The sequence below is a fragment of the Cavia porcellus genome, unplaced genomic scaffold (genome assembly GCF_034190915.1).
Source record: "Cavia porcellus strain 051 isolate PalLab524CR breed Dunkin Hartley unplaced genomic scaffold, mCavPor4.1 scaffold_23, whole genome shotgun sequence".
Lineage (NCBI taxonomy): Eukaryota > Metazoa > Chordata > Mammalia > Rodentia > Caviidae > Cavia > Cavia porcellus.
Window position 1 is genome coordinate 52,362,280 of NW_026947506.1, and position 69,833 is coordinate 52,432,112.

At 50.4% G+C, this 69,833-nt stretch overlaps 3 protein-coding genes across 6 annotated transcripts in view; 1 reads left to right on the forward strand and 2 right to left on the reverse strand.

Annotated features, from left to right (window-relative positions):
* Positions 1–9,759: 9,759 nt before the first annotated feature.
* Positions 9,760–26,033, reverse strand: Upp1 (uridine phosphorylase 1). Of its 3 annotated transcripts, none has more exons than XM_003465823.5 (9): positions 26,011–26,033; positions 24,944–25,038; positions 18,612–18,678; positions 17,710–17,827; positions 15,730–15,888; positions 14,165–14,279; positions 11,106–11,315; positions 10,848–10,994; positions 9,760–10,226 (listed from the first exon to the last, which is right to left on the reverse strand). In XM_003465823.5, exons 3-9 carry the CDS (start codon positions 18,656–18,658, stop codon positions 10,087–10,089), a joined length of 936 nt encoding a protein of 311 aa, XP_003465871.3. In that variant the 5' UTR covers positions 18,659–18,678; positions 24,944–25,038; positions 26,011–26,033; the 3' UTR covers positions 9,760–10,086. The 3 variants fall into 3 exon arrangements, with proteins under 3 accessions (XP_003465871.3, XP_013003659.2, XP_013003660.2); XM_013148205.3 differs by lacking the exon at positions 26,011–26,033 and adding an exon at positions 25,668–25,825; XM_013148206.3 differs by lacking the exon at positions 26,011–26,033 and adding an exon at positions 25,662–25,819.
* A 14,991-nt stretch (positions 26,034–41,024) lies between these two features.
* On the reverse strand, positions 41,025–58,437 carry CUNH7orf57 (chromosome unknown C7orf57 homolog). 2 transcript variants are annotated; one of them, XM_063234386.1, is made up of 7 exons: positions 58,156–58,437; positions 53,572–53,757; positions 51,002–51,110; positions 49,653–49,812; positions 47,596–47,693; positions 46,152–46,324; positions 41,025–42,087 (listed from the first exon to the last, which is right to left on the reverse strand). In XM_063234386.1, the coding sequence occupies exons 1-7, from the start codon at positions 58,208–58,210 to the stop codon at positions 42,041–42,043; spliced, it is 828 nt and encodes a 275-aa protein (XP_063090456.1). In that variant the 5' UTR covers positions 58,211–58,437; the 3' UTR covers positions 41,025–42,040. The 2 variants fall into 2 exon arrangements, with proteins under 2 accessions (XP_063090456.1, XP_003465823.3); XM_003465775.5 differs by having other exon boundaries at positions 46,152–46,372; positions 58,156–58,435.
* An 8,975-nt stretch (positions 58,438–67,412) lies between these two features.
* Sun3 (Sad1 and UNC84 domain containing 3) overlaps positions 67,413–69,833 on the forward strand; it is a 22,462-nt gene continuing 20,041 nt past the window's right edge. The window contains exons 1-2 of the mRNA XM_063233687.1: positions 67,413–67,668; positions 68,939–69,003. Of these exons, the coding sequence (XP_063089757.1) occupies positions 67,625–67,668; positions 68,939–69,003 (109 nt within the window). The 5' untranslated portion in view covers positions 67,413–67,624. The remainder of the gene's footprint in view (positions 67,669–68,938; positions 69,004–69,833) is intronic.

A 69,833-nucleotide genomic window follows, 5' to 3' on the forward strand; every position in this document is an offset into this window, starting at 1 on the left:
AAGCGCCTGCCTTGCAAGCAGGCAGTCGTGAGTTCGATCCCTGGTACCGGTAAAAAGGAAAAAGACAAAAAAAAAAAAAAAAAAAAAAAAAGGAAAATCTACTTCTTCAAAATATTTGTTGAACTGAACTCTATCAGAGTTCTTGCAATTATTTAAATTTTAGAGGCACTTTACAATTTAAATCACATTTCATTCTTCAATTTAAGATTTCATTCTTAAATCATTCTTAAATCACTTTCATTCTTAAATTGTTTTAAGGTTTCAGATTTAATTATATCGCAAAAATATGGGGATATGTTTTGATATATGCTATGGTTGATACACTGTGTCACCTTGAGAAGTTTAGAAGTTTAACAGAGACTCAGCAGGGAGCCAGGATCCTCACTTTGCAAATATCCTCAGCCTATGCTAGAGGAGGGCAGGGAGATTTTGTGAGTGCTACACCAGCCCTGGGGGGAGAGGGAGGGCCTGTTACAGTGTAAGCCAGAAGAGGCTTGTTTCCTCCTGCTTTTGCTCTGGCTGCTGCCTTGAAGTGTTGCCCTGTGCCACGCCACCCTGCCTGGGAGCCAGCTGAGTATGGACTAAAACCTCCACAAACAGTGAGCTAAATAAACCTTTCCTTCTTTCATTTTGGGTGTTGGATATTTTGTCCCTTTGAGAAAAAAGTAACCAAGACAATATATGATATCAAAACAGAAAGAAAAGAAGAAAGGAGGGAAGGAAGAAGGGAGGGAGGAAAACGCACAAGGTGAAAGCCCTCCTGCTCCCTGTCATCCTTAGCCGGAGGGTGACTGACTGGTGGACAAGTCCGGTAGCATAGGAGCGCTCTCTGCGGACTCATGACACATTGCACAGAGCTGTTGAACATCTCACCCCAGTAACTCTGAAAACTGTGCTCTTCACGGGCCACCCTGACCCCTGGGGAAGAGTGCTCATGGGGCTTCCAGCAGATGAACATCGGCCTCCTCAGCCAGCAGACATGGCCAGGGGCCCAACCCTCCGGGAGCTCCGAGTACCCAGACCGGTGGCCCCGGGCTGGTGAATCCCGGGAGGCACCCAGGCTGGCTCCCACACACAGCGGTCCCTTAGCACCTCCTCTCGTGGCTGCTCCTCTGTGTCCTCATCACAGCTCAATGATCATCAGCAAAACCTTCTCTGGAGCTGCTCCCGAGGATTTCTGGAATTAAAGGAGCTGTGGGAAGCCCTGGTCTGTGGCCCTGGGCCCTGCCCCGGCTAGCACCGACCCAAGCCACCTTGGCGGTACCAAGTCCTCTCCTCTGCTGGTGGGGTCAGTGCTGAATCAGGCAGACACATCTGAATCAAGCTAGGGTACAGGATGCTCAGGCAGTACTGGAGGTTTGTCAGAATCCGAGTTCACCGCAGGCTGTTAGGACTTTACATCAACAGACCCAGAACCTGTGACCCAAAATTCTAAACTCAGACATCGAGGGGGTGATTTCTTAATAAACGTGTGGCAACCCCCCACACCAGTACAGACCAGCAGCGACAGGAGGCCGTTTGTAACCTGAATCCATCCTCCCTGTGGCTGCTGCGTGGCGGCCTGCCTGCTTGGTGCTGGTTCCCCAGACACCATGACTAGTCTGCGTGGGTTACATCACCTTCTTATGGTTTTGCTGTGATAAAACTTCAATCAGAGAGGTAAAACCTGAGAGAGAAGAGTGGCGTGTGAAGACCGAGGCAGAGACTAGAATTACATAGCCATGAAAGACACAAAAATTGAGGGGCTGGGGATTTAGCTCAGCGGCATAAGTGCCTGCCTTGCAAGCAGGCAGTTGTGAGTTCGATCCCTGGTACCGATAAAAAACGAAAAAAGACCAAAAAAAAAAAAAAAGTCACAAAAATTGGAAGAGGCAGAGGAGGAGAATCCTTTGGACCCCACCAAAAACCCTGCTGACACCCATCCGGGACTTGAGACCCTGGCCTCCAAAAGGGGGACAGAGAAAACAGTGGATGCTCATAGCCATGAGGGTAAAAAGAGGTGCAATGGTGCCCATCTCTAATTCTGGCTCCCCGGGAGGCTGAGGCAGGAAGATCACAAGGTCAAGCCCCCAAGCAACTCAGTGGCTTAGCAAGACTTGGTCTCAAAGAACAAAACAATAAAATAGGCTGTGGGGGTGGGGGGAGTGGAGCTCAGTGTAAGGCCTTGGGTTCCTCTCCCATGCTGGAGAAAACAGAAAGAAAAAGGATGCCAGTCAGCTCTGATTTTCAGATGTCAGAGACATGAAGATTTAACCCGTAATTAAACAGGGTCACAGCTCATTATGAAAGAGTGCTCAGCTGTCCAAAGGGTTAATAAAAGACATTAACAGCAAAGAGGAAGGGTTACAAAGCAGAGAACAAAATCTCCCTAGGTACTGAGAGGACATGGTTTCCACAGGTATCCTGGAGATAAAGACAACACACAGAATCGGAAATTATTTTGATAAAGCCACTTGTTTTTCCTTGGCAAATTGCTTAAAAGTTAAACAAAAACTTGTGAAAGTTTTTATCAAAAATAAGCCAATAACCTCAGTGGAATTTAGCATCATGGAAGTTTGGGAGGTTTTGGTTTCTTGGTTTTTGGTTTTTGGTTTTGGTTTGTTTGTTTGTCTGTTTTGAGACTCACTTTGCAGTTCAGGCTGTCCTTCAATTCACTTTGTAACCCAGGCTGACCGTAAACTCATGGTGATCTTCCTGCCTCTGCCTCCACAGGGCAGGGACTAGAAATGTGCACCACCAAGCCCTGCAAATCTTTTAAGACGGCAGGGCTCGCATCTCGTCTCGGTTTGTCCTCTGCTGCTGAAACAGGTGTGAGGCTGCATAGTTTACAGGGAGAAGGTATTTATTTAAGCACATTCAAAATGGGGCTGGGGCACCTGCAGGGGGAGGGGGCGTGGTGCAGAGCCTAGCACAGGGGAGCTCAGCAGGCAAGTGGTGGTGGTGGCCCAGCTTTGTGACCCCTGCCCTTCCGTCACGAATCCACTCTGGAGACAGTGAGAACTCGAACGATGAGAATCAAACCAGATCCCCAAAGAATCATGCACCCCACTTGGCTGGTTTATAAATCCGTGCATAGCGAGGCTATCTAGCAGATAGAACAGGTTACGGGAGCCACTCAAACTGCTAACGCTTCCTAATATTCGTAGGAAAGACTTCCAAGTTCTCTTATTTTCCAAGTTCTTCCTAAGGTCCCCAGTTATTTTGCCCCCCACAATGAGGGAGGTTTCACCCCGTTGGGGAAGGCAGAGTGGACAATGAAACCCCCCAGCAGAAAAGAGTGCGTCTCCTCTGCAGAGTCTGGGGCACATTGGCCTGGGGGTTCTGGGATGTTACTGAACCTCCCCCCTTTTCCTCATGTGCAGGAGCTACCCCTCAATGTCTGACTTTTCACCTCTGCCTGTGTCTGGAGACGATGCAGGCATGTCTGGGGCTCGGGAAGGGGGGGTGGCTTCAGGGTCCCTTTGAGAGTTACCTGATTTCCTGAGGGCTCACCCTGTGAGACAGGAGCAGATGTCCATTCCTAGTGGCACTGGGTACAGGCCCTTGTTCTCTGGGGCGATCCTGCCTGTCTGATGCCATGACCTTTGATTTGCTCCTCTTTATGTCAGGAAACAGATTTCCAGCAAAGACAGAAGCTGAAATCTGTCATGTTCCGGGTTTAGAAATGGGTCTCTGGAGTCTCCTGATCAATTGTCCCACAGAGCCTGCAGTGTGCTCACTCCTTCTCCCACTCCCTCCCTGGCATCAGCTCCCAGGGCACACCAGGCCAGCCACAGTGACAAGTGCCACTGTCCCAGGGCACAGGAGCCACGCACATGCGTGAGCCTGGCTCCCGGGCGGCCGTGGGCTGCACATCTGTGATATCACAGCAGCGAGAGCTTCTCTCCTTGGTGGAGAGAGGAGCAAGGAGGGGGGCACTTTCTGTAGCAGCATCTTCTTGTTCCACCATGGATCCCGGAAAAACACAAGGGAGAGGGAGGAGGGCTGCACTTCCTGTGTTGTACCCCAAAAACAAGTCCCATGATGTTGTCTGTTGTCAAGAAGGGGGCAAGGCATCTTTTAAAAAGAAGTGCTTTCATTTAAGCTGGTATCCAGTGACACAGTACAGATGGAGTTTGCAAAGCTGTGCAACTGGGTTAGAATTTTGACAGAATTTTTAGTTAATTTATGATTAGCTCATTGATCATTAAGTACATAGTGATGAGAAACAGAAACAAGGTGGGCCTCTGTTCTCCTTTGCTTGAGGTCTGAGGCATTTCACAGTGGGTGGTTAGCCAATTCATAGCCCTTGGTCTGCCAATTCCAGGAACATTTGTCTCTCATAAAGGGAACAATGGATGACACAGCATTATTTTTCTCTTACAAAGGGAACAAAGGTTGACACAGCAAACAGGTTACTCAGGACGAGGCATACAGAACAGCATGAGGACGCAGTCAGTTAATCTGTAACTGTGGGTGGTTGGTTCGAGGTTACTAGGGTAACAAGTACAGCACAGAATGACAATACTGCTAATAACTATCCTTTTAACTATTTGTGCTAATAACTATCTTTTTAACTAACTATTTTAGTTTTTTAGCATTTTGTTACAATACCTGGGGGCTCCTTTCCATCCTCAGAGACAGTTAGGGTGAGTGGACTCTGTGAGCTGCATTTCGTGTTCTGCAGCCTTAGCTCAGATCTGGGCTCTGTCTTCAGGCTCTGAGGCCGTGCCAGGGGCAGTCCTTCCCCTCCAGCGCCCAGGCAGGGTCAGGAAGCCAGATTGCTGATGCCCTTCCAGGTTTTCAGGGTTTCCCAGCCTGAGCCAGAGACATCACCTGACACATTTAAAACTACACAATTAAAAAAATTTTTTAAAGACTGCAAAATAAAACTGGGTGTGGTGGTGCATACCTACAATCCCAGGATTTGGGAGGCTGAGGCAGGAGGATCACCAAGCGTCCAAGGCCAGCCTGGGCTACATAGCAAGACCTCCTCACAAACAAACAGGCACACAAATGAAACCATGTCAAATAGGCAGCCACTGTGGGAAACAGCGAGACAGTTACTGGCAAATTTGCACACAGCCCTATCACGGACTCTAGGAGCCAGGGATACACAGAAATCACTGATGGAAGCCTGGGTGTCAGGTCGGCGCACTCCCTGCATCCCCATAGCCTGTAGGGGCACCCACTCGAGCAAGGCCAGGCTCCCTTGGGGGACACTGTGGGGCTGGGCTCGCTCCGTGACTGGAGGGCACCGCACACTGTACCAAGCCTCAGGTACACAATGGTTAAGGGGCCCAGAGGAGCAGTGCCCCCACTGGGGCTCAAGTCAGCCAGAGGGAGACAGCACCGCCCTTCCCTCCCCTCCTTCAGCCCACAGAGGGCCTGAAGCAGCTGCCTCAGTGGCCCCTGCAGTCCCTTCTCGATGCTCTCCAGCTGTGCTGGCAGGAGGGGCCTCTGCTGTTTCCCACAGCTGTCACCGATCCAAGGGAGTGGTAGGAACACACTCCGTGGTGGAGGTCAGGGAGGGATCCAGGCCCAGGACTGACACCCCGAGCCCGAGCCCCAGCGACCAAGACTGCAGAAGATGACCTGGACAGCTGTCTGCGAATACGGACCTACTGCTTCAGCACAGTTAAATGGAGCCCCGACCACATGCAGAGATGCACAGAGCTGACTGAGCTGTTTTCTTCTCCCTTCTCCCGGCTCTCAGCAGTGCAAGGCCAGCTGCCGTGCTGATATGAGATCCTTAAAGCCTGCCAACAGCTTCCTGACTCCACGTATCCTGCTCCCTGTAAGAAGTTGAGAACAGTGGGATGGCAGAGCCACACAGCTCCAGGAACATCAGCTGGGTTCCAGCCTCAAGATGAGACTTCTATTGTACATCCATTTTAGTTTCTCACACCAGAGAGATAATGTGATATTAACATTTTGAACAGAAACAACAGCTGTCACTCAGCATGTGTCTCCCTGCAGCCCCTGAGGTACCCCTGGGACAGCCGTGACTGCCTCGAACCATGGCAAGCAGAGTGGCAGGAGTGAGGGCCAGACCGCACACAGGGGACAAGTGCCAGGCATGAGGAATCGAGGCAAGACCAGCTGCCTCAGGATGAAAATGAGAAGAAAAAATGGGCCCAAGAGAAAAGAGACCCTGAGGCCAACCGTCCAGGGAGAAGGGGCCCCTTGTCCTGAGCCCTTCGGACCTGAAAGCTCCGCCTGGGCCTCCTGGGGACGTCACCAGGACACTGTGCAGCACAAATGTGTCTGGCAGAAGGCGGGGTGGAGCGAGGGTCCTCCTGGGCCTGTCCTGTCCTCCGCAGGCCCCGCTCTGGTGCAAACTTGTCCCACCCCGGAAACTGTAGCTGACTGCTAGGACAGGCACGCAGCTGTGGCCAGCACTCCTAGCCCCTCAGGGAAGTAGAGAAGTGCCCTTATTCCTCACCAACAAGTGCCTCGAGGGTCTGTCCCCGTCCCTGCTTTCCAAGTGCCACCACCAGTCACTGTGACCCCCTCTCTCGGCACTGATAGGGAAGGGTCTTTTGGTGACAGGACTGGTTCTGTTCTAGAACACTCACACTATGTATTCAGGCTCTGGTCTATCTGCCCCCCAAAGGCTCGAGACTCCAGAGGCTTTGCAAGGTGATTGGATTATGAGGACTGGCTCATCCGTGGATTTCTCCATGGTTAAGTTCAGGGCTGACTGCGCGGCAAGGAGGCTGGGCTGGGTTGGAGGCAGGCACTGGGGTGTGACCTGGAAGGTGGGATCCCCACTCTTCCCTTCTCTTTCTGCCTTCCAGCGGCCCTGAGAACACAGCCCTGCCTCCCCACACCCACCCTCCGGCCGTGATGGTTCTACCTCTGAGCCAGCTGACCATGGACTGGATCCTCTGACCCACAAGTCAAATTGAAGCTTGTGAGTGTTGGTGGGGGATGACAACGCTCAGTGTGTGTGCCATTGTGCCCCCTGATGGACGGGTTTTGAAATTCTGTTGCAATTTTTTTCTTTTTATCTTTGAAATGAAATGAATTTGAAAGAAAAAAAAGCAGCTATAATCGTTGGGTGTTTTGTTTGGATAACAGGGAAGCTGACACACTGAGTGTCTGCGTGGTGGTCACAGTTTTGCCTCTCACAAAAGTGGTAATGAAATATACCCACCGGAGAGGCTGGCAGGTGAGACAGTCACCTGTTGGAGCCATTGAAGCTGAACACACCTGCAGGGCTGTGATGGCCCGGCGCCATCACAGAGAACAAGGAGACACCATAAGGGTCAAGACAGGCCACAGCTGAGGACACCTGGAGACTTTCTCCCAGGGTAGTTCTCCTTAATTAGCATCACCTGTTACTTGGAGGGGTCCGTGAACCCCTCCCAAGACTCTTCTTAGGTTTCCTGTGTTTTTACTCTAACTCCTTCCTTATTTGAATAAATATGGGCCACTCAGACAGTCTCTCTGCAGAGGGTTTTGGTCCTCCTGGAGCCCTGAGGATCAGACCACCTGTCTCATTTGTTTGGGCCTTCACCGTGTATGCATTTGGGAGATTGGGGGTGGAGGCGCAGACCCCAATAGTCACCAGCCCTGCAGCATTGCCTGTGGTAGGAGTGGAAAGGACTGAGATCCGAACCTGAATCCTCTGCCTGTGAAGTAGAGTGCTGAGTGCTGGGCTTCTGTTAGATGAGCGTATACATGCGTGTTTCCATGCTTGCACCTCTACGTGCATGTGTCTATGACCTATGCATGCATGTGTCCATGTTATGGGTGCATGTGTGTCTGCATGCCCGTGCATACATGTGCAGGTCTTTTGTGCATGTTCATGTACCCTTACACATGTGTGTGTGCAAAGAGCACATGAGTGGCTTTCTGTGTCACTCGCACGTACAAAGATTGCTCTGCCTGGCTCAGGCTGCCCTTGTGCATCGTGCAGCAAGCTTTGGTCAAGCCTCAGCTTCAGCGCCTGCCAGAAGCCGAGGAGAGGGTCAGGCCGGCTCATTCGGGGGAGCCCTGAACAGCGCCTACTTGACAAGCACTGCTCAGTAGGCACTGTCTCAGCTGCCAGACACGTCGTGTTGTCCCTTTCTGATCAGGGTGACATCGTTGCCGTGTGACAACGGTGGACAGGTGGAAGGGTCAGCAGGAACCGGGGATCTGGGGAGGAGGGGACACCTCAACAGCTGAGATGCTGCAGGTCTGGTGAGAAAAAGCTGGATTGACCCACGGGAACCTCGTCCTCTGCTAGCTGGTGCTGTGTTCATGAGGCGTTCTGTGCCCTTGGCCGGGGCCTGGCACTGGAGCCAAAGTCGCGAGCACAGCTCCGGGAGCTGGGGGCGATAGGTGCCCGGTTGTGCCCTTGACCTGCCTTAAGCCCCAGGCTGGTGCCTCGTACTGCAGGAAGGGGTCTCCCTGCCCACGCTAAGACGGAGAAAGGCGGGGGTTGGGGAGAATCCTGTCCAGATGTGGACAGGCCTGGACGTGAGCTCAGACCTCAGTCTCGTGTGACCCCTGGAGGGACTTGGATGACGCCTTTGAGGTTTGCGACATCAGCGCCACAATACGACCAAGGGAAACCTTAGCCACATGCCTGAGGACGGGACTTCACGAAGACCGGTGACCTGCACTACCAGACGTGGCCAGCAGAGGGCGAGCGTGAGCCCGGCCTGCGGCGATGGCAACCTGATGTCAAACCCTCTGGCCGAACTCCACCCCAGAGCCAGGGGACCACTCAGTGAACAGGTTCTTCCATGACGCCTCGGCCTTCTGATCACCGCTAATCCCAGCCCTCCTCTCCTATTTTCTGGCTGCCGTCCTGGAAGGAGCAGGGCGGACGCCTATTTACAGCTGCAGGGCTGAGGCAGGAGAGGACCCACCTAGGAGTCCCCGACCCCCTCTGCCCAGCTGGCAACACACATGAGGATGCGCTGCTGTCGTGAGGAAGCAGACGCCCAGCCCGAGCCGGGCACTGGCGGTGTCTAAGCACCCAGGGCCTGGTGATGCCCAGCTGGGCTCTGGAGCAGAGGAATTTGAAGATGGAGCAGGAAAGGGTTCCAGGTGTCCAGCCCACAGCTCCTCCTGAGTGCTGAGGCCAAGGGCACGGAGCTGCAGCTGGACACATGCGGCCAGGGCCCTGCCCCTCAGGTAAAGGTGCAGTGGCCCAATCATTCGTGTCCCCCCAGCTGTCCCTGCTGCAGTTGGTGGGAAGGGAAGCAAAGGTGTGCAGGGCGAGGGCCCCTTGCCACTGGTGCCCTGCAGGTGCTGGATGACCCTGCATTCAGGGTGACTCTCAAATCAAAGGATCAAAGAGGACTCAGCCCACACACACCCAGATCCCTACACCCTGCACTGTGCCCCACAAACTGGAGGACCAAACTGCCAGGCAGACTTGAGCCTGGATATGGGATCCGGTGCCCAACGGGACACAAACCAGAACAGCCGCCCTGAGTCCGGAGACAGGGAGGGCGGGTCACCAGGAACACAGCCAGAGGGGTTCCAAGAGCAAACTTCCCTGAGCTGGGAACCTCACCAAAGACAGACAGTGCCCCTGGATCCCCGTCCACCCGACTGAAGCTGAAGGGAGAAGCTAAGGGTCAGCAGGAGTCGAGAGCCCTGGACAGTCCACCCTGACACCCTGTCCTGAGCCCAGGGACCTTCCCACCCACAGAGGCAAGGTCTCCATCCCCCAAGGATTCCATGCACTTGCAAAGCAGGCACTTATGCCGCTGAGCTAAATGCCCAGACCCAAGGGAGGGGGATTTTCAAGATTTTCGGGAAATGAGTTTGCTGCCATGGTTATCAAATTCCGTTTACTCACATAAATGGCATAGAATTTTAAAATTCTTACATTTAAAAAAAGTCTTACATTTTTCTTAAAAAGAGTTCAAATATTTGGCAGAATGTTCTGGAAGATTAAAAAAAAAAAAAACTCCAATCACCATACAGTAGTTGAAATGGTCTACGAGAGCCCTTGGGGGAATCCAGCGACGATTCCTCTCCTCAGAACGGCAGCCTGATCCCCAAGCCCTGGTGTGAAGTGTGCTCTGGTGACCCGAAGGGGCCCTGGCCAGCGGTATCATCTGTAGGCAGCCCGCCCCATCTGGTCCCATCGAGGGGCCCTCAGGCCCGCCCCAGGCTCTTCTTGATGAAGTGGCCCACGAGCCGCTGCGGTCGCTGCTGGTACTCGACCAGCACCTCGTGTGGGCTGCGGATCTGATCCCCGAGCAGCCGGTCCAGGAGGGTGACGCACACCACTGCCGCTGTAAAGTGCAAAGCCACCGCATCAGGGTGAGCTCTCCTGGGCTGGGTCCCCAAGCCACTCCACCCTCCCCTCCCGCCCCGGGGCCTGCTGACCCAGAGGCGGTGTGTTAGGAGACAGACAGCAGGGACCAGGCGCTCAGGGAGCTCCCACCACCGCCCTGAAATTGGGTTTCTGCCTCTGTCATCAGTTTCTTGTTTGGGGGCGTGAAACGTGAGCACCTCTGGAATGTGACTCTTCAGGAGCTGCCCTGAGTTTTTCCTCCAAGCGAACTTGGGACCTTGAGGCAGACGGAAGGCTGAGGCTGTCACATCTTGTGTGGCAGTCAGAGGGGGAGCAGGGGCCATTTCACTCAGAAATAGACTCTGGGAGCTGGGCGTGGTGATGCATTCCTGTAACCCCTGTACTCAGGAGGCTGAGGCAGGAGGATCGCTGCAAGTTCCAGACCAGCCTGGGCTACAAAGTGAGCTCAAGGCCAGCCTGAACTGCTTAGCTGAGACCTGGTCTCAAAAAAGGACAAAAACGAAATAGACTTTGGGGCCAGGTCAAGGGAGAAGCCAGCACCAGGTTCCCCAGGACCAAGGAGCAGGCGCAAAGGACCCCGGCTCCCGGCGCTGCCCACCTCGGAGGCCGCAGGCGCTGCACATGGCGGCGAAGACTGACGACTCCATCTCGATGTTGCGGACGCCCGCAGCATGGGCCGCGCGCAGGTAGTCCTGCTTGTCCTTCTCCGTGTACGAGCAGAGGGCGCCGTCCAGCCGGCCCTGGCCTGGACACGCAGACCACACGCAGGCTGACTGGGTGCGCCGGACCCGCCCACCGCTACATGCCCCGCCTAGGCTGGGCCCCCTCACCCTCGGCCCCCACCCTGGCCCCTCACCCTCGTAGAAGTCCAGGGTGCACATGGTGTTGCCCACCACTGTGGCAAACTCGCTGAGCTCCCCAGCACAGCGCAGCAGCTCCTGCGCCAGCGCCTCATCCAGGTCCGTGCCGCGCACCACGCGCTTGCCCAGGACGATCTGCTCGAACTCCGGTTTGAAGCAGGCGTCCACGGCCTGCCGTGTGATCACCACGGAGCCGGGCTCTAGACCTGGGGGTAGGGGAGCAGGCGTCAGGGCTCCGCGGGGCAGCGACCTGCAGCTTCCGGACCGCGATCTCCACCACCTTGGGCACTGCCGCTCAGGCGGCCGGCGTCATTCGGTGAGCGCACCTCGTCTGCTGACAGCAGATACAAAGCATAGGAAGCAGCACGAGAACCCCGGCTTCGGGGACTGCCCTCCCGCCGCTTGTCCTCGAGATGGACACAGTGCCAGGGTCCGGCTATTAATCCGACTTATCGGTTTGTTCCACAGCACTTCCGTCTGCGGGTTTTCACGCAGATCCGCTCCTTACCCTCGCTTTATGACACCTTTTTATGGCTGGACCATCACACTGGCCTCAGTGTGCAGGTTCTCAGGATCTGTACACTGAACCCAAGCCTGGTGGGACCACAGCTGTTACTCCAGCCCTCTAGGAGGCTGAGCCGGGAGGGTCAGAGGTGCAAGCAACTGAATCAGACCCTATCTCTAAATAAATAAGTGGCTGGGAAGGCCACTCAGTGTAAGGCACTGGCTTCTTCCCCCGTACTCACAAAGAAGACAGAAAACAAGCTGTTATCAAACCCTGACCCCACGGCAGTGATGGTGGCAGAAGACAGGGCTTTTGCAAGCTGCTCAAGTCATGAGTGCAGGGCCCTCATTAATGGGCTCAGTGTCCCCAAAAGGAGACTCCAGAGAGATGCTCTGTACCCCCCACCACCACAAGACTACACAGTGAGCAGGACCCTGGAGCCGGCCCTGCGGACCCTTGCTTCAACCTCTGACTGTGGGGCTAAGCAGCTCACATCCAAGTGTGAGACCTGCAGACTGTGACTGGTCTTGCTTCCCACAGCCCCAGGGGCCAGGATCCACACCCCTCTGCTGAACCACATTACAACATAACATTGTCAAATTGCAACACTGTAGTATTGCAACCCAAAGGAAGAAGGAAGGAAGAAGGGAAACGCCCAGACCTTCCTGGAGCTCCCAATGTAGCTGCTGCCATGAAAGGCTGAAAAGATAACTGAAGCCAGGTGTGGTGGCTCACACCTGGGACCTCAGCGCTCTGGGAGGCTGAGTCAGACTCCGGCCGTGGCCAGACAACTCAGCAACTGAGCAAGGCCCTGTCTCAAAAAATAAAAATAAAAAGTCAGCCATGGTGGCTCATGCCTGTCTGTAATCCCAGCAGGTGGGGGGCTGAGGCAGAAGGATCACTGCAAGTTGGAGGCCAGCCTGGGCTACAAAGTGAGCTCAGGGCCAGCCTGAATCGAATAGGGAGACCCTGGCTCAAAAATAAACACAAAAAAATAAAGGGCTAGGAGTGTAGCTCAGTGCACACCGGGTTCAGTTCCCAGAACAAAGAAGAAAAAAAGCAAGAGGAGGAGGAGGACGAGGAGATGGAGCAGAAGAGCCAGATAGGCTGGTGCAGACCTATAGCCACAGCTTCTCTGGGGGCTGAAGAAGCAGAATTGCATAAGCCCAAGAAATTGTGAAACCAACCTGGGGAGCACAGCAGGATTTCATTGCAAAAAAAAAAAAAAAAAAAAAAAAACTTTTAAAAATTTTTTAAAAAGTTGAAAATGTGGCCAGCCAGACATGGGGGTGCATGCCTATAATCCCTGCACTCAGGAGGCTGAGGCAGGAGGATCACTGTGAGGCCAGCCTGGGCTACATAGTGAGTTCAAGGCCAACCTGAACTACAGAACAATACCCTGTCTCAGAAAACCAACAAAAACGTGGCCAATAGCCAAACCCCTGCAGCTGTTCTGGTGTCCATGGTCAGTGAACCTCCCCTCCCAGCTGCTCCAGCCTTAAGTAGCCTCATAAAATGGGCATTGTAGTGAGAGCGTCCAGCCCCTCATTGGTGGGTGTCAGTTCCCAGCCTCCTCTGTGGTCCCCCAGGTCTGAAGTTCTAGGACCCCATGGGCGAACCCTGCAATGTGAGCAGCTGCCCTCTGAACTGAACAGGCTTTCTGGGGGACCGCCGGGGTGCTGGGCTGCCTGGCCTCCTATGTGCTCGGGTCTGTGGGCACCTGCAGCACCACTCCCTCCCAAAATGGCACTGAGGCCACCAGCCCTTAGGCTCTGTCCCCAGCCATGGCCTTCAGGGATTGGAAAGGGTGACTCACCACATATTATCCGTGACACCCACCAATGAGGGGCTCGGCCCTCTCGTTACAGTGCCCACTTTATGGGGCTACTTAGCAAGTTTCAAAATCTACCCACTTCCCAGAATTATTTCTGATCATCAGTTTGTTCCACTACTGGTGACTGAAACAAGGTTCTGCATGGAGCTACAGCCCCAGCCTCTTATGCATTGACACATTTGAGACAGGGTCTCCCTGTGCATTCAGGCTGGCTTTGGGCTCACTTTGTAGCCCAGTCTGGCCTCAAACCTGCAAATATCCTCCTGCCTCAGCCTGCCAAGTGGTGGAATTACAGGACAGCACCACACACCTGGCTCCCACTACATTTTTTAAGTTTCCCGGTTGGGCTCAAACTTGGAATCCCTCCTGCCTCAGCCTTTTTTTCTTTCTTTCTTTCTTTCTTTCTTTCTTTCTTTCTTTCTTTCTTTAAGATTTTCTCATACAGTTCCTCAAATCTTTGCAGGAAGGGGTGGAGCACTGAGTGAAGGAGCAGAAGGCAGAAGGGAAGGAGGAATCAGAAGAGAAAATGAAAACCAAAGTAGGAAGAGCCGAAGAGGATGTGCTATAGGGCGCAGCCAGGAGCCCGGTGCAGAACAGAGGAGCGCACGGCCTCTTTCCACACTTCCCGTTAACCTCCACACGCGGCCCTGGAGCAAAACCGCAGCGGGGACACTTGGGGGCAAGCCCACCCCCGCCCTGCCGAGGCCCGGCCTTACCGATCCCACCCGAGGTGCCGATGCGGATGACGGTGACGTCGGTGCACCGGGCGTGGTACAGCAGCTTGATGAGCTCGTGCAGCATGATGGCGATGGAGGGGATCCCCATGCCATGCTGAAGGAGAGAGACGGCCAGGCTGAGCCCCAGGGGTGCGCTGTGTCCCCCGGCAGGCCCCACTCGGCACGGAGACACCACACGTGTGGAACTGCTGGCCTGGCCTGGCCTGTCCTCCGCTCGTGCTAGTCTATTGCTAGCTACTGTCATCAAATTAGGCCTCGTCTTTTCCTTAGGCTGCAGCACAACCACAAACACACAGGGAAAGCCGGGTATACACGGGGCTTCCTTATAGTTGCAGCGTCTGGCATCTACAGGAGCCTTGGGGTGCACCTGCTGTGGGTTGGGGGACCCCTGTGTTCCGGGTGATACTTTGTGTGCTGCCCATCAATCTGTGAAACTCTTCACAGGGCCAGGGATAGAGCTCAGTGAAGCGCAAGGTCCTGAGTTCAATTCCCAGTACCAAAAAATAATAAATAAATAAATAAATAAAAGGCTCTTGGTGGGGATAAGGGAAGGCAAGTTTCAAAACACGAGCCTAAAACCCGTGCGCACTTCAGGAACCGTGATGTGTACACACAGCTGTCCTACTCCTGATGCCCGCTGGTCCACACGCACTGTGGAATGGGTAGCGCCTCTGCAACCCAAGGCTCCGCAGGAAGTTAGCAGCAGCTACTGCCGAGTAACAAACAGCTCCTGTTTGCCACTGGAGCCCTGCACGAATGCGCACCCCACCAGCTGGAGTTTCACCTCTTCATTCTTCTCCCTACACGCTCAGCTTCAGCAGCTGGTCCCCTTGGGACATGGCCAGTCCCTCGGCCCCAACACCAGGTGAATTCCATGCTCCCCTGTGCCAAATCCGGCCGTCACCGTCTCTGCTAACACCCTACGCCTCCCCAAGACCCCGCGGTGCTGAGGCCGAGACAGAGCCTGGGGCAGAGGACTCTTCTCCAGTTCGCCTCGGAGTCCTCCTCCCCAGGAGAGGCTTCTGCACTCTGTAACCCAGGGCCGCCCGCAGCCTCTAGATGGTGCCAGGCACCAGAGCCGGGACGCACATCTCCAGGACCGCATCGCTGGCAAAGGACAGCAAAACTGGGCAACAGAAAACCTTGGTGGTGCCCAGCTGCTCAGGAACTAACGTGTGACCACGAGGTGACTGAGGGGTGGGCAGGCTGGGACACCACTGTGGCTCTCACAGGGCCGCTCAGCCCATCCCTGGCTACCGTATCTCACACACAGGCAGGCACGCACTCCCTGCACCTGCCCTTGCACCTGCCTTGGCCCTGCCCCAGCCCTGGCCCAGCATAGCCCCCTCCCCTTCCTGCTCCCTCCCTGCCCCTGCCCCTCCACCCCTACAGCCCAGACAGCTGTGCCTGTTTGCATTGGGATTTGTGTGCGGAGCAGCAGGAGCCAAGTCCAGGGTCCCCCGCTCTCCAGCGCTCTCCACCTCCCACCTCCCAGCGATGAGGCGGCAGCTGCCTCGTGTGCAGAGGCCCGGGTGGGTACTCACGCTGACTGACAGCACCGGGCCCACTTTGTACATGGCGTAGCGGTCAGTCCCCGAGCATATGTTGGGGTACTCATCCCCAGGGCGGCCGAGGCCCAGCTCTGTGGCCACGTATTTGATGAAGGTGAGCATGCGGGACGGGCTTCCCCCGACGCACACGAACTGCAACACAGCACGGAGAGGGCCTCAGAGCTGCATCCCCGCAGGGTGCAGTGGGTCACCTGGCCATTTGCTAGAAGCGCCAGAGAGCTGCAGGAAGGACCCAGACCATCAGGAGCGCTCCGGGGTCCCGGGAAGCAGAGAAGGGGCCAGGCGGGCTAAACTCTCAGGCAACATGGGGTGGCGGTACAGCCTGGCTCTGGACACACCCGGGGCCCCCTGCTGTCCCGCCCCCTCCTCGCCCCCTCCTCCAGAGCCTCAGAGCCCCAGAGCCCCGCTGTGAATGGGCCCCAGTGGTTCCCTCCTTCCAGTCACCAGGTACCGAGGCGTCACTGCACAGAGAGCCACGGTACTGGGAGTGGTACTGGGGGTTCGGGGAGGTTCAACCCTTCAGGTGGATCTTGCTCAGAGAACCAAAAACCTTAATTTACAGAGCATCAATGTGAGAAACATTTTGTTTTGTAAAAAAATAAAAATAAAAAGTAAATAAGCCAGTTTCGACGATAAGCCAGTTTGAAGGTAACAGAAATAATTTAAACATGAAATTTCTATAGCCTGGAATTAAAAACTCACCATATACTAATCCAGCAATAATAACAGTAATAGTAATAATAATGGTAATGAAGCTTAATAGCTCAATAGAATGAATGGAATTTTAGGGAATTAGAGGGCATAAAAAGCAGGCCCCAACTGGGTGTGGTGGTGCACAGCTGCAATCCCAGCACTCGGGAGGCTGAGGTAGGAGAATCATTGCAAGTTCAAGACCAGCCTGCGCTGCAAAGTGAGCTCAAGGCCAGCCCAAACAGGATAGAGACCTCAAAAAGACAAAAAAAAAAAAAAAAAGCAGCCCCACTATTTGAAGCCAGTATTCCCAAAACAACACTACCAGCAGCAGAAGGGACACAGCTCGGCTGTTAAACTGTGAGCCCTGTGCCAGCACTGGATTCCACCATCTGGGTGACTCTGATTCCTAGCTGCCCATGGACTGTGTGTGAAAACCCTGGGTCAGCAGTCCAGTAACTGTAGGGTAACAAGCAGCTGCGTATCTCAGAACAGTCAGGAGAGGAAACTCCAAGTGACTAGGGTCTGTGTCCTGGGGATCACACACTCTGACCTGATCAGCAGCCCCTGAAGGCATCTATTAAAATACCTCACTGTAGGGGACCAGGGATTTAGCTCAGCAACACAAGCACCTGCCCCGCAAGTTCGAGGTCAGAGTTTGATACCTGGTACATAAAAAAAAATCATAGTATGTCCTACAAACAGACAGCTACTATAGGTCAATGAAAAATACACTAAGCTCTTTTTAAGGTCTCTGTTTAGGATAATTCTCACTGAGGAATTTGAGACTTTATAGGGAAAACAAACTAAAGCCATATCCAGCAAAATTGGTCTTTAAAACAACTAAGCATCAACATGCATCGGAAATTACAAGCAGATACAATATAAATTCTATTTATTATGACTGCATGTCTTTAAAAGGTGCTGTAGTTCCCTCTCCTCTCAGTGAAGCGTTGGTTTGTTTTGTTTTGTTCTACCGATGGAGACAGGGTCTTTCTACATTGCCCAGGCTGGCCCCAAACTCTTGAGTTCAAGCCACCCTCCTGCTTCAGCCTGCCCCACAGCTAGGATTTCAGGCATGCACCATCATTCCTGGTTCGGGAGTTTATTTTAGGTAGTTTCCATGACGCACTGAATTTGCAAGTGCACTTAGCATCAGTTCCTTTCTTGCTGGGAGTGAGAATCCACCAGGACTCAGGAAACATCCCATCAAGGCCCAGCCACCCATCACTGCTCGGCCACCCACAGGCCTGTATCCCTCACCTTCACGTCCCCGAACATGGCTGGGAGGTCGTGTGTGCCGGTGCCCAGGCTGAAGTGGTAGAGCACATCCTCCTTCAGGCTCGCCACATGGGGGTTACACAGCTGCACAGGGCGTTCGCTGGCAGGAAAGGAGAAAGCTGAGGTGTGGGGTGCAGGGCAGTGTGGGACGTGGATCACGAGCCAGGCTTCGTGCAAGGTCCCCGCTTCTCCTTCTCCCTCCGAGCACTCTGCCCTGATGCCCCAGTCCACAGGAGCGCAAAGCAGTGTCAGCCCTGCAGTGCCCCCACCCCATGCAACCTCTGGGCTTTACTTTGAAGACCGTGGACTCCTGGGGACAGGGAGTTCAGACAGGCATGCCAGGGATGGATAACCCTGCAAGCTGTCTCAAAAACCAAAAGAGAAAGAAAAAAAGGTCCAGGCTCAGGGGACAGCTTGAGTTCACCATTGCTCAAGGGCCTAGTTCCATCCCTGGCACTAAATAAACGCCAGGCAGGAAATGAGTGAAATCAAGAAATGCTGGCTTTTCTTAGTGATGTCTAAACCTCAGTGTGGAGTCATGGAACACAACCCAATTAGGGCAGGGCTGGAGGAGCTGCTTCCGTGGGCAAAACGCTTGCCTAACATGTTCAGAGCCCAGAGCTCAGGCAAACTGCAAAGGAAAGAGGAAGCATTTACGACTCTGAGACAAAACAGAAGCTGGGTGTGATGCCCATGGCTGTAATCCGGCATGTGGGAGGCTGAGGCAGGACTGCTCCCAGTCTGAGACCTGACTGGGCTACATGGAGAGAAATGGGAGTACGAGCAGGGGATTTGTTTAACAAAAGTGGGACACCTGGAGACAGATTTGAACCCGCAGCCCCTCAGAGTCCCACCCCTGGGGTCCTCAGGCCTGGCTGCCTCACCTGTGATGGTTCTCCAGCTCCTGCGCTCCAGTGCCTGTCGCCGCCATCGCCAAGGCCAAGGCAAGACCTAGGGAAAAGTCCTCCTGAGAACACTGTGAGGGGTGATGCAGGTGTGCGTCTGCACATGGCATGTGTATGGGGGGAAGAATGTCCCAGAAACCCCCAAGTTCCTTAGAGCACTTGTCTACCTCCTGGCTGCCCAGCGCAGCAGCAGGCCCGATGCCACTGACAGTGGACTCCACACCATCACCCCTAAGGACTCCAACTCCCCTCTTCTGGGGGCTGCGGGAGGGCAGGCAGGGGAAGGGGCAGGCTGAGGGAGAACCAAAGCCCTGAGAGAGAGAGGTCTCTGGGGAGGATTCTTGAGGGGTGACCCCAAGGCCTTCACACTGAGGTATATATAGCCCCAGCCCTCTGTCACTTTTCTGTTTGGAGACTGGGTTTTGTTAAATGGTCCAGACCGTGTTCCTCCTTGCCATCCTCCTGCACTGGGATTACAAATGTGTACCACCACATCCAGCCTAGGGCAAGAGAGGCCCCAAGGTCGGTGGGACTCAGCAGCTACCTCCCCACAAAGCTCTGGAGAGCAAAAACCACTACACACAGCCGAAGTCATTTTAGTGGGGTTCGGGAAGTCAAGTCTCCCCAACTGCCTCTCTGTGGGACAAACCAGTGCAGAGCTCAGCTGCAGCACAGCCAAGGTGAAGTGAACAAACAACTCATAAATTAGCAAAGATCCCCTGCGTGCCTCCCCACCCTGTACCCTGGAGAGTAGGGTGGATCCCAGAAGGCGCCACCAGGGTGAGCAGGGGCACCCGTCCTCAGGGCCCATCTTCACCTCTGAATAGCCGCAATCTCCACCTCCAAGATAAAACCCAAAGGCCCCTCCTGGTCAGGTGCATTCTCTGTGCATGGTGTGCACCAGAGAAATGGTAGCAGCTGGCTGCAAAACAAAACCTTTCCTTGCTCTCTGGAAAATCCGACCCACCGCTGTCCAGCAAAGTCAAGATGTCCAGCAAAGAGAAGATGAATTTCCTCTCGATGCTGAGACTGAACCCAGGGTCTCACACCTGCCAGGCAAAGGCGGCACCACTGAGCCACCTCCCTGGCCCCGTGTGGCCCTCCCTCCTGATGAGAAGGGGCCACAGTCACACCCAGGCTACTCCTGCACAGGGCAGACAGAGTCAGGGCGGCTTCCACATTGTGTGTGGCCACGGCAAGATGTCCTGCAGTGCCCCCCGGGGTGGGGAGAACCCAGGGCATCAAGTTAGGCTTCCTGCAGCACCCAGGAGATGGATCCAGTCCACCCAGCTTCCGCAGAAACCCGGCGTGGGGCTCCGAGATCCGGGCCCCGTCCCACTCCAGTTCTTTCACCATCGCAGGTGTGATCACTTATCCACGGGAGAGGAAGCCGACTCGGGCTCACACAGGGCCCTGCCGCCTCCCTGGGTGGCCCAGCAGAGAAGTGAGTCCCCTGGAACTCCGGGCTCCTTCCTCCCTGGCCTCTCCCAGCCCTGCACATGGAGAGGCCCTGCCTGCCCCACTGCACTGGCAGAGTGAGCCTCAGACCTCTCAGTGACCCTGGGAAAGGCCCCAGCTTGAGCATGGTGACTGGCACCCAGGCACCCAGGCGTCCCGGATGTCAGGCTCCCCAGGGAACTGGGGCCTGATTAATCAGAGGCCCCTTGCACTACAAAAGGATCCAGAAGATCAACAACATCATCACCTGCCACCCACGGACAGGTCAAAAGAGGAGGCGGGAGACGGAGACCCCAACCTTTCCCATCGGCCAGCGCCTCGGCGGACGGGAACCAAGGGCCACACAGCCTTGCGGGCCACTGCTGTGCCGAGCTAAGAGGCGAGGAGAGGAAAGGGGCCACTTGAGGAGCAGGAGCAGGAACGAGCCAGGGTCCATGGAGGGGCCGGGAAGAGACCCCTTCCAGGCCAGGAGGGGCACAGCTTCCACAGACAGACAGAGACTTGGAATCACTACTGCCCCGGTGCAGTCTGACTTTCTATCTTGTTTTAATCTAGAAGAGTTCATCTACTCAGCGTTCTCGGGCATTTCTAATTTCTTTTAAATCATTTTGTCCCAGGCAGCTGAGTTAGGTAGAGATATTCTAGACGGTCAGACAGGGCTGGGCCTTGGAAGGAGCCAGTGCAGAAAGCCAGAAACCTTGGAACCTTGGAGGAGACAGAGGTCTCTCCTGCTGAGGGCCAGACCTCAAGATGGAAGATCAAACAACACAGCCATCTACTTCCTGAGGATAAGCATCAAGAGCTGAGGGACCAACGAGGTGTCAGTCACCTTGAGGAAGCCAGAAGGCTTCCCCATTCTGCACACAGGTCCGCCTGCTATGGGATTCACTTCCCATTGATCCTGGTTTAATCAAAATTACAAGAGCAGTTACCCTCAGAATCTTACTGGTGGACCATGGCTCTGTCCCACCTCATACCCACCTTGCCATTTCCCATTTTCCCCACCCTGAACCCACCTCACCTTGTAGATTTGTTCTTTTAAAAAGTCCCTAAAAAGGTAGGGTACTTTGGCAACCCACAAAGGGCGCCCTCTGTCTCTCTCTCAGACAAGTTTTCTTTCCCCCAATAAATGTATTCTCTTCTTAACCTCTGTGTTCCTAAAATTCATTCTTCAGTTTTAGAGAACATGAACTCATTCCGGACATCTAGCAGGGTGGCAGCTTCTATCCCGGGAATCAGTTTTACTGAGCTACTATTACTGCGGCTCCTGGACGTTTTTCTCCCAACCTATTTGATTTTACTGAATGGACTTCCAAGCCCTCCCTTCTCTGGGGTCTCTGCCACCTGCTGCTTGGCTGGGAAACCTCCCAGACTCAGCCCCCAGGGGCCACTGGAGGAAAGCTGAGGCCAGCCAGAATCACTAGGAGACCCTGCCTCAGAAACAAACGGAAGTGTGTGGTCTCCCCCTGTGTAATCTTTACCGCTCTATTACTGTGGATCAGGAGAAGCTCCTCTTCCCCCAGCAGTAGACACTGATCATGCAGAGAAGCCAGGGAAAGGCCCAGCTCGGGCCCGGACGCTGTGCAGGGCAAGCCCAGTGAGGCCTGAGCTCCCTCACACCCAGGCGACTGGGGTTGGAGCCAGAGCAGGGAGCAAACAGGGCCCGGGGGCTTCTGTCCTTCATGCATGGAGGTGGGGGGCACAGGAAACAGAGAAGTCAAAGGAGAGGACGGAAATTATAAGATGAAAAGTGCCACAGCAGGCTTTCCCTTCTCCCTGGACATGATGGGCCGAGTGATTCCTTTCACCTGCAAATTGGTTTCACCTTTCCCTTTTTATTTGCAAAGTGACTTCTTTGCTCTGTGGCTAGAGCCTCTTTTCACCTGCACATTGGCTTCCCCCTGTGAAAGGCCACGTCCGCCCCACCCACCAAACTTCTGCCTAATAAACTTTCCGAAGTATGCTGGGAATTCCTCAGGACTCAGGAAGAAAGGAATGCGGCAGTCACCCCGGGGGACAGAAGCCTGGGAGCCACCACACCGCACAGACACTGCAGAGACAGAAGAGAAGGTCACTCCCAGGAGGGAATCAGCAAAGGCCTGGACACAGACTCTGCGGCTTTTGCTGGCAATCTATGATCTGCAGCCCAGTTTTCAAGAATAGACGTAAGCAGAAGAAACCAGGTCATCTGGTCAAAGATGTCACAATGCATCATTCCCTGGAGGACCCCCACCCCCACCAAGGCAGACCTAGCTAGATCCCAGCTCCTGGGCCCTCCCTGTGTCTTTAGTAAAGCCTGGTGCCAGATGTTAGGGGCAGCTGAGATAGGTAGAAACATTCTAGGCGATCAGACAGGGCTGGGCCCTCGAAGGAGCCAGTGCAGAAGACCAGATGGCTTGCAACTGTGGGGGAGACAGAGACAGACACTGTGGGCCAGGCCCCAAGACAGAAGATAAATCAAATGTACCCATGAACTTCCTAGGGGTAAGCATCAGGGATGGATATTCTAAGTAGGTCTCTGGCACCCTGAGGAAGGCAGAAAGAGCCCCTCTTATTTCATAGCTGCTGGCTGCCAGATTCACTTCCCCATTTGATCCTGATTTAATCAATTTTAACTAGAGGATTATATTCCTAATCTTATTACCACAGTCCTGCCCCACCTCATGCCCACCTTGTGAGTTCCCCTTTTTTCCCACCTTAGACCCACTTTATATCGTGAATTTGCTCTATAAAAATCCCTAGAGAAGTCAGGGTCCTCAGCAACCCACTCGGGACCCCTCTGTTTCTCCCTGGGGCAGAAGATTTCTTTCCCCCCAGTAAATATATTCTGCTCTTGACCTCCATTGCTCCTAAAATTCATTCTTGGATTTTAGAGCGCAAGACCTTGTAGCAAGACCTTGTAGCAGGGCGGGAGCTTCTTTCCCGTGTCACTTGGACACATGACAGGGCCCAGCTAGGCCCTGCAGTTTCTGAAGCCCCAGACAACTCCTCCATGCACTCTTGACCTTAGCACTTAGAGAAGATACAGAGGGCAGGGGACTTCAGAAACCAAGAGACCCACTCGACAGAGCCTGGGAAGCCTGTGCATTCTTCCAGGCACGTTTTCTCCAGCCTGCTATGCCTAAGGCAGCCATCCGTGCAGAAGGACCTGCCCACTACCCTGTGGGACTGCCCCTGGGTAGTCACCTACCCTGCAGGACTGCCCCTGGGTAGTACAGCCGGCTACATCAGGTAGGAGTATTCTAGGCCGAGGGACAGGGCTGGCCCTGGAGGAGCCAGTGCAGAGGTTTGGATCTGGCTTGAGGCCCATTTGAAGATTAAAGTCACCATAGCAAGGTTCACACACTTCCCTGGGGGAAGCCTGAGATTGGCACCACCTTCCTGAGATTTCCCACAGAAATAAACCTTGACCCCATAGGGATGGGCTATCCCCTCCCACCCACTAAGACTGAAACTGCTGAGACTGAAGACAAGATTATAACTACTAAGACTAGAGATGCTGTGTCTTTGCTACTATTGGATAGCTATTAAGTAAGTGGATACTTTTTTTTTTTTTTTTTTTTTTTTTTTTTTTTTTTTTTTTGTCTTTTTCCTGTTAATCGGTACCAGGGACCGAACTCTCGACTGCCTGCTTGCAAGGCAGGCGCTTATGCTGCTGAGCTAAATCCTCAGCCCCCAGTGGATACTCTTGTAATCTCCTTGGTTGATTATCACTTGACCCCTGGGCTCTATAAAACCTTCTCAGAGAACTGGGCCCCTCAGCAGCCCATGCAGGACCCCTCCCATCTCTCGGGACCCCTCCCATCTCTCAGGAGCTGATCCCATTCCCTCTTCCTACACCCAGCAGGAAATCTTCCTGCGATTCACCTCTGTGGTCCCTTAGAATCCATCCTTTGCCTGCGGGGAGCACAAACCCGAGTGTCTGATATTGCGCAGGTTGGAGGGACACATTTCCCCCCAGAGCTTCTTCCTTGGGGGAGGTCGGGGTGCCCGCTCCCCACTCACTCCATACCACACCCTACTTATTACACCAAGGGTTATATTTCTTTTTCAGTTTTAAAACAATAAACTAAGATCAGATAGGTCGTTTACCTGTGTACACAAGTGTAATAAACGTGTCTTCTCTGAATGACTCAGAGAAGAGGAGGAGGAAATAAAAGGAGGAAGAGAAGGAGAATAAATGTCAGGATTTAGCCTTAAAAAGCAGGAAAATCAGGTCAGTTATACAGCTGGTTTCCATCTGGGGAAAAGTTTTTGTTTGTTTTTCTTTTTTAATGAATTTGCGTCGATTTTACATTCAGTAAACACAACCACATGCGTGTTGACGAAAACAAAAAAAGTGGCCTTTTCAGCTAAAACCTTCCTTTACATCCCACTGACAATGTCATGGCGCCCAGATCCAGGAGTGCAATTCGTGCCCAATAATAACCCTGCACTGACCAGCAGGCTCCGGAGGCCCGCAAAGGGACAGGAGGTCCGTTTGGCCTCTGAAGAAAGGAAGTAAGCAAGGGCAGATTGGCAAGAAGGAAGGGAGGGAAGGGAAGGCCTGGCCACAGCGCAGGCTCCACACAAACTGCACCCACCAACTGAAAGGCAGGACGGACAAAGGCCGGCCGGCTGGGCTGATGGGCAGGGCTCGCAGTTGGACACATTCCTGCTTTCCGAGAAAATGAATGGGACCGATGGCCCCACGAAGCCCGAGTACACCAGCAAGGGGGGAAACTGAGGCACAAGAGGGCAGACGGTGGGCGACCATGGAGGACAGGGCGAGCTCCCCGCCTGTACTGCGCCCCCAGACCCTGCGGGAGGTGCCCCTTCCTTCCTCCTGCTGCCGACTGTTCCCTGCAACTCACCCTCGGAGCAGCCGCCGGCGTGGAGGAGCTGTGAATCAGCCGCAGGAAGCAGTCGGGAAGGCTCCGGCCGCGTGACCCGAGTGACCTCGCCGGCCCTGCGGAGAAAGGGGCACATACGTGACACAAGTCACCTCTCCAGCCCTGCAGGGAAAGACCCCTGTCAGATCGGCGACAGCCAGCTGGGCCGCAGCCCGGACTCCAGGCCTAAGAACAGGTGGCCAAGCAGAAGGATCGCGGAGGGGTCCGCTGGGGACCCGCGTGCCGGCGCGCACGGATCCGTACTCTACACCGGTGAGCGTAAAGTCGTATTTCGTGCGGCAACGTTTTGGTCAGTATCGCCGGGGTGCACCCTTGGAGCTCCCGGAGGGACGGAGGTTTGGGGAATAAGCGGTCTAGGAAAGTGAAACCGTGTGGCCTCTCGCACAGAAAGGCAGGTGGGGCGAAACATCAGTCATCAGCCGACTTCACCAGGGCGCGTGGGGTCTGCGGCGCTGGACCAGCAACTGCGCCCCAAGGGCCCACGCCGGGGACCCCATGCTCAGCGACAGAGCGTGACACTAAGAAGCGCACGGCCCATTCACACCTCCCGCGCGCTTCCCGTCCACATCCACGCGACCCGTATCACCGCAACCTCATCTCCGGGAGCAGGACCTAGCTGGGGCAAGCCAGGGTCCCCCAAAGCCAGCGCCGAGTCGGAGCCCACCCGCGCCCCACTCACCGCTACCTAAGAGGATGGCGAGCGACACACGGGACAGAGACCTGGCTCCAGGGGCCGAGCACTAGGCAGCTCGCGGCCACTGAGCCCCGGCAGCGCGCGGCCACTGAGCCCCGGGGACCAGGCGCGTGCGGTGTCCAATCCCAGCCGGCTCGCCCCTCCCCTCTGCAGTCGCCAGCCCCGCCCGGGGGTCACCGCTCGGCCCCGCCCGTAGCCGGGACCTGGCCCGCCCTGCAGGACGCGTCCGGTGCAGACCGAAAGTTTGTCTCCTCACCTCCCCCCAAGAGTTGCTTCGGCTTCTCACGGGGCTCAGTCCTCCCTGAGCCACTGTTGTCCCAGCAGTGGTCCCTACCTGTCCTGCGACAGGGGATACTTGCTTGGCAGAGGCTCTGGGACATCCAAGGTCATACTGTCTGTCTGGAGGTGTCCCTGCTGGCTGAGAAGTACCAGAACCATGACCCAGTGTGGCAGCGGTTGGTCAGGAAGGTGGGGCTGGTTATGGTCAGCGGTGTCCCTGGGAGCTCTCTGCCAGCTTCCATTTTTTTCTAGGACCTTCCTGATCCTGGGAGTCCCCAGTAGCTTGGGGAAAAGCCAGAGAGCGTTGGCCCGGGGAAGGGAAGTGACTCAGACACAGCTAATCCAGCCAAACTGTAGCTCATTCCCAGTGACAATTGACACTCAAATGCGGAGGCTGAGCCCAGGCCTCTTCTCTCCCCGCAGATGGTCTTTGTCTGCTGACCTTAGTAACAGCCAGGGACAGGAGGGCAGGGCTGGAGGTGGCCCAGATGTCCAACTGGCTGCCCCAGGAGTGAGGTCTGGGGAAGCCAAGAGCTGCCCTGTGCCCCTCCTCCTGGGAAACTAAGGACTTTTCTGAGCAATTTTGTCACATCACCTTTGCAGATGGGACAAACTGGAAATAAAGTTGTGTCCCACATTTCTAAGCCTCACCTGCAAACCCCACGTCACCCATGTCTGCCACCAGCTCACCCAGGGCCACCTCAGCCGCAGCCAAGGAGGCACCAGGCACTGGCGGGCTCTGGGTCAGTGTCCCAGGCCTGGGGACACTCTTCATGAGATGTAACACTGTTCCAGAGGGGTGGGGTTTGCCGAAGACCTGACTACACTATGGAAGGCCCCAGGCCCTGGGGAAGCTAAGCTCCTAGAAATCCTCCCAGCAGTGTGAGTGGCTTCTCCCCCAAGCAGCCTCGCCTGCCCCAGTCCCAGGGCCAGATGCCACCCCTAGGGTCCCAGTGACTATGTTCCTTCCTGAGAGGGGCAGGAGCCCCAGGAAAAAGGTTTCCAGAACACCCTTCATAGCAGGGAAATGAGAACACTGTGTCCCTTAGCCCAGCAGGTCATAGAGCCACCATGCTGAGTCACAGTTGTACCATTATGATAAAAGCCAGGAGAGTGGGCAGCTCCATCCCATTTGGTAGGGCACAGGGTTCCTCTCTATGTCCCATGTGGCGTCACTCAGCCACACTCCCCTGGGACCCTGGCAAGGCTGCTCTATCATACAGGCTCCAGCCATAGAGGCCTATGACCCACCATTGTGGCCTGAAATCCCCTGACCACCTGTCTCCACAAATGGCTCACCTGCAGTACACTCTGGGAAAGTGGAGGGTTCCTGAGATTAAGGCTGTGCATTTGAATGTACAGGAGGAAAGAACAGGGATGATCAGCATCTCATTATTGCAGATAGCTGTCAGGTAGAGATTGCTAGGCAATTAAAAAGGGACCAGGTATGAGGTCATCAGAACAGAGAGAAGGTGACCAAGCCTGTGGTGGAGGAGATGACAGAGAGATGGAGACAGGATAACTAGGCCTGCACCTCCCCAGAAGTAAATATTAATTCAAAGCTGTTTTGTAACTCCCACCATCTGACCCAGTGAGCTTAAACCATGGAACATGCAGAGACAATATAACAAAAAGAGAGAAACATTGTAACAAACCCACAGAAACAATGTTACAAACAGAGAGAACCAATGTAACAAACAGAAACAATATAACAAACTCAGAGAAACAATGTGAGGAACAGAATGTAACAAACACTGAGAAATGATGTGGCAAACTGAAATGATGTAAGAAACACAGAGAAACAACGTGAAAACATGTAAGAATGACCAGCACACTCTGCCCCTCCCTCCCACCCCTTCCAGAAATGCCTCTGTTCCTCCCATGCTACATCCTCTTGCTACCTACCTTGTATTTCCATTAGGTCAGTATTAGTTAAGGGACTGCACTTGGAATCCTACAGGTTGATTATAACTTGACCCAGAGTAACCTGTGATGTTGATACAGGGATGATTTACATCACAGGCGTGATATCAGAAACTTCAAATATGATAAAAAGGAAATACTGAAATACTACACTCCCAATCTGTGAGATGGCTGTTCTCTAAAAATCAGAGAATGAATACTAGGAACAGCAGAGGTTAAGAGCAGGAAATATTTGGAGAAGAAGAGATATAGCTCCTGAGAGACAGTGGGGGGCCCAAATGGGTTGCCTGAGGACCCCACTTTTTAGGGAAGTTTTAAGAGCAGTACCCACATGGGTACAATGTGGGTTAGAGCTGGGACTAACCAAGAAGGATATAAATAAATATAGTCACTCAGATAATAGTGACCCGATGAGGAAATAAGTCTTGTAACAAAGGTTCATGGAAATAACGAAGTTTTTTCCTAGGAAAAGATGGGTCCAGAAGTCTTGGTCATCCCATTAAAATGACTAATGTCTCTCTAGGCTTCATCAAGCCTGGTGTTTGTCCTTCAGGGAGATAAGCAAGGCTGCTCATTTTGTCTTTGGCTTGAGAGCCACCATGCTGAGTCACAGTTGTACCATTATGATAAAAGCCAGGAGAGTGGGCAGCTCCATTCCATTTGGTAGGGCACATCCAGCCACAGTTGAGATGTGTTTCACCTTTGTCCTGGCTCTCTCAAGGGCCAAGGCCTATCTGACTGCCTTAATATTTCTGCCTGGCTTAGCTGTCTATAATATTTCCTCTCTGAAGTGGGATCCTTAACTGTCAAGAGGGGCGCTGACCATTCTGGCTTCTTCAGGCTGAAGTTGGTCATAGTTGTGATGGGCAGTTAGAGACACCTGCTGCTAAATCTGGAGAAGATGAGGGCGAGAAAGCAGTTCATATATATGGGCCAAACAGTAAGATCAATAAGGCTATTATGGATATAAGCAACAATATCCCTACCAAGAAGAGCCAGTAGTAGCTCTCCCATAGAGATGGTAAGAAAGACATCCAGGGAGTTTCAGAATCCAACATGGCATTAACCTGTCATCTAACGCCTTGTATAGCCATCAAGATATGAACAGAAGGATCAGGAATCACACACAGCATGCAGTTTTTATAACAGAACAAGTGTTCCCTTGTGCTGCCGTGCAGACCTAAGGCCATCTGCTTTTGAAGGATGGCTTGCCTCATTAATGTTAACTCGTTGTTTAGGAGAGAGGGATCAGATGAGTTGTCATTTAAGGCCCAGTAAGTATGGTTATTTAAGGCCTCAGTGTGCTATATAATGCTCTCAACAAGGTCCATCTGGTAGATCCAGTGAAGGAGTCCAGCACGTTTGTCACTGGTTTTTTCTGCATGATCACGTGGAGCTTGGCAGCCTTTAGACAAGAACAAGCAATTTTTTCAAGAAATTAAAGCACATGTAGCCAGAGTATAAGCAGCAGAACCAAAAGGCAGATTTAAGAAAGAGCCAAGTCCATAATCTGGTTTGTTTTTGTTTGTTTGTTTGGAGGGAGGGAGCCAGGTGAGTATGGGAATTGAACTCAGGACCTCACGCTTGCCAAGCAGGCTCTGCACCACTAAGCTAAATCCCTGACCCTCAGAAACTCTTTTTCAGGGCTTGGAACAGTAACTGTAACCATCGGCTCCTAGACTGTCTTACTGATGAAGTCTGATATTTTGTGATTAGCTCCTCTGGTTTTAGCTGTAAGAAAATGGAGAGTTTGGTGGTTTTACAAGACAATTTTAACTAAAGAACTTAAAGACTCTTGTCAAGCTTTTGTAGCTTTTATCAGAGTTTTTCTAATGACCCATAGTCAGCTAGCAGTGGAGCTGGAAGCTGCCTGGAGGGGTCAGCGATCGGAGTCTCTTTCTGTAGCTAACTTTGTACTATGGCACTGCAGTGTATATCTTTTGGTTATCCTTTTTAGTTGGGTGTTTAAGACAAGGTTAAAGTGAGACATGGGTTAATTAAAATTAATCTCCTGCTGTCTGTCAAGGTTGGTTAGTCTCCTCCAGTGTCACTTTGGAACCTTGCACAGAGCCTCTCTGCTCCTCAGCCATCACTATGTGTCACACCCTCACTGTGTAAGCATGGGGGACTTTTTCTCTGGGTGACTCTCCTTTTGCACACTACACCTTTGTGGATTTTAGTCTGTTGGGGTCCAGAATTCCTCTTGTTCAGGAAGTTAGATGACTCACCAAAGTTGTAAGATCTCATAGCAAAAGGTTCTCATGTCTCAGGTGCTCGTTGACCATGCAGGGCCAGAGCCAAAACACTGGCTGCTTTTTCTAGCCCAGTTACCTTTGTTTTAAAAACTGGGAATCAAACTCAGACCTTGCACTTGCTAAGCAGCCACTGTGCTCCTGAGCTGTATCCCTGACCCAATTTCCTTTCCAGTTCTGGTCTCTGTACTTCAGTTATTGATCACCCAGAAGTGATCAGTGGGGGCTGAGAATTTAAGTATTATAATTTCATCTGGATATCAAACACTTTGAAGCATATAATATGACAGAGGACTATCAATCATAGTTGTTTTGGTAGTTGAGTCTCTGCAGAAGGTTAACAGACAGTTATAAAACTTTACAGAAAAAACATGGCAATTATGATGACATTATTATTATTATCATTCTTATTATTATTATTTTGAGACAGGGTCTCACTGTGTAGTTCAGGCTGGCCTGGACTCACTATGCAGCCCAGCCTGGCTTCAAACTTACAGTGATCATCCTGCCTCAGCCTCCAGAGTGGTGGGATTACAGTTGTGCACCATGAGCTGGCTCCATGACAATATTTCTGTAACAAACTTAAATGTTCACCTCAGCACAGAATAGCCTGTGTGGTCAACATCTCTATCTTATCACAATATATTAAATGACACAAAGAAATCTCTCACCTAATGTGTTAACTTTTAATAGGCTGCCATTTAAGAAGAGCATAGTGGCCTATAAATGTACCTTAGAATTTTATACTGTCTCCCTTCTAAGGTTAGTGCATGACATTGTCTGGACCGTTTAGTGTCTGAGTATAGTAACATAGATATACCATGCACATCAAGGAAGCCTTTTTAAAAAGCTACTATATGGCAGGTGATCACATGCTGGCTTGACATATTTTTTATTAGAAGTAGTTGCAGTACAAGAAAAAGACAGACATTTGAGTCTAGAAAAAGATTATCAGCTGGGGATTTAGCTCAGTGGCATAAGCGCCTGCCTTGCAAGCAAGCAGTCGTGAGTTTGATCCCCGGTACTGTTAAAAAGACAAAAAAAAAAAAAAAAAAAGGGTTATCACCTTAAACAATCCTGGCTTTGATCACTGGTCATTCAACAGATGCAAATTAAAACAACACTGAGATTCCATCTCCCTCCAGAAAGAATGGCCAGGATCAAGAAATTATTAGGAATGCTGGAGGGGCTGTGGGGTAAAGGAGCCCTTCTTCACTGTTGGTGGGAGTGTAGACTGGTGCAACCACTATGGTAATCAGTGTGATGACTGCTCAAAAAACTAGGATTGGAGGTCCCATTTGTCCCAGCTATTCTCCTTCTGGGTATCTTCCCAGAAGAATTAAAAGCATCATACCATACTAACATATGTGTGCCCATGTTTAAAGTAGCACAGTTTATAATAGCCAGATCTTGGAAACAACCCAAATGCCCATCAACTGAGGAATGGATAAAAAAAGATGTGGTCTTTTTATACAATGGAATAACAGTCACCCATAAAGAAAGGTAAACTGGAGACTTTTATAGGTTAATGAGTACCATTCAGGCTATATTCATAAGTGAAATAAACCAAATGCACACATGTAAACACTGTATTGTCTCCCTATTGTGAGAAGCTGAAAGAATAAATAAGATTCAAAATGTATACTAGATATCATGAAGTGGAAGAACCTTCTAAAGGAAAGAGAAACTAGCATGGGGAAATGGAGAAAAGAAGGAAGAGAAAAACAAACAAAAATTATATATATGTATATGCTATGATTTGTGTTTGGCGTCCCCCCATGCCTCATGCAGGTAGAGGTGGCTGAATCTAGACTTTGTGATTGGTTTATTGTCTAGCACTGGGATTGGTGGTGTGAGTGCTGCACCCACCCAGGGGCGGAGCCTGCATACAATATAAGGCAGGGGGGAGACCTACTTTCCTCTTTTCCCTTTAGTTCTTCTTGTTTGTGGCTACCAAGAATGTCTGCCCCTCAGCCGTGCCACCCTGCCTTAGAGCCAGCTGAGTGTGGATCACCAAAAGAGCTGTAAAACAAATAAACCTTTCCTTGCTTCACTTTGGGAGTCAGGTATTTTGTCTCGATAAATGAGAAAAAAGTAACCAAGACAGAATTTGGTACAAGTGGAATGGGGTCATTGCTGTGACTGTACCTAACCATGTGGTTCAAGAGCCTTTGGGAATGAGGCTCGTGGAAAGAGTTTGGAAAGGCTTGGAGATGTCGCCCGAATGCATAGAGCTGTACAGCTTAGGCTGCTCTGTAGGGGAGACTCTGGTCAGAGCTCAGGAGATCAGAAGGCAGATAGAAATCCTACCGATAAAGACCAGGCTTGGGAGGGTTCTGCAGGGAAGGACTGCTTTGGTTTTGGACCCCACACGATGTGTGTTATGGCTTGGCAGAAAGTTTGTCTGCATTTTCCTCTTAGCTAGAGACTGAGACTGAGATTAAGGGTGGCAGTCTGATTAATCTGACAGAAGAAATTTCAAGGCCAGGGATTTAGCTCAGTGGCATAAGCACCTGCCTGGGAAGTGCCAGATTGTGAGTTCGATTCCTAGTACCAAAACAAAAAGCAAAGAACAAACAAACAAAAAAGAACAGATGCTAACTCTGATTCACAGGACTCCAAGAACAGTTCAATGATTAAAGTCAACTGCTACCACCGTGGAAAGCCAGGCCCCCCACACCGCACCCTGACTACAAAGGTGGCCACAGGAAATGGTCTGCAATCTGAGGTTGAAGGCCCCAGAGTTCAGGCTCATCTCAGATGATTTAGCAAGACTAAAGGCACTAACCCTGGGGCTCTCTGCCTCTTCCCTCCGGCTGGACTGCCTGGACTGCCTGGACTGCCAGAGGGAAGCCCTGTCTCCGCAGAGAAGCCCTGACCAATCATGAATACGGAAAAACAGAACAAAACAGACAATCCTGCCAACAGCCATTGCTGGATATTGGCACATGTCTGTTGGTTCTTTGCAACCCTGGCCTGCATTCCATCTCCATACCTCATGAAAAGGTGATTTATAAATTAGTAAAGGCACACCCACCAGCTTTACATGTGCACAAAAGAAGATAAAGCCTGGCTAAAAATCTTGTTTGCTCTCAGAATATGTAAAACATGAATGTAAAGTGCTTTTCCTGATAGCTGCTTTCATGAGAATGGCAAACAGATGTAAATTACCTCAACTCAGCCTCGAAGAGAGAAGGGAGGTCTCTAATCAAGGAATTTTAAAGTTATCTCCTGGTGAGAGGGAGGAAAACGCAGGTTTCTAATTTATTATTTGTGATGGATTGATGTACCAGCTGACCTGAGTCATCGTGGTGCTGGGTGTGGAGGGCCCACCTAAAGATTGCTGCCAAGATAAAAAGGAGTCCTGGAGAGAAAGAAGAGGGTGTGTTGGTTCCCCTGTTGTCACTGGTTCTTCTGGAGGAGCCTGTCAAGCTTCTTTCCTGATATGAACTTGGCATTAGAGGTGCACAGGACCTTGTGTTGGTGAGAGTGGCTGTGGTTCACTTTGGTGGAGCTCTGGTCCTTACACTGAGCATCCCTTCCTGGCTCTGGATGGGAGGATGTGTGCTGTTTAATCTCCAGGAGAAGCTTGTCACGCTGGATCCTGATGTGTACTCGGCTGTTCTCATCAATGGAGGTGCTTGGTGTTAGAATATTCTGGCGCAATAGAGAAGCAAAAAGTACAAGATGAAAAGAACAGGTTTATTGAGTTGAGGACGTGGAAAGGAGCATACAACCCATGATGACTGGGCCGCCTCCTTCGACCAGATCCAGAGAGGCAGAGACTTATATGACCTCTGATTGGAAGGGGCACGTGGGGCGGATATTGATGTGTGAGGAACCAGTTGGAATTCTTGTGCATGCAAACAGGAAGGGAAGTTGCAGTTAGGGCTGTAGATAAAGCAGGAAATGGTAAGTGGTCCCACTTTGGCCTTCTGCCACGTTAGACCACTGCCATATTCGTACAGTAATTTATACTAGGGCAGGAACCTTTCACTCAGGACCTTGTTGTCACTGAGGATGACTCTGTTACTTTTGTTTTGTTTTGTTTTGGGTACCGAGGATTGAACTCATGACCTCACGCTTGCCAGGCAGGTGCTTACGCTGCTGAGCTAAATCCTCGGCCCTGGCTGTGTTACTTTTCAGTGGAGCCCTGGTCCTTACCTTGAACATTGCTTCCTGGCTCCAGGTCAGATCCTTCAGCCTGCTGGCACAGCTCCTTCACCCCGCTGGCACAGGCTTTCTGGTCTCCACTGCTGACCTTTGGGCCTTCCCAGGGCAGATCCATGAATCTGACTAAACATTCAAAAGACATTATATGGGCTCTAGGTCTGCAGCTGGACCCATGTAGGACATTGCCTTGGGATCTGGGCCCTCAGCCAGATTTTTTTAGGCCTTTAGTGTGTGAACAGAGTTCCTGCACTTTCATGTTTGACTCTGTGGGTGACTTTACTTTTGGTACAGGAGATTGAATTCATAACCTCACACTTGCCAGGCAGACATTTACACCACTGAGCTAAATTCCCAGCCCCCTTTGGGTGACTATGATAAAATAATTCTGTGTCTAGTATTAAATTGTTTTCCTTGTGAATCCTGACTACATTAGTAGAGTGAGAAAAGTCCAGATCTGTAGCTCAGCTCCTAAGGGAGCCTTGAGAAAGGGCTCTAACAGTATCATTTTGGGTCACTCTGAGCATCAGGACACCTGATGATGACAGAAGGGGTTGCCTTTCACCCCATCTGAGGAGTGCAGGGGCATGTGCAGGGAAGCAGAGATTCCCTGCTGATTACCCATTCGAGCTGAAGGAGCTGGCTTCCACCAAAGGACCCTCAGGAATCTGCTGGACAGATGCCCCAGCCATGACCCCTCAGCCATCCATTCAGCTTTCGCTAGGTCCATGCAATCAGAGGTCCATCTCCAGAGAGGAGTCCAGTTGCCCATCTGGTCAGCATTTCACTGGCCATTGGTGTCAGTGGGAGCAGGGATTCACCACAGGGACTGGGGCACCCTGTCCTCTGTCTTGAGAGTAGCAGCTGGCCTGAAGGCAATTACTGTCTGCAGAGTAAACACTGCTGGGTTTTAGCGTTCTGTACAGGATAGATAAAATCCTGAACTGACAGTAGGTGAGCTTGCATGAAACGATCCCTTTTACAGAACGTTCTACCAAAATCCACCAGATGGCTCTCTAACATTGTCTCCTTAGCATCCTCTGAGATAAGATTAAAAACCACAGCAGTTGCTAGTCAGTCAAGGGACCTCAAAGCAGCCTACACAAAATAGGAACGCAGGACCTCCTCCATAAAAGTAAAACCCCTTTAAAGAAACATCAAAAGGGTATAAACTAGAGGAGCAAAAGCAATCCACAAAAGGCACAAGCAGTGCAAACAATTATGGCAATGGCAATTACGAAATAAAAGCTAACTCTTACGGCCTGGCCTAGTGACTACTCCTTATCTCACTGGAGCCTCTGAGTGTGTTAAGGGGTCGGTGGGGCTATCAGGAACCCCAAGCACGGCACAAGGGAAGCGTTACAGCTCACAGCCTGTTAGATGTCTGAGCTCGTGTCCTCCAAATGAATTCTAAGACAACAGAGGCTAATAGGAAGACATTTATGGAGAGACAGAAAGCTCCTGTTGGGGGGCCCTAAGTGGGTTGCCTGAGGACCCCACTTTGTAGGTGTGAGGAACTACCCAGATGACTCTCCTTGAAAAGAACAGCAACTTTCTCCATTTTGGATAAAGCTAGACCTGTCTCCATATACTGTTGTGCACAGAGCTGGCGGGAATGTTTCTTTGTCCCTTTAAACCATGTAAACTGGCTGGCTAAAGAGCTAGCGTGTAATCTCCGAAGCAAGGCAACAGGTCGGGGTTACTCTGCCCAGCGACTCCCCAAATATGTGGTTGAGCCAGGCAGGATAGAGAGCCGTGGTCCACGCCGTCAGCTGGGACCGAGCCTCGAGAAAGAGGCTGTGATTATGACGCCCCCCCCCCCGCCCCGGGCAAACAGGACCCTGCATCAGAGCTGAAGCACAGACCCCAGATTATTAGCTAATACCCCAGCTGTGTTATGCAGGGCTAAATCCCCAGCCCTCAGTAGATTGGAATTAACTCACTAGAGTTCCAATAACTTCTCTTTGGGGTCACAAATAGAAACCTTCATGGGCCACACTGAGGACAGGAAAGGGTTCCCTGTATGAGGGAAGATTTACAAGCAGCACCCACATGCATACACTGCAGTAGTCAGGGTAGGAAAGAGTTCTGTCTCTTTAACATCCATACCCTCCTCCCTCTGACCCCCCTTACCCACACCTGCCGGCCTGGCCTGTTTCCAAACCTGCTCATTTCGAAAAGGTTCTCTGCGTTCAGAGCACACCTCACCTGAAGGAGTTCACTTTTCCCACTCAACGGAGTTCCCTGGAGACTCCTCCAGGCTGTTTCATGGCTAGGTTCTCTCTTTTTAACTGAGCAACATGACATGGTGTGCTGTGCCAGTTTACTTAACCAGTGCCCTGCTGATGAATCTTAAGAACACAGCTGGCAGGAACCAGACATGGGGGCACACACCTGTAACCCCAGCCTTCTGGGAGGCTGAGGCAGGGCAATCCTATGCTCCAGCCCAGCCAGGCCAACTTGGTGACTTAGTGAGATCCTCTATCAAAGACCGAAGAGGGCTGAGGCTAGAGCTCAGTGTGAAGGCCCTGAGCCCCGTCCGTCCCCAGTAAGGAGCTGTCTTGGAACTTTCCCGATGCCCACTGTGTGCCTACCGCACGGTGTGGGAACCATGCGCTCAGCCTTGCCAGGTTTCTCTCCACGTGGGTGATGACATTTCTTGTGTGCTTGTGGGTGAAATGTTCATATCTTCTGCCTGTTTTCTAATTGAATTGCTTTGTTTTGTTTTTCCTCCTGTTTTGTTTTCCTCGGCAGCACTGGTGACTGACCTCAGGACCTTTGCACTGAGCTACATCCCCACACCTGGTTATTTATTTTCTGTTCTGAGGCAGGGTCTTGCTAAGCCCTTCCTTTGTCCAGACTTTGCTCGAACTTGCAGCGCTTCTGACTCAGCCTCTCCAAATGCTGGGTTGTAATAGACTTTTTAGAGCAGCTTGGAATTCACAGCAAAACTGAACAGAAGGCATAGGAAGTTCACACACAGCCCCCGCGTCCCCATATCTACCCACAGCCTCTCCTCTGCCGGGGCCGAGCTCACAGCAGTGACCCTACCTTGACACATCCCTACCGCTCGGATTCCCAGGTTCCTCATGGGTGTTACAGGTTCCACTTCTGAGTCTTGGTAAGAAAGCTGCCTGAACCATTCACATGCAGGGTTTTCGTGTGGATATAAATTTTCAGTTGCTTTGGGTAAACACCGAGAAACACCCTGCTGGGCTAGGGGCAAACTAGGTTTATAAGGCCACGGAAGCATCTCCCGTCTGCCCTTCCACCAGCCGTGAGGGGCGGCTCCGACAGCGGCTGTTGGCTTCTGTACTCAAGCCTTGGCTGGCGTCAGTAGGTGGCATTTGACTCTATCTCACTGTTGCTTCCATTAGTTCTCTGACAACATATAGCATCACCTCTCCGTATCTGTGGGGCCCCTCAAAAGCCTTCACTGGTGAGGGACCTGTGACGGACATTTTTATATGGGGCTCTTTCTTTTGTGGAGTGTTAAGAAATTTCCACGTAGTTTGGGCATCAACCCTTTCTCGGTTGTTTCCCTTGCAAATCTTTCCTCCTACCTAGCAGCCTGTCTTTTTGCTGCCCTGAGAGCATCATTAAGGGGGCAGAAGTGTTTAATGTCTGTGAAGCCGGCTCATCAGTTCCAGCTCCCCTGGACCTCACCACCACCAAACGAAGCTCTCCCGCGTTCTCTCCTGTATGGTTTTGCGGGAGTTGTGTGGTTTTGTATTTTACTGCGATCCTTTGTGAGTAAACTGCTGTGATAGTGCTTGTGTCTAGATTGGTTTTCCTTGTGAATGTTGATTATTTCAGCACAATTGTCAGAAAGGTGGTTTCCTCTTTTCCTCTGGCAAGGATCAGTTGTCTGTATGTACTCGGACGATTTCCAAGTGGTCTATCACACTGCATTGGTCGTTCTGTTTTACTTTACCAGTGACAGGAAGGCACAGCTGCTGTAGTGTCACGGTCGCTCTCAGAACTGGGCAGTGCGTGTCCCTTACAGAGAGCCCTTTGAGGACCCATCGTGGGCCAGAAAAATCCACACTTGAAGTCCCAAGGAAAGATTACTGGAATTCTCACGGGTTAATTCCAGTCTACCACTTCCAGTGAAAGTCACTAAGGCACGTTTGTAGCTGTGGGAGCCAAGCGGCCCGAAGTCCAGCTGGCACAAGGGCTGCCTGGAACCAAGGCCTCGGACCCCGGGAAGACGTGAAGCAGAAGTGGCTCGGGACGGGTGACCGTGGGAGTGGAGTGAAGGAGGTGAGTGCTATGCGCTGGCGGGGTGGGAGGCCAAGACCACCTCTGCAGGATACGGAGGGAGAGAGATGCAGAAATAGTCTGCGTAACACCGCCTGGGGCGGTGCCTCGGGTCTTGCGGTGGGTGCTTCAGTTCAGAGGTGTCATTTTCCACGTCCTGAGGAGCCACAGCCTCTTACCTCGGGGCTCAGTCTCAGCAGATGGCTTGGTCACTGGCCTGGCTCACACATATGTGAGAGTTATAGGCAGGGGCTTTACTGACCTGTCCATTGCTTTAATGACCACACACCAGTACCTCTGCTAGACTCATTTGCATTGTTTAAAGCCAGCTGCGGCAATGGGGAAACGTCAGAGCCAGCCCTGCATGTATCAAAACACGGCAATCTGGCCAGGTTCAGTCAATGGAGAGTCATCCAGGTGGTCCCCTGTCCCCCTGCCTCGGAGGACAGAGCATTTGTCTTTCAGACATCTGTCTACAGAACCATGGTGGCACACGCTTGTCATCCCTCTCCTGGGAGGCTGAGGCAGGAGGATCACTGTTAGAGGCCAGCCTGGGCTAAATAGTGAGTTCAAGGCCAGCCTGAACTGCATAGCAAGACCCTGTCTCAAAAAAAAAAAAAAAAAAAAAAAACCTGAAGGGCTGGGGGTTTAGCTCAGTGGCATAAGTACCTGCTTTGCAAGCAGGAAGTCGTGAGTTCAATTCCCCAGTACCAATAAAAAGGAAAAAGACAAAAAAAAAAAAAAAAAAAAAAAAAAAAAACCCAATCAGCTATCGGGACCTGACCAAGACCCCCAATCTCCCAAACGAGTGTACAGCAGAGGGTTAAATAAATTGAGACAAGTGGTATGATTTTAGGGCTCTGGGAGGATCAAAACCTTTTATCTGAGTTCGAGACTCTGACGGCTAAGACAAAGACTTCTCTGGACTGCCCACTTTTATTAGGTCCAACAACAAAGGGTGGGGGAACTGAGGAAAGTCCAGGCAATGAGCAGGACCTTGGGAGAAACTGCAAGACCTTGGGAGTCTCCAAGTAATGCATCCTGTCTAGTTAGGCGAACCATGTTATCACGAAGACATGGTAGGAGTGAGACTGTAGGAATAATTCCTACAGCTGCGAATCTATCTACTAAATTGATGTTGGAGCCAGAGTGTCTGCAGCTGTGCCCTTACCTTGCCCTTTGAGGTAACTCTGGCCTCACAGTCCACTGCAGGCCTCAGCCAGGACCAGCGATTTACAGAGGTCCCTCACTATGAATCAGCTCCTGTCGGCAAGCAAGGGGTGGAGGCCTAGGACAGACTCACAGATAAACACAGCAAGCCAAGTAGTTACTTTTACATCCTGCTCAGAGCTGCTTCCTAGTGGTCTCCAACAACCAGAGACCATTTGTCTCTGGTTTGTCTCTGGCCAAACAGAGCCATTTGTCTCTCGTTAATTACCTTGTCAGCATCCACAAAACAACTTGCTGGGATCTGCTGAGATTGCCCTGGTTCTGCAGAGCAAGCATATTATCTCTGTATTCCACAGCCTTGTATATTGTTCTATATTTACACAAATACATTATGTATTAGCTTTATATCAGCTTTGTGTGTTTGGAATATTATCTTAGTATTCTGCAACCTTGCTATATATAATTGGTCACTAAGAGTTAGTTCTGTTTGTCGGCTGATTTTCTACATAGATCTCAGGCCACCCGGGGACGGTGTCAGTCTGATTTCTTTTTCAGATCTACCCTAATCCACTCAGGCTGCTTTAACAAAACTCCACTGACTTCACAGCGTGTCAACCCCCACGGTCTATTCCTTCCGTCCTGGAGCAAGGAGAACCCCGGGCTCGGTCCAGGCGCACCTGCGGATCGGGGACGGAGGCTCCCGGCTGGGTTCTCCTGCGCTGGACCATGCGGGAGGCTCTGGGTCTCCTTGTTTATACAAGAGACACAAATCCCATGCAGGGGCTCCAGCCCTGGCCTCTTTCTGGGGGCCCTGGCTCTGACCCAGCCAGGCTGCTACAGACGGATCCCAAGTGACAGACAGATCCCACGTGACAGACAGATGCCCGCACCACTGCACTCCCGGCCGCCTTGCCTTTATTTCATTAATTAGGACATCGATCATCATCTTCCGTTTTTTTTCTCCTCCTCCCCGTCTTGTTCCTCCTTCTCCTTCTTTGTCTTCACCTTGGTCTTTTGGAGACAGGGTCTCGTACAGTTCAGGCTGGTTTTGGGCTCACCTTGCAGCCCAGGCTGGTTTCAAACTTGCAACAATCCTCCTGCCTCAGCCTTCTGAGTGCTGAGATTACAGGTGTCTGTTACTATAATAACCTTTAAAAAAAGAATTGAAGGATTCTTACACTATTGTATACATCCCTCACAAATTTTTCATTAAGACGAGGTTGTTGGCAGATGAGGTAGGAATTGAGCAGAAGAAATGCAGAGGAAGGGAGAAAAGAGAGGAAAAAACTTCCTGTACAGGTATATTGCTTTTATTTAATATAGACAAGTGCTCAAATTAGTTACGTATTGCATTCATCCCCCACAATAGAGTAAGAGTAATAAACAGCATATCTGTAATAAACAGCATGTTTGTAAGTGCTCAATTAAGCATCTCAGTTAAAGGACTAATTTAAAACAACTTTTAGTTGAGTGCGTGCATGATAAGTTAATTCTGTGAAAGAAGCTAAAATATCTGTGGTCGTGTCTGTCTTCCTAGCTTCTTTGTTAAAAAATATTATTTTATTAATGGATTAAACATATAAAATATAAAACTACATGAAAGGCAAATCAGTTATATAAAATCTATAATAAACTTTATAAAATAAGACCAGTCTGATTACTAAAAACTTGTTTTTTTGAAGCCTACTAAATTAAGTGCTAAAATTAAATGTACTTTTACTGAAATGATACAAAGTGACTTTAATAGTCTGGACTTCAGAAAGTATTAGCAAAAAATTTAAAACTAGCAAACGTTACAATGTTTTATTGCGTACTAAATGTTTAAAACTTCAAGTCATCATAGAATTCTTTTAGACTTAAAGTATATCACCATATTCTACAATTAATTTACTTTTTGTAACTGAAAATGATTTCTATGGAGATTGTAGGATCGACTGCAGGAAAGGGCTGTAAGCTCGCCGTGCGCCTCTGCCCGTGCGGGGTCCAGGGCCAGCGCTGCCCAGCCACACCCGGAGGTGATGCTGGTGGAAAACAGGAAGGAGTTAACTCAGTCCCAAGAGCAGGGCATATCGCCAGCCCAGGAGCCGAGGGTCAGCCAGGCCCCGGGTTGTGCTTGGAGCCTGGAGGACAGGCGGGCGCATCGCCGCCCATGCATAAGGTCATCAAATCTACTGGAGGTGCCCGGTCCGTAGCAGTCGCTGCCATGCATCCATCGGGACAGGAGCCGTGGGACAGGAGCCGTGGGACAGTAGGGGGACGCGGTCCTTTGGCCACTGGCTCCTGGACGCGATCCTGAGGGTCACAGCAGGTCTATGCGAGCTCAGCCGGTGTCGGCGCGGACGGAGATCTATCTGGACCTGCAAGGCACAGTGAAAACACAGGAGACTCTCACAGGGGCGTTCCTTAAGCGTCACAAACCAACCGTTCATCTCAGGGAGAAAAGCACGCACTTCTGCCCGTTTTTAGGCTTAGACCTAATGTGTACATAAAAATCTAGCACCTACTTGGGTGCGATGGTATACGCCTGAAATCTCTATACCACAGGAGGCCGAGGCAGGAGGACTGCAAGCCTGGGTAAGTCAGTCACAGAGAGCTCCTGAATCAATGCTAAAAACATCACCATCAACAACAATAGTAACATTTTTAAAAAGGGGACGAAGTATGTAGCTCAGTGCAAAGGCCCTAAACTTCATCTCCAGTATTGAGAAAGAAACAAAAGCAGCACCCAATCCTGTGTCCCTCCCAGCACACTGAGTCCCCAGGGCTGGCACTGGGTGGGAGGGACTGGGCATGTCCTGTGGGGACACAAAAGTCCACGATCTTGGTTCTGCTACAACCAAGGCGTCAGGCAGCGGGAGCACTGCCTGGGCCACCAGTGTCCTCCCAGCCGAGCGGGATTCTGGGTGCATCTGTCCCTGCACCCCAGCTGCTGCACTACGTATCCCCAGGAGCCCCAGTCAGGTACAAAACAGAAGCCGTGACCCCACAGCCAGCGAGCCCCAGCTCAGCACCCCCCTTCCCCCAGCAGGAGACCAAGCATCATAGCCTGCTCCCCTGGGAGGAGACACAGCTAACCACAAAGCCTGAACCCAAGGACAGTGTGGAGACAGCTCTCAGGGAGGGGTCACCTCGGCAGGGAAACGGTGCAGCTGGCTGGGTCACTGCTGTTTATAAAGTTTAAGCCCCAAGGCGGTAAAGAAAACAGAAATCGAGGGGAAAGAACCCATAGCTGGGGTAGGGGGATGGCAGGGGTGGGAGCAGCTCTGGGTGACACCCCGCTGAGCCTGCAGCAGGGTCTAGCCAGTTTGCTCCCCCAGATGTGGGGGCCTTGTTGTCCCCCCAGCAGGGCGTCCATTGATTTTGGATGATTAAATGTTCCTTTGGAATGAAGCAGGCCTTGTTGCTAATGGAAACACTTAGATTAAATAGTACCTGGACTGGGGATTGAACTCACAACCCTGAGCTTGCCAGTCAGGCGCTGTGCCGCTGAGCTGTATCCCCAGCCCCTGCTTTATCTCTTCACTGAGAAATTGTAAGCCCATACCTCTGCTAGGGGACAGATTCTTGATTACATTTCTTATGTTGTTGGTGGTGGAGTAAACCCTGTCTCCTTGAGACCACACAGAACATGACACTAGGAACCCTGACTTACCCTGGCAGGCGAGGTGACTGGTCATGCAACTGTAAATTAATATCCTAAAAAGACTGGGTTGAGCTCATGGTTAGCAGAAGTAAGGAAAGAATGATCTGACGGGAATAAATAAAGTATAGATCAAGAAAGAAACAAAGATAAGATCCACAAACTAAAAGCTGTTTTTTTTAAAGAAACAAAATTGGAAAACATTTAGCTACACTGAGGGAAAAAATAAAGACACAAAGAACATATTATAAAAAAAGAAGATACTACATTGATACCACAGAAATGCAAAAGGTTTTAGGACGCTACGTACAAAGAATCATACACCAACAACCCAGCTCAGCTAGAAGAAATGGAAGATTCCTGCAGACAGACAAGCTATCAAGGCCAAATCATGATGGAATAGAAAACCTGGACAGATCAGCAGTGAGAAAAGGTTCAGAAGGCTTTTCTATCTGTAATAAAAATCTCCATCACAGAAAAGTCAGGCCGGGATAACTTCACTGCGGATACCGCGAGGCACTGCTAATTCTTTCCAAACTCCTCCCACAAATACTTCCAAACTCATCGTCTGAGGCCAACGCGACCCTCATCCAAAGCCAGACAAGGACACTGCAAGAAAAGAAAGCTGCAGGCCGAGGGACCCGATGAGCACGGAGACAAAAATAAAATAAACCCAACTTAGAAACACAAGAAAGGATCATGTACCATGGTCAAGCGGGAGTTATCCCTGGTGTGCCAAAATGATTTAACACGTGAATCAATAAATGCGATCTACCACATTAACAGGATGAAGGACAAAACCTATGTGATACACAGAGAGAGATAAATATTTAATTACCTCAGAAAAGCGTGCCAAAATTCCACTTCCTGATAGAGTGAGTCACGGAAGGAACGCACCTCGGTACATTAAAGCGACGTGGTCAAAGCTGGCCCCGTGCTCACTGGTGGATGTGGAAAGTGTGCCAGTGAGATCAGCAAGTGCCCGCTCCCCACTTCTACCCAGTGCAGCAATGCACATCCTAGCCAGAGCAAGCACGCAGGAAAAAGAAAGAAAACCCGTCCAAACCAAGGCAGAGGAGTTACAGACAGCATAACCTCCTATACAGAAAATCCCAAGAACCGCAGCAGAGAATTGCTAGTCCTGATCAAAAATTACAGTAAAGTTGCAGGAAACAAGATTGACATGCAAAAATCAGTAGCACTGTGTTCCTTAACAATGAACAACAAGAAAATAAATAAATAAAGGCAAAACAAAACAAAAAAAAGATCTATTGCAAAAAAGAAATTAACCAAAAAACTCTCTTCTCAGTAGGACTAAAATTATTAAAAGTAAATAACCAGGGAAACTGAAATATATGGAAAGGTATACCATGTTCATGGATTGCGAGACATGATATCCATGCTATCCAAAGGTGTCTATAAAAATTCCAGTGACCTTTTTCACAGAAATAGAAAACAATTCTAAAATTTATAGAGAGCCCTAAAAGAATCTGAATAACCAAAGCAATCTTGAGGAAAATGAACAAAGCCAGAGACATCATGATAATCAAGTGCAAAATATATTACAAAGGCAGAGTAATCAAAACAGCATGGCACTGGCACAAAAACATATACATAGAACATGGCACAGGTTAGAGACCAGAAACAAACCTATGCTGTTTTTAACAAGAGTATACAGTGGGGAGAGAATGATCTTTCCACTAAATGTTGTTGGGGAAAATGAATATGCATATCAAAAGAATAAAAATTGGTCATTCATATCATACCATAGCTCAACTCAAACTAGATTAAAATCTTAAGATACCACATAGACCTGAAACTGTAAACGCACTAGGGAAAGTATATGGGAAAATATCTCTGACACTGGTCTTGAACATTCCATCAGCTATCAGATGCATGTATCCAAAATCAAGGTGAGAGGGGCTGGGGATTTAGCTTAGTGGCACAAGCTCCTGCTTGGCAAGTGCAAGCTCCTGAGTTTGATCCCCAGTACCAAAAAAAAAAAAAAAAAAAAAAAAAAAACAAGGTGAGAATAATTTTCTTGGGGACTGTTAACAATAAAAACCAATAAAAACTAATTGGAGCATCTAACTACTGGGAAAATTCTAAATTATTCAGCATTTAAGAAATGCAGGTAACAGAGCAGTAGCCAGTTTGAATGTTAAGTTCTTTGCAAAAAAAAAAGGGGGGGTAGGGGAAAACTTGAGGGGTTTTTATGAAAGAGCCCAGCCTTTAGCACAGGCCGAAGTCCACCTTGTGGGGTCAGGGTTCTTCAGGTCCAGGAGCCCATAGCTGCTGCTATTTGGTGTAGAGCAAGTCCCCGCCCTTTGAGCATTGGAGGCTAGAATTCACACAGGCGCACGGCGTAAGGAACACAGGCGCACTGTGCGGGACTCACGTTGTCAGACTACAAACGCATCCGACTTACTGAGCGTTGCCCCGGAGTGGACCTCACGCACTGGGGTCCTACTGTGTTCAGTTTTCACCATGCCAAATGGAGAACCAACATCTGGCAAACACCAGAGGAAGGATCGAGGTTAAAAAAAACAAAAACAGTTTTTCTAACGAAACCTTTTTTCTGTCGGGGGAATAAATCCAAGCCTGTCACACTGAGCTACATTCCTAATCCTTTAAAAAGTTTTTATTTGTTTTAAGGCAGGTCTTGCTGAGTTGCCTGGTACCTGAACATGCCATCCTCCTGCCTCAGCCTCCTGCCTCCCAGGATCATCCATCACAGTGGGCCAAACTCACGGGACGCCAGGATGGCAGGCTGCGCCTCACCTTCGGCTTTCTCAGAGACTTCGGGAGCTTGTGTGTCCTGCGGCGCCTCTGCGTCCTGAGGTCCCTCGGGGTCCTGCATGGACTGGGATGACACTGATGCCCTAGACGTCTTCCGGGTCCTCTTCTCAGAGTCCAGTCGCTGCTGCTGTAACCACTCGTCCTTGTAACCGTTGCTGATGAGTTTGGAGAAGTTTGTTGGGGAACTGGTTTTCTGACCAGGCCTCAAAGAGAGAAAGGTGAACTCTAAACTTGGGTCCAAACGCAGCGAGGAGCTAGGACCAGAGAGCATCTGACAAGGACATCGCTCTCTCTGAACACCAGGGGGCGCCCGTAAGTGCATCTGCTCTCTCTCTCCCCTTTTCTTCCTGGGCCTTGAACCCAGGCCTCCACACCAAGCTGCATCCCCAGCCCTGTTTATCTGTGATTCAGAGAGGGAGTCTGCTTAAACTGGCCCACCTCACCCCTCCTGCGTCAGCTGCCACCACGCTGGGACCGCAGACATGCTTCGAGTCGCCCGTGATGCACAGGACAGTGCTTAGTCCACTCGCCAAGGCTTTTTTCCATGCAGGCCATCGGGACGCCAGTACCCATCCTGCTTCCTCAAAGTCTCTCCTTGGGCTGCATGACAGCCCATCGCTTCCTGTCCCTTCTGGCCATGGGTGTCTGACTTGTGATGGCTGCTCTCGTGTTTTGAGGTCTCGCTAAACAGTCTGGCCTTGAGCTTGCTCTGACCCTCCTGCCTCAGTTTCCTGAGTGCTGGGATTATCAGTGTGCACCGCAAGGTGGCCTAAAGGTCCCCCACCGCCTCTCACCCTCCCTCCAGTGTCCGAGCTGTTACTATTTCCTGCCCCAGACCCTTGCATGAGAAACTATCTAAAGAGCCAGGCAAATAAAGACATTTACTCTAGCACTGAATGAGAATTCTGGAAAAGCCAGGAGGCATAAGAGGCCTCGAGGATTTCACTCTGGCTGGAAGATCAGTAAAGGTTAGTGCCCCTGATGTCCCTGACATCCCCTCCAGCTGAGTGTGGACACAGCACAAGCCAGGCTTCAGGGCTAGTGACAGAAAACATCAGGACCGGGCAGCAGGACCCTGCTGGACAAGTGACCACAAAGCAGAAAGCTGCCCGGCACCCAGGAAACTCAGATGTGTGCTCAAGTAGCAAAACCACAGCCAGGAAGGAACAACTGAGGCTGGGCCCAGTGGTGCAGGCCTGTAATCTCAGCACTCAAGGAGGCTGAGGCAGGAGGATCGAAAGTTCTAGGCCAGCCTGGGCAACTTACTGAGACCCTGCGTCTCAAAATTCAAAATTAAAGAAGAGTTGGGGTATAGCTCAGTGTGAAGCCCAGGTTCAGCCTCCAGTCCCACAGCCACAGGGATGGAACCCAGAAGATAACCCCCGAACCTAACCAGGCAGAAGCCGCCCATGGTCGGAGCACTTACATGGGAGGGAAGGACACCCTGCTTCCTGCGGGTTCTCTGGCACCTGCTGTCGTCCCCACTTTGCTGGGTTGCTTCGAGCTAATGGCTGGCAGCTTCACCTGTGTAAAAACACACAGACCCTGGATCAGAGCGGTACATACAGACCTGAGGGACAGGGGGTAGACCTGGCCGTGATTCACCAACTGGGGTCAGATGACAGTTCAGCAGCCAGCCTGTCCCACAGGACAGTTAGGAAAGATGGCAAGGAGTGGCCCAAAAGGAGTCGTGGTGTTCAAATGAAGATGCACCTACTCAAACCTACGGTCATGGCGTATGCCTGTAATCCCAGCACCACTGAGGCTGAGACAGAAAATTCACCGTGAGTTGGAGGCCAGCCCGGGCTACATGGAGAGACCCTGTCTCAAAAAAGGGTGCATTTGCTCAGTAGGAAAAGCATGAAAAATTATCAGTGGGAAATACCAAATGGTCCATGCAGAAGCCTGCATGCTGAGGCCCTGAGTGGCCTGCATGAGAGCCGCCTGAGCTGGAATAACCTGGGTCTGCTGGCAGGCTGGGATGGACTGTGCCCCCACGTGGCTCAGCTCTGCATGCCAGGGACCCAGCCTGTCCTGCCCCACAGAGAGGCCAGATCTCAGATGCCCGAGCTGCACGGCATAAGCTGGATCAAGGGTCACTTATGGTTCAATGCTACCGATTGGCATTCTGGGAAAGGAAAATCCAGCAATAGGGCAAAAAATCAGATCTGTGACTGCCAGGGGCTGGGCCTCAGGAGAGGGTGACAATGGAAAGGCTGAGCAATCTGAAGATTATGGTGCTGCACTGTGCTGGAAACCTGCACAATGAATGCGTTTGGCCAAACTCATGGAACAGGCTGGGCATGGCAGCACACAGCTGTATTCCTAGCACCCGGGAGGCTGAGGCAGGAGGATCAAAAATTTGGGCTCAACCCGAGGCACTTAACTTAGTGAGACCCTGTCTCGAAATAAAAAATTAAAATTAAAAGGGGCCACAAAACTGGCTTAGTGCAAAGGCCCAGGGTTCAATTCTCCATAGCACAAAAAATGGAAGGAAGGAAGGAAGGAAGGAAGGAAGGAAGGAAGGAAGGAAGGAAGGAAGGAAGGAAGAAAAATTAAGGGAACACTGGCAGGTGAACTCCACACCCGGTAATAGGGTCACCTTGTGAGATAACCAGGCCCTGCCTGCCCGACACAGCTCATGTCATGGGCCACTGGCCTGTCATGGAGCTGCGGGCCTGATCATGAACCAAGTCGATCCACAGGGACAGTGGGAACAACCCAGAGCCAGGACCACACCTGGACACGGGGGACAGAACACACAGGCGGCCCATGGCAGCCAGCGATGCTGCTCCCTAAGGCCAAAGGTAAACGAGGAGACACTTCACACTAGTATGACATGAGGAGCCCGGCCGGACACTGCCTGTGTCCTTAAAAAACAGGGCTCGGCTTGTGCTCAGCATCTAACATGGTGATTTTTAACATACATCGTCCATTTTGTTCACAAATCCTGATGCACCTCAGACCTGGAGCTGGCAGCTAACTGGGGTCCCTGGAGACCCCAAGTTCACACCAGAGGATGGGAAGGGCTTCCAATCAGGTAACACTCTCTTCCACTGTGTACAGAAGAAAAGAATTCCTCTCCCTTTTTCAGTGGGAAGAGGCACTCCAGGGAAATTTCAACAGACAGACTTAAAGGAGATGGCAATGTCTGAAAGCAGAATAGTGGAAAAATACAAAATTTCCTTCTTCTGTGCTCCAGATGAGAAGCACCCTGCCAGTGTCTCCCAGGACAAGCATTAACCGACCAAAAGCGCTCAGTTAACTGTAAGTTTACCTATGAAGTCACTATTCAAGGAAAGGGGGTTGCGGGCAACAAGGTCTGGGCCACCAGCCTTGCAGTCAAATGAAACAAAGCGCTGAGCACACAACAGATGCGGGGTCACCCCAACGCCCCAGGGCAGCTGACCCGCACCCCCTTAGCAGCCCGGAGGGGTCAGGGAAGCACTGCATGTACAGACACCACCACCCGCAAGCTGTCACCTTCTTCCTCTCCTGGAGCTCCTCCGCCTCTCTCTGCCACACCGTCTTCACATCGAAGTCGAAGGGCCCCCTCCGGGATTCGTAGCTCCCGCCATCAGCCCGGCTGCTGGGGTGGAACTCTTGGTATACCATGTAATCCGGCATGGACGCCGCGGGCGCCCTGTAGTCACAGAGGTCACAGAGTGCCACCTCCCGGCCCCTCTCCCCACATAAATGCCACCCAGTCCCTCTAACACATGGGCAGGTTGGGGGTCCCCTTAGACACCCCAGCCCTCCGCCCAGGCCAGCTCAGGCTCACGTGGGAGTGAAGCTACTCACTCCGGCCCCTTTCAGAGAGACACAGCTCTAAACAGTTACCGGGTAGCGTGATCATTTAAAATGACGAAGTGCTTTATGTCCTGTTAAACGGGCCTAGCTAATGTGGGTATTCCAGCTTCTAGCTGATTTCCTCGTGACCTGCGGTCCGGGGAGGCCACTTCCAGACTGTACCCTTTCTAGGAGGTCTTTCATTTTGCCCCATTCCTTTTCCTTTCTGAGCACTAAGTACTCTGGGTGTGTGTGTACGTACGTATGTGTGTATATGTGTGTACAGTGCCTAGGACCAAACCCAGAGCCTTGGGAATGCCAGGGAAATAAACCATTCATTTGGGAGAGAAACCTAACACTTGGAAGAAGAAAAATCCTCCCTGGCCTCAGTCATGTAATACATTTTGTGTTTTTTCTTAATAAAAAAAGAAAAAAAAAAGCAGAAATTTGGGAGGAAACAGAATCCAAAAGGCATAAACGACAGTGTGACCGTGGGCAGGGCAGTGCAGTGATACCAGGTAATGACTTAGAAGGCAGCGTGGTGTCCCAGCTTTCAAGCAAAAACCAAAACAGGAACAAAACCAGACAGCAGACCAAAAGGGTGTCTGCTCTGGCGTGGAGGGTCAGGTCTGCGTAGCCACAGACAGGAAATCCTAGACACGAAAGTGGGGACCCTGGCTCCCGTGGCCCCATGTCTGTCCAGAGCCCAAGGTGCCCGTCTTTCTAGGTGGGACTCCTGCCTTTCACCCTTAGTGAGAAGAAAGCGCAGGCACGAGCTGTTGCTGATGGTCCTAACCCAAAGCTGTTCACCAAGAGGCCACAGACCCACAACTCAAGGCAGGGCCAAAGTGCTCTGTGGCCCCTGGCTCAGGCTTGGCCGTGACTGTGTCACATCTGCCAGAGACCTATACACTGTATACAGCACCTGGACCTATGACACCACACACTTATGACCAGTGTTGGGCACCCTATCAGTAAAGCCCACCCTGGGATGTTGGATGGTGAGAAAGGTAATACAAGCGTGTGTGCTTCCAGGTACTCACGGGCGCTGGTTGGCGGTGGGCGGCTTGCTATGGTGGATGTACCAGTCCGGGAGGGCGTAGGCCACCGGGGAGCCCCTCCTGCTCCCAGCTGCAAGGTGCTTCAGCAAATCTCCAGGGAAAAGAGACACGCAGAGGTGCTGGGTGTGCTCCAGACACCAGGCTAGAAGCTCAGGGAGGGGGGCAGCTGGGCGGAGCTCCTGGGCTGCAGGTGGGTGGCTGTCACCTGCCTCCCAGACAGCAACATCTACCCCACCTTGCTCTGTTGTGAAACTGGACAAAGCCCCAGTCCTGGTCTCTGCACAGAGAAATCATCACTTCCTGCCAATTCCTCAGGCCTCCCCTACCCAGGCCCTTCTCCGGGACTGCAGCGCTGGATCCTCCCCCCTCTCCTCCCCTCTCCTCCTCTGGTGGGGAGGCTGTCCCTGACCCACAGCTGTTTCCAGGACAACTTTCCCCTCGAGGTTTCCAGGGGAAATCACCTGGGAGGTTTGCTAGTCACTTTGCAGCCAATCTGAGCAGCACAGAGTCCAGGCTCATTCTCAAAGGGACCCTGCTTCCAGCTCACGGGGGCTGTCTGTGCTTCAGTCCCCTCCCCTGGTGCCAAAAGGCAGGGAACAGGAGAAGCAGTTTTGCAATAGAATGGGGACAACAATAGCCACGCCAAAGCTGGCAGAAAAACCTTCCAGGGATTTATTACACACAGTAAGAAATGTTTAACCTTCCATGTAAAACTAATGATTCACTTGTTTTGCAACCATGGAGATTGAAGTCTTCAGACTGAGCTACATCCCCAGCCTTTTTAAAAATTCAAGACAGGGGCTCCCTAAATTGCTAAATTGCCCAGGCAGGGCTTCAACTTGCAATTGTCCTGCCTCATCCTCCAAGAATGCTGGGACTACAGGTAGGTACTTGACAGTTCTATTGTTAAGGCTTACAGTAAAGTTACAAGAGAACAAATCCTGTCTCTTCCATGTGGACTCGCCCAGTGGTAATTATATGACATTTGTTGTACAATCAACTCTCTGATGTTTTGTTTGTTTGATGAGTTGATTTTTGGTTTTCTGACACAGGGTCTTGCTAAGTAGCCCAGGCTGGCTTCAAACTCACGGAGATACTCCTGCCTCAGCCTCTTGAGGGGTGGAGCTGCTACAGGTGTGCCCCGTTTGCCCAGCTAATTATTGTTACTGTTACTAGAACAATAATGGGCAGCATGTTGCAGACAGGGAATCTTTTTCTCCTCTCTGTGCTAGCACCAGCTTCTGGAAGTGACCCCACTAGGAAAATGGTTTGATGCAGCGTTCAGGCCTCATTCAGACCTTCCTCAGCCCCTGCCAGGGGGGCACCGCGAAAGGGCACCGCAAATAGAACTTTAAAAGGTTGATTTTTTCAGAGATAAGCAACTTCTCCAAGCTTCTTCCTGCTCAAAACCAACACCCCACCTCTCCTCAGCCCCTTCTGGGGGACACGATATGCAGATGCTGGCCCAGGGAGCAGGAGCCGGGTTTCCTTCCCCAAGAAAGGGGACGATGAGCGGGAGACGCTGGAAGCTATGGCAGGGTGGAGATCCACATTCACTGTGTGCCCGCCTCTGTTCCTGGCTACAAAGCACCCTTGACCTCCTGCACCTGGGAGACCCAGGCTGGAGGCAAACCGGGTCTCCATCTCCTCGGGGCAGGCTTTGAGTAAGTCCTTTTTACCAAAATAAGTAACCTCTGTTAATGTGGCCAGCAGTAAGCCAATGTGAGCACCTCACTATTCTTTTAACCAACAGGAAGTGGAGGGGATGGAACACAAAAGTATTCAACTGCAATCCAGCTGCTTCCTTCTGGGTCAGTCCAAGGCAGTGGCCTGGAATCTCAGTGTCATCTGGTTCCCCATAGCCCTGTCCCATAGGGGTGATGACAGCCAGTGGGGACAGAAACAAAGCCCAGAAGCCTTCAGGGTCCCTAACCCCAAAGGCTCGCTGGGAGACATTTAGGGACATGGCCCTTCCCACTGAAGGATGAATTCTATCGCACTCCAGGTGCTGCAGTCTTAGCCTAACATCTCAGTTAAATTCTGCATGTGTGAGTTAATTTTCATCATCACCACCACTGAAACACGCTGGGCTTTTCCATTAGGCAAAATCCATTCACACAGCGGCCGGTGGTGCAGGCCTGTAACCCCAGCACCCACCCTGCAAGGCTGAGCCAGGGGCGGGGAGGGTTCAAGCCCTGCCTGGACAATGGAGCAACTGGGGAGATCCCGTCAAGGGGTTGGAGGCGTAGCTCAGTGGGAAGGCCCTGGTTCAGTCCCCTCTACCGCGGACAAGGAGCAACTAGGGACAACTGAGGAGCAAAGGGAAAACCGCACACATGAGGAACTGGACACGGCAGGCAGGGGACATTAAAAGGCAGGCACAGGCTCCCTCTGAGGTAAATGGCACCCTGAGATTCTCTTAGCACTAAGGAAGCCAGGGGTGTGATATGAACCTCTCCGAAGGCACCATTCAGCTGTAACATCCTGCACAGACATGCGTGTGTGTGCATACATGCGTGTGTCTATTTGTGCAGGGGTCACGCGGGTCTTACCGGGTCTGCCGCCCTGCTTGGCAAGCTTCACGTACTCAGAGTCCGTGTCCTTGATCCAGTACCTCCTGGCCCCGAGTGTGGCCTGGTCCTGTGAGTCCCCCAAGTTGCTGAGCCCCGGGATCTGGGACGCCGGTGGGGCACCCACGGCCTTCTCAGAGCGCTTGGCCGGGAGGTGGTAATACCAGTCTGGATGGGAGAGAGGCGTGCTGTGTCACCATGGGTCCCGGGAGCCCACACAGGGAGGGGGACAGAGTGTGCCCTCGGGTCGGTCTCCGCGCAGACAGGACGCTACAGGGAACAGGATACAGGCTGGGGAGCGCCTTCCTCCTCAAGACCCACCACATTGCGCCCAATGCTAAGCAGGGGATGCCCAGGTCTGCAGAGTCCACGAAGACACCAGCTGCCCATGCCACAGAGGTACCACCGGCCTGGTCTCCTGCATTAGCCTCTCCCATCTCATTGGTATCCCAGCTTTCCAGAGACACAGGCATCCAAGGCCCCATCCACCTGTCTACCTCTCTGGCGATCTCTCCTCCTAGAGGTGAGATTTAACTGTCTTCTCAGCCCTGCTGGGGAAGAGGGAAGTCCAAAGAACCCCTACTCATTAGAACATCACGGACAAATCTTGGAAGTGGCCCTTATGTCTGTCAGCAGGTGAATGGATGAGGAAAAGGTGCTGTTTACACACAATGGAGAGCAACTCTGCCATACAGAAGGATGAACATGGTCATTTGCAGGAAAATGGATGTAGCCTGAGATCATAATGCGAAGGGAAAGAAGTCAGAGACACAAGCTTAACTGTCACACAATTTCTTTTACATGAGAAACCCAAAGTGGAATAGCACAATAAAAGCTAGACAGTAGGAATCGGGAGACAGAGCTTTTGCAGAAGAGAAGGGGAGTGGAGATGGGGGGGGGGGTGAGAGGGAAAGGAAAGAGGACCAGAAAACAGTTAAGATGTGTGACATCCACGCCCCAACTCCTCCAAGAGGAATGTAATCATCATGTACTGCAAATGTAGATTAATAAAAAATTAAAATTTAAAAAAGCGTTGAGTGAAACGGTGTGCTGTGTGGGATGTGGGCAGATGCTGCCCAAGATCTGTTTTTGTTTTACTTGTGAGACAAGGCCTTGCTCTGTAATCAGGCTGGCCTTGAACTCGAAGTTATCATCCTGCCTCAGTCTCCCAAATGCTGGAATGACAGGCGTGTGCCACCACGCCCAGCCTCAGTCTGCCCACGATTGCACACACTCGACGTGTTAAAACACAGACCTAAATTCTGCACAGAAACAATAGCTCCACAGTGCAGGTTCTCAGCTGCGCTGGGTGGGGCGGGGCAGGCCAGCTGTGGCCAGATGAGCCGTGCTGACGCTGCCACTCAGCTGCCCACCAGCCTGCCCAGCCTGCCCAGCCAGCTACAGTGAAGCGCAGCCTGGAGCTGGCAGCCCCACCCACCACAAGCTCCTGGCCTGGCCTCTCAGGGCTGCAGGCCAGCAGGGCTTTGCCAGAGGCCCATGTCCCTAACAGGGAGGGACAGCAAGGGGCCACTTCACCAAAAGGAAGTTTCCCCAGGCCCCGATACCCAAGCACTTTCCCTTGGGGAGGCTGAGGGGAAACCCGAAAGAGTCCACCGTGACCTCCATCTTGAAGGAGGAGCAGCAGAGGTGAAGCAGGAGGAAGAACAAGCTTGCCCTCTGTCCTTCCTCCCTGCTGCAACTCGGCCACATGAGTCTAGCACGGAAAAGGGGTGTGGGCCCAGCCAGGCAGAGCGAGGGGCTGCCTGAGCCTGAGCTGGTGGGTACCAGGGCAGCCTGCAGGCCAGCCTGGGACATGTGAGACTCCCTGAGGCATTGAGTTGCAGGCAGGGAGCCACTGTCCAGGGTCGGGGTGGCTGGCAGCAGCCCCAGGACCTGGGCTCTTCACTACTTCTGTAGAATCCTTTGATGGAAGGGATATGGGGTGTTCTAACTATAGGCATTTTAGGCAAATCTTTGCATCAGAAATTGATTAACCAGATGGTCAAATATAAGAGAAAACTTCATAGGCAGTCAGAAACAAAATCCAGGCAAACTGTGTAACACAAAAGATGTAATTCGTGTGGCACAGTGGGGGTATTAAACGGCAGTCATCAGAATGTAACTGTCACAAACACACGATGTTCAGAGTCTAACACAATTCCCAGCTAATGGTGGAAGCAGAGCCAAACTGCATGCATCAGTTTGATGGGCCATGGTACCCAAATATCAGTCAGACATTATTCTAGATTTTTCTGTTAAGGTATTTCACTGGATGAGAATAACATTTAAATCAATGGACTTCAAGTAAATCAAATGACCCTGCATGACATGGGTGAGCCTCATCCAATCAGGCTTAAGAAAACAGAAAAGGAAAGTCTATTTCCAGATGTGAACTTGAATTGCAACATGAGCTGATTTCCAATGTAAAGTCACCCCTGAATGCAGGGTCACCCCTCAACTTCAGCCTGCCCTCCAGACTTAGCAGCCCCATATACCTATGAGGCAGGTCCTTAAAATAAATGTCTTTCCATAGATGATAGCTAGATAGACAGAGAGAGAGACAAATGGTCTGTTGGTTGGTTGATTATACTATGCAGTGCACAGGAAAACAGTACAGAATAAATCCACTCAAATAAATACACAAAAATAAAAAATCATCATCAACTAAGACTAAAAACCTAAACATCCAGTTTCTACTTACACTGTAGCTCTGTTCACTGCAAAGAAGCAAATAACATTCTCACACGGAAAATGTTTTTAGGTACCTAGGAAAAATTTTTTAGTATCTCAGGGACATTAATTAGCTAAATAAACACCAGGAAGTTTTGAAAAGGAAAAACTTGGGAGGTTTAAGAGATTCCACAAAAGATTCTACAGCACCAATTTACCAGTGAAGAATAAGAGTTTAGTAGCTTTCAATTCTGTTCACTCAGCTCAAAGCCTGCCTCCTTCAGAAAGAGCACATTTGACCCTTGCTTATTTTTCCTCTCCGTGTTTTGATTACTAATTAGTCCTCAGAGAACAGCACATCTACCTGCTCGTTACGGGAAGCTTTGGACAGGCACTGAACCCCAGACCATTTAGAAACGAGTGCCAAGGAACAGCTGACAGAGCTAGGGACTAAACAGCGAAGCACCAATCACCACCACCTACAGACGGTTAAAGAGGCGAAGACTTAGCCTTTTACATGAGTGCGGTACTGGGGACTGAGCCCGGGCCTTCCCACAGATCTTACTAAGTCAGTCACTAAGTTACCCAGGCTGGACTCAGCCTTGCAATCCTTCTGCATCAGCCTCCCAGAGCACTGGGTTTATAGCTTTTATCATTCAGAAACTGTTACCATCTGCTTGACCCTAGGTCACTATACTGTCCCATTGCTTTTCTCTCTCCTTCTCCTATAGACTACATAGCAGAATCTTTACTTTGTGTGTGTGTGTGTGTGTGTGTGTGTGCGCGTGCATGTGTGTGTGCACGCGCGCGCGTGCCAGGGATCAAACTCATGACCTCCTGCTTACCAGGCAAGTGCTTGAGCCTCTGAGCTAAATCCCCAACCCGAAAACGCTCTATTTTTTTGGTACCGGGGATCAAACTTACATGTTCGCATTTGCCAGGCAGGCACTTATGCCGCTGAGGTAAATCCCCAGCCACTCTTTTTCTTGTTTATTAATGAGGAAATGGTGGTTGCAAGTGCCTGTGAGCAGAAATGAGGATGTGCAGCTCTCCAGGTCTTGAAGCACAGACCTCATTCCATGCACTCACAGGCCCACGGGGCACACCCAGTGCCCCCATTAAAAGAAAGGGTTGTGAAGCTACCTGGTGCCTGCGGGAGGGTGGACCACTTATTCCAAGCGCCAGCGCTCGGTCTCCTGGTCTGTGCAGTGGGGTGGTGATGCCGGGTAGGATTGGTAGGGGGTTAACTGCGTTAGCGCATTTGCTGGGCAGGACACTGCGCTGGACACTTGTCAGCATCACTCACCTAATTTCCTGAGCCCAAAGTGAGCGAACCGGAGTTGCCCAATCTCCTTCCCTTCATTCCTCACCCCTCAAGTCCCCAGCACCGGTCACAGTCAGAACCAGGGACTAGAAGTGCGTGTGGACATGCGCAAGGGCCACGTTTCACTCGTCTCCTGTAACATGTACAGGCCTTCAGCTCGGCCCCACCACCGCAGCATCTGGGCTCTCTTCTCTACCCTCTTTCTCCAGTCCTTCCCAAGGCTCCGAGAAGTAACACCAAGACTGAGTCTCCTTTTCCTTCCCAGCTTCAAACTGCGGAGCATGAAAACTCAACTGGATGAAAACTGCGGAGCATGAAAACTCAACTGAGAACTCAACTGGATTCTCCATTCCAGCATCCAACTTGCCCCTTTCAGTAGGAAACAGATTTAACTTGGCTGCGGTCTAAATAGGGAGTGAGTGAAATACCTCGAGGCTGCAGCCGGAAAGAAAGGTCCGTAATTAACATGCAGGAAAACAGCAGAACTAATCGTTGAACTATTGCAAAGAAAATGTCAAAGGGCCCCAGGGTTCCCTTTCCACCGCTCGCGCCCCTGCCCCGGTCCCGCTTACCGCAGGGGGCGTAGCGGTGCCCGGCGCCCGGCGCCTCCTTGGTGGTGTTCCTCATAACTGGGCACGGCGGGGAGATGCGGACGAGGCTGGGCCCGGGTCTGCAACTGACACGCCTACGGCAGAAGGTGCGGAAGTCCGCCGCAGTTCAGTGATCAAGCGCCGCAGAGCAGAACGGTCCCCGCCGCCCAGCTCGCCCGCCTGCCAAGGGTCTCGGTGGCTTAGGTTTGTAGGGCGCGGGCTGAAGTCTGGGCCAACCCGCCACTCCCAGAGCGGCGCGGAAACACAACAACCCGCGTCGCCACGGCAACGGCCTCGCGGCCAATCAGCGGGGGCGGCGACAGTTTAGGCAGCCAATAGGGTCAACGTCTGGAGTTCCAGTGGGCCAATCAGAGCCAGGGAAGAACGCAGGCGCCCCTGTCAACCGCCTGGAGCTTGGCGCTAAAGGAAACAGGGGGCGGGGCCTTGGAGGGCGGGGCGGGACCACGCCTGATGCAGTTTCTCCTGCGCTTTGTGTGGTTTCGTGGTTTCCCCACTAGAAACTTCCAAAATTAGGAATATCCACCCTCTAGTTCTCCAAGCAAGGGTGTTCGTCTCACCTCTAAAAAGGAGCACCAGCAGATAAAAATATAATCTAAGCAAATGTGGGAGTAATGGTTCACGAAACAAAAGGGTTCTTAATTTTAGAAAGAAATTGGAGTCTAAATCTCTAGATATTTAGTGTATTGAAAAGAGGTGAGTACTTGGTAAAATCAGCAAATAGATATTTCTGCCAAGTGTATACTAACAGTAAAATTACCATGCAAACTTTTCCTGTATCTTAGTTTTAGGGAATATTTCTGTTTTGCGGGTCCAAAGGCCCTTTCGTAAAGCTCTTAGCCGTATTCCTACCATGTAGGATTTAACATTCCACACCCTCAGCTTATTAAAGGAGAGGTTTTTGGGCTTGGTGAGTTTGAGATCTGGAGAGAGAAACAGAAAGACAGAGAGAGAAGCAGACAGACAGAGAAGAATATTATGAATTACCCTGCTTCACAAGGGTGAAAGTTATTTGGCACAACCTCAGAGACAGCTTTGGCACAGCTCAACAGGAGACACTTCTTACCAGGGGGTGTCATGTGACCCTGGCCAAGTACCCATGATTAACCCATATGTAAAGTTAGACAAAGGTCAACTATGTGCTTGAACCTGCACAGAAAGCCTTCTGTTCCAACAGCCGGGACAACTGTAAATAGCTTTGATTTTTCACTTATTGAAAATAATGTTTTTTTCCTGAGACTGTGTCTTGCTGCTATGTAGCACTGGCTGGCCACAAACACACTGATCCTCCTGCCTCAGCCTCCCAAGTGCTGGGCTTACAGGTATGTGCCACCACATCCAGCTTTAAAATTTTTTTTCAGTTAAGGCTTTTAGGTTGGTGGCTGTTAGTACACTTGAGCTAAAGAATGTGCTGCCTCTGTTACAGGAGAACAGTGTTCTCCAGGAGAAGGCCAGGAGCACAGGAACTGGGTGAAGGGAAAGCCTGTATGCATATAGGGAGCTTTAGCACAGACTGATCCAGCTCTCATGGCGCGTTGTGACCAATGCTTAGACTCTCCCTCAGCCCGGCGTGTAGTTAATCAAGACCGAATGCCACACCGCACACGTCCGTCCACTATTTATAGAGGCTCTCCGGTTATCACCAGACATCAGGAGTGCTGCCACTGTGTAAGACACCACTCCAGCCGGGGGCTCTACAGAGTTCATTCTTTAAAACAGCTGATCTCAGGAAATGCAGCCCTCCTGACCAGAGAAGCTGCATTCTAAACTGGGTTAATAAAAGCTTGGAGCTTTTATGTGTAGCTGAAATGATGGTGAAGTGATCAGTCCTTAGCAGGAAGGTTTGCTTCGGAGTGCCACTGAAATCCCATGTGTCTGTATATGGCATATCAAATAAAGGCATAGCACAAGAGCCATCTGTTTATGATGAGCATACCTCTGCATCTCTGTTTCCTGGACTTTCCCTGGCCCTCAGAAGGTAGAAAGACTTAATATCACCTCACACATAATCTCACTGCGTGCAATTTTATCTGCCTATGTTTATAGCTGTAGGTCAATGTCTCCTGTTTACGAGCATTTTGAGAAAAGGAAAAAAGTCCATAAGTACAAATTCCAATTTTTCTAAGTCCCTTGGCCTTCCTGCCTAGTCTCTTGTTTTCTCGCTGTTGTTTATTGAAGCTGGTTTTTTTGAACTCCTGGGTCATGTCTTTAGTTGGCATCTTTCCCTCTCTCCCCTTCTGCTCATCATTTCTCACCCTAAGCAGCTGAGAGAGCCTGGTCCATTTCCTTCCCCTCTCGACCCTGTGACCTCCATTTTTCTCTCTAGATTATACAACATATACTTAATACCAATTTTTTGCAAACCACAGGGAGTTTTAAACTGTGTGTTTCCTTTTTGGTAATAATCTAAATGATTTAAAGATAGCCTCTCCCTTTGACGTGTGTTTATGTGTTTCCATGTCATGGAGCAGTGTGAGCCGTCAGCTGAGTTGGAAGAACAAGACCCTGATCTCCATCAGAGCTGGGGGAGGCGGGACCTCTTCAAATCGCTGTCAGCTTCAGATCCTGTGTGTCCTGTGGGGGGTTAGAGGGACCAGGCTCCTGGCCCTTTCCCTCTGGTGGAATTTCTTACCAAGAAGAATGGCCTAGTTTAACTTTATCCAACTGTAATCAGGCATAACTGACACGTAGAGAGCCTGCATATTTAAGTTGCACAGTGTAATAATTAATATGCACATATGGCGTGAGATGCTTCCAACAATCAAGCTAATGAACCTACCATCACCACACATATTCATCCTGCATAGTGTGTGTGCTAAGAATACTAAGGCTCCACTCTCAGGAGATTCGAGTGTACCACACAGCACCATCCTCTCTGGTCGCCATGCTGGGCAGTGCCGCCTCATAATTTATGCAGCTTGTAGCAAAAACTTCAGCCATTTGACAAATGCCTTCTCTTTGTCACTTTCACCACTCCGCTCCACCCCTGGCAGCCACCATTCCACTCTCCAACTCTGTACATTTGAACATTTTTAGTTGTACGTGTACGTGAGGTCCCCCAGTAGTATCTATCTGTGTCTGGCTGATTGCATTAGAAAACTGTTCACTGGCTTCATTCTGCAGCAGGGAGGATATGATTTCCTACTTTATTATGGATGTGTGTGTGTATAATTTTCTATATCCATTCAGCCATCCATTGGCACCTGGTTTGATCCCACATCTTGGCCTTCGGAAACAAGGCTCCAGCGAACACAGTCGGGCTGGTGTCTCTTTGATTTTACTTCCTTTGAGTACCCAGATACGGTGTTGCTGGATCATATGGTAGTTCTGCTTTTCATTGTTTTTTTTTTTTTTAAGGTACCAGGGATTGAACTCATGACCTCCCACTTGCCAGGCAGGCGCTTATGCCACTGAGCTAAATCCTCGGCCCCTGCTTTTCACTTTTTGAGGAAATTTCATACTATTTTTCACAGTATTGTACCAATTTACATTTTCACCGACAGTACACAAGATTGCCTTTTCTCTTCTACATCTTTGCCAACACCTGTCCGTTCTTGTGTTTTTGAAGACTTCCCAGTAGGTACTGAGTGGTGCACGTACTTGCTTTGATTTGAAATTCCTTGATAGTCAGTGATGTTGAGTCTTTTTTTGAACAACTGTTTGACCATTTGTATGTCTTCTATGGAAAAATGTCTATACAGGATTGTGGCTGTCATTCCTGATATGTTGCCAAGGTTGGGGGTCTGTAGAGGTGATTCTGCAGGTGAGCTCCCCAAGGAAAGGAAAGCTACGAGGCAGACGACAGTTCAAAAGGCAGCAAGGAAAAGCAGCTGCATCTGTACCATTCATGGCTTATGTGGGCCCTCATCCCTATTTACATTCCTCTCTGTTGGGCCTAACCAGCACATGCGTGGTTTGCTGCAGCTAAGTCATGGGTTACATAAACGGATCCCAGTCCGCGCCTGCCCTGGACAGCAGGCTCACATGCTTTACATGTCCTCAAGCAACACGGGACCCAAGCTTTGAAGCCACAGCTTCAAACTTAACCTGGCTTTGTTGGATTATGAAACACCTAGCATATCAGTAAAGCTGACTGCTGGCCGTCTGGCTGGGTCAGGGAACCATGGCCCTGGGGTCTGTGGCGGGTCCCTCACTTCTTCCTCTCTGGCACTGTTCCCCTGCCCTGCTTCCCAAAACCAAGCAGCTTTGTTCCAGCATGCACTTCCACCATGAGGCTGCTGCCTTGGGGCCAGCTGACCACGGACTAGATTCCTTGAAACTGTGAACCAAATTAAATCTCTCCTCCTTCAAGTCCTACCTGTCAGATAATGCGTCTCAAGGTCAAAAAACTGACTACAGTAATACTTAAGTTATCTGGGCTTTTGGATTTTTTCTTTTGTGGTGCAGGGATCAACTGGGGGGCTTGCACATGCGAGGCAGGAGCTCTGCCCTGAGCCATACCCCAAACCTTAGTATCCTTCACAGTCAGGCAGTGTGGTACCCCCAGGTCTGCTCTCTCTGCTTAAGACTGTTTGGCTGGGGGCTGGAGATTTAGCTCAGTGGCATAAACACCTGTCTTGCAAGCAGGCAGTCGTGAGTTCGATCCCCGGTACTGATAAAAAGGAAAAAGACAAAAAAAAAAAAAATGAATTATTTTCTTACTTCTTTTTTAGACAGTTCATTGTTAGTATAGAGAATACTACCTATGCTTGTGTATTAGTTTTGTGTCTGAAACTTTACTAAATTGTTTTACAGTTGTTTTGGTGTAATATTTAAGGTTTCTATGTATAAGATCATGTCATACCAGAGACAATTTGCTTTCTTTCCAACTTGATTTTTACTTATTTTTCTTGTCTAATTGCTCTGGCTATTAGGTTAAATAGAAGTAGCAACAGTGGGAACCCTTGTTTTCTTCCAAAAAAGTTACAGCTTTTCATCACTGAGCACAATATTGGTTGTAAAGTCAACCTAGAAGCTTTAAATAGGTTGGGAATTTTTATCATGAAAGGATGGAATTTTGTCAAGTGCTTTTTCTAAATCTATTGAGATGATAGTGTTTTTTGTCTTTCTGTTACTACAGTGTACCAAATTTATTGATTTGTGTATAATGAACCATCCTTGTATTCCAGGGACAAATCCCACTTGATCATGATCTATGATCCTTTGAATGTGATACTGAATTTTTTTGCTATCATTTTATTGATAATTTTTGCATTCATGTTCATCAGTTATTGATCTGCAATTTTTTTTCTTGTTGTCCCTTATCTGACTTTAGTATAAGGGTAATATTGGTCTTAGAAATGAGTTTGGAAATGTTTCTTCTGCAGTATTTCAGAAGAGTTTGAGAAGTGGAATTGTTCTTTACCTGTTTAATAGAAGTCACCATGGAAGGCATCAGATCTTGGACTTTTTGTTATGAAAGATTTTTTTATTACTGAATTAGTCTCCTTGCTCATTACTGACCTGTAAATTTCCTATTTATTTATTATTCATTTGTATCTTTGTAGGCATTTATCAATTTCTTCTAGGTTATCCCTCCAATTTTTGTCATAGAATTATCCATAGTAGTCTGTTATGATCTTTAAATTTTGTAATACTATAATATCTTCTTTTAAGTTTCTGATCTATTCAGTTTTTTCCTTTTTTCTTAGACTTGCTAAAATTTGTCAGCTTCATCTCTAAAAAAATTTTAGTTTTTTAATATTTTATATTGTTTTCTTAGTCTCTATTTAATTTACTCCTGTTTGATCTTTTTGCATTATGTGTACATTAATGAATTATTGTCACTATCATTTTAGCCTTTTTTTCTTGTAACTTTTATACTCCAGTTAAAAGTGGTTTACCACCATACTTACAGTATTGCTGTACTCTGAATTTATGCATTTACCTTCTACATTTATGTGTTAGCTTTACAATTCTCATGTTGTAACTTAGCTATCTTATCTTACCCTGAATACTCCCTCTTGTGGTTCCTGTAAGGCAGGTCTTACAATGGTGATGACATCTTCAGCTTTTATTTGTCTCAGAATGTGTTTATCTCATCTATTTCTAAAAGACAGTTTTTCCAGGCAATATTCTTGGGTGCCAGTTTTGTTTTGTTCAAATTTTTTTTTCTCTTGCTACTTTGAGTATATTATCTCATTTTACCCTAGTGTGCACTATTTCTGCTGAAAAGTCTGCTCTAATTTGATGATAGTCCATCATATCTGCCAAGTAACTTGTTGCTTTCGAAATTGCCTGTTTGTCTGAGTTTTGGTAATTTGATTATGACATGTCTCTGAGTAATTGCCTTTGAGTTGATCTTACTTGGCAATATTCAAGTTTCATGAATCTCGATGTTTGTACAACTGCCAGGACTGGGGTTTTTTATTGAACCTTTCCTCACCTTGTTCTCCTTTCCTTTGCAACTTTCGTCATGCACCTGCTCATACAGTATGGTGTCTCAGAGGCCCCAAATGCTCTCTTTGCTCTTTTTAATTCTTCCTCCCCACTCTACATGACCAACTTTCAATGACCTGCTTTTCAGTTCATCGTTTTTTCTGTATCACTGAGTCCATCTACGGCATTTTTCAGCCTGTCATTGTATTCTTTTGCTCAAGGATTTTGATTGGTTCTTTTATATCTGTATCTACTTTTAAACTTACTTTGCTAATGCATCATTTCCTGGTTTTGTTTACTTATCTGCGCATGTCCTCTTGCATTTCGCTGAGCTTCTTTACAATTATTATTCTGAATTCTTCATTAGCTAATTTTAAGATCTCTATTCTTTTGAGGCCAGTTACTAGAGCTTTATTAGTTTCTTTTGATGGTAACCTGATTCCCTGTTTCTTTATCACCCATGTAGGCTTAAATAGTTATCTGTAACTTAGAAATAGCAAGCACCTTTGCCAATCTTTTCAGATTGATTTCAGCTGGTAAAGATTTTATACCGCTGGGTCCTCAGCTTGAGGGAAATATATATAGTATTGCAGCCAAGCAGGTTAGAGTCAAATAAGATGATTTTCATGGGTCTTCAATTGTCAGCCGTTACAAGGGGCTCAGGTTTGCCTGGTCTCTAGGCCTCTGAACCATGGCAATTAGGATGGGCCTTGGGATATTGGATTCACCTCAAGGTCCATATTCGAGCCTGCAGATAGCAGGTCTCCTTGGTGCATGGATGGATGTCTCGGAGGGTGTCTCTGCTGGGTGTCTCGGAGGGAAGGATTATGCTGGTTCACTGGACAGGTCCCTCAGTAGCCAGGACAGTCCTTGAGCCATGCCTGAGAGAACTGAAACCAAGCTATGGAACTGCTTTCGGCTCCAAGGCTGAAACTGAGGACAACAAGTGGCCCTCTGGGTGTACAGAAGGTTCCATCTCATAGTGGGAGTCCATCCCTGGCGGACGTGACTGCTGTCACACCTCAGCAGAGAGGGACTGGAGCAGAGTCACAGCTTTGTGTCAGCATCTTCCATGAGATCAAGCTTACTGGCCCTGCCTCTGGAACATGACGGCCACGTCTCTCTCTGGACATCTGGGTGGCCTGGATGGCTCCCAGATCATGGCTAAGGACTCCTGAGCTGGGTCACTGAGTTGTTTAGAGACTGCAGATGAGTGGCTATCATACCTGCCCCAGCTGTTGGACAGGCATGTTTCCTCATGGCCCCTGTGGAAATATTCCCAGACTGTGCTTGGGAGGGGCTACCGCTAGCTCACAGGTCATTATGGTGTTCATATCGGGGACTGAGGTCAGCGGGCCTGGACCCCAGGGATAGCAGGTAGGACTCCTCCCAGGTAGGGTGCTCACGTACAGTAGTTGCTGCAGGTCCAGGGGAGAAAGGGGTCTCTCTGGGTCTTCAGGTGGGACCATGGCCAGATCTCCTGCCTGCTGGCCTGTGCCTGGCTTCTCAGAAAGGCACTGCCCAGCCTGGGCCTCCCCTGGAGTCTCCTGCCTGTCACCTACACCCCAGGTCTCCACAGAGGCTGTGTCTCTGTGGTGTTATGGAGGGGGACCTAAACAGGGGTCTCCTCTCCTGCCAACCTGCTGCTTACCACTCCAAAGTTTCATATTTTAAAACAGAGGTAAGTAAGAATCCAGTAAATGCTGAAAGCAAAATAGCTGTCACTCCAGAATGCTATACCCCGAGCAAAGTGGCTTACTCTTCCACCTGGAAACCCCATTTCGAGGTGCATGCCCGAAAAAACCCATGATGTCCGTACAAGAGCAAGCACAGAGCACGATTGGTATTGATGGAAAGAGAAAAAATGTAAGCGTACATCTGTGGGAAAATGGGTAAATGAATTAAGATGCATATGTAATAAACTATGGAGCAGGTAAAACTAGTGATTGGCTTGATGTATCTCAAGACAGATATCATTAGCTGGGCATGATGACACACATCTATAATCCTGCTGCGTGAAAAGTTGAATCAACAGTAGCTAGGAGCTCAGGAGAAGAAAGGACACTTTGTGGACACTAACAGTGTCTGAGGTGAGGCTTGCAGAAAGCTTTCGTTTTGATAAGTTGAACAGGAGTTCTGAGAAGAAGATAAGCTTCTATTGAAGGCCAGGATCTTTTGTGATGTACACAACAGGGTTATCACTGACTGTCAACAGCACAGTCACAGAAATTTCAGCTGGGTGACAAATCATACAATCTAGCTCAGTTTGGTGACAGACAACAAAATGGCTGCAGTCAGGTCAGGATTTCTGCCTCAGCCTTAGCCTTCTGGGGAGGCTGAAGCAGAAGGGACAAGTTTGAGCCCATCCTGGGCAACTTAGCAGCTTAGCAAGATCTTGCTTCAAAATAAAAAGTGAAAAAAGGCTGGGGATGTAGCTCAGTGCAGAAGCCCTGGGTTCAGACGTCAGTGCCTCAGACCTTAGACCTCAAACCTCAGATTATAAATCTTAAAGCATGAACAATATATTATGGAACATATGGATTTAAAATACACAAGACTGGATGAAGTACTTCAGTCCTTCTGGTGGCAGTCACTTGCGGGGGGAAGGAGCGGTGTGAGAAGGGGGATATGCCAGTCTTTTCCACTGGATTTCTGGTGTCCAGCTGTGCCCCAGCATAGGGACCTGGCTGGTAAATAGCAGGGTTAACCCTGGGGTGCAGAAAGGTGGCATGTGGCACCACTGGCTGGGCGTGGTGGCTGCCTGCCATCATGGGGTGTCACAGAGGTGATGTAACAAAGGAACCCCCCCCCCGCCTCTTCAGAATGTGCTGGGCCTTCCCCCTTGAAGGAGAACCCCCGAGAAGCAAGGAGACGGAAAGCAAAGCAGTGTGCCTAGCTCTGAGTTTCCCGTCAGCCAGGAAAGGGCGAGAGGATGGCACCCGGCATCCCGTGAGCTCCTGGCTGCCTGGGTCGGGCAGTGAGCAGGAAAGGGAAGCTGAGGCAGGGTGCACGGCCCTTCCCAAGTTGCTCAGAAGCCCCCAGCAGCAGCACCAGCATGCCCCTCTTATCACCAGCATACCGCAACCCTGATGCCAATGGGTATGTGACTGCGGGCTGGTTTCCGTGAGGTCTCGCGTATTCTGTCCTGCGTGTCATTGGGCCCTGTGTGTCTGGAAAAGAACATCCCAGGCAGACTGACCCACTGTGCCAGCAGTAGTCAGATGGGTGGGGATCAGTACGGGGAAAGGGGAGCTGTGTGCTATGGATGACTGCTTTTTCCACCATAAGACTGGCTGACTAGTGTCAAGGGGCGCACAGAGCTCCACGGTGACCTTAGGACTCAAGACACAGAGAAACATCTGTGACACCCTGCGGTGGCCGTGGACCCAGAGCCTGACGGGGCACACACATTTCAAGTGACTAGCTGCACTTCCTCTAGTACCCTTTCCTCTGGCAGGTCTGGGCCAAGACGACAGGCAAGCCCTGTCCTCTTGGATGGACCAAATATGCTGCCTGCTAGGAAAACAAACTCTGGAAATACTGAGGTGACCATCCCGGGAGCAACAGTGAAGCATGTGCCAAGAAATAAAGCTGTCACAAAAATTAGAGGACAGGGGCTGGAGATTTAGCTCAGTGGCATAAGTACCTGCCTTGCAAGTGCACAGTCACGAGTTTGATCCCTGGTACCCATAAAAAATAGAAAAAAAAAATTAGAGGACGACTACAGACTCCCTGCTGCCCTAAGCATGGCATTTGAAAACTGCAGTAATAAAGCAAGCCTGCTTCCCCGGCAAAACCCACAGGCTCCCTGAAGGCACAGAATGAGTTTTGTTTTGCAGACCAGAGCCTGACAGCTAGGATTTTGAGTTTTAAAAAAACTTGAATTAACCTTTGGTAAATATGATAATTTTCATATGTGGGCCCCCAGGGAGGCCATCACTAATCTCAGAATAACTTAACTTCTGCCACCTGCATATGCTCAATAATATTTGAAGGGTGATTATTTCAAGAAAGTACTTCCTTTGACATACAAGGGATGATTCAGAAATGTGGTATGTGTTTAAATTCAAGAATGTATTTCAGGGAAAGGCACAATGCTACAAACCCACCTCAAAATGCTCCCCTTGTTTTGAACACATCCCATTCCTCAGGTCACTTTCTGAAGCATCAGGGCTTCATTACATTCTGCAAACACAAACTCACAACAATAAGAATTAAAAAATAAAATCAGGATCTTTTTTCCTGCAAGAAAAAATAAGAATAAATAGACCTGTAGGCTTGCATGTAGTGGGTGGCTTAAAGTCCAAGTTAAAGGTTAATAGTAATGGATTACTTGGTTAAATACTTTTTTGTTGGCTATTCTTTTTAGGTTAACTCAGTCGTTGTGGAAGATTACCCTAAGTATAATATTTCTATCGACTTTCCTACTTATTGGTAAGTCTGATCAACAATGCTTCTTAAAGCTATGTTTGTGTGATGTGAGAGAGCTCAATGGAATGGTTCCTATTTGTCAGTACCACAGAAAATAACAGGGTCAGTGATAGGGTTTTGAAGTGATATGATTTAAATGTGTTACCAATGACACAGATCCCAAAAAAATTACCCCTTCCCGTGAAGCTCGTACTTTCTCACTGAGCCAGTATCACGATGCCTGGCACAAGGAAAACGTCTCTTAAATACATTTTCAAATTTGAGGTAGAGGGCTGGGGATTTAGCTCAGCAGCATAAGCGCCTGCCTTGCAAGCAGGCAGTTGTGAGTTTGATCCCTGGTACTGATAAAAAAGAAATAAATTTGAGGTAGGGAGTTCTAAGGAAAAGCAGGGTCCTTGGAACTGTCCTGGCTCAGCACCCACCGAAGCACACCCTGGGCACTCCAGTTTCTAGCAAAACCACACACCTCTCAACTCGTTCTGTTTCCTGGCCATGGTTTGTCCATCTCTGTTGACCTTGGAATTGGTACATTCCTTGGCCTTTCCCACCTCACTGCCTCCGCTGCTCTGACATCCCTGTGGCCGAAACATCCTCATCGTGGTACCCAGGCCAGTGGGTGGTGATACTAGCCTGCCTTTCCCAGCCTCTGCCCCAGGGCTTGGTCAGAGCACACAGCTCAGGCAGCAGAACTGCTTGTGTTCAAGATGTTTCTCATTCTGGCACCTGTGTGTCAGTTTTACATTACTGTGACGAAATACCTGAGATAATCAGCTTACACGTGTTAAGAAGTTTCAGTTTGCAGTCATTGGTCCCTTAATTTGGAGCTTGTGAAG

Excerpts from the sequence above, each read along its gene's own strand:
- Upp1 (XM_003465823.5), bottom strand. The coding sequence starts at position 18,658 with ATGGCGGCGACAGGCACTGGAGCGCAGGAGCTGGAGAACCATCACAG. Across the intron at positions 15,889-17,709 it reads CCATGTTCGGGGACGTGAAG|TTCGTGTGCGTCGGGGGAAG; the intron begins GTGAGGGATACA and ends GCTGTGTTGCAG. Across the intron at positions 14,280-15,729 it reads GCCCGGTGCTGTCAGTCAGC|CATGGCATGGGGATCCCCTC; the intron begins GTGAGTACCCAC and ends TCTCTCCTTCAG.
- CUNH7orf57 (XM_003465775.5), bottom strand. The coding sequence starts at position 58,210 with ATGAGGAACACCACCAAGGAGGCGCCGGGCGCCGGGCACCGCTACGCC. Across the intron at positions 53,758-58,155 it reads GCACCGCTACGCCCCCTGCG|ACTGGTATTACCACCTCCCG; the intron begins GTAAGCGGGACC and ends TCTCCCATCCAG. Across the intron at positions 42,088-46,151 it reads AGTCTCTGAGAAAGCCGAAG|GTCCAGATAGATCTCCGTCC; the intron begins GTGAGGCGCAGC and ends TGTGCCTTGCAG.